A 72,089-nucleotide genomic window follows, 5' to 3' on the forward strand; every position below is an offset into this window, starting at 1 on the left:
GCTGGCGGCTTCCACAGCGGTTTCTCAGCTGGCGGCTTCCACAGCGGTTTCTCAGCTGGCGGCTTCCACAGCGGTTTCGCAGCTGACTGCTTCCTCAACGTTTATTTTTTGGTGCTTCGTACAGCTCAGCCAATGATTGGGCTCCTGGATGAGAAGAAAAAAAGGACCGTGTATATATTTGTATTGTACCGAGGCTTTGCCAGAATGCCTACCTTTATTTTTGTACTTCTTGACCAATCCCTGCGGTTGTGACTATGCACATGTACAAAGCCATAGTGTTTATTCTTCAGTCTGACTCTCCTCGAGGGATTACGAAAAATAAAAAAATAAATTGCATGCAAGAGCTGAGTACATTCAGTCTCGAAGCCTGTGTAACTGCGAATATCTTCTTCTGAAAAATATCTGGATGCCTTAATGGAAAAAAAATAAAAAAATCAATCTAGTTTGGCCAAGCCCCAGCCCTTTTTTTGCAAATTCGACTTTGTGGGGGGTGCTGATGGGTCACACTATTATTATTATATTTTTTTTTTTGGGAGATTCTGCCTCTTTTTGAATGCATTTTGAGAATTCTAGAAGTCTACTATGATTAACCTTCCCTCCATCAAGGACCCTTTCTTCTACCCTCAGTATTAGCAGACTCCAGAATCTAAATTTCTCTATATTAAAAAAAATATACCTTAGGAAGTGCCGAAGCCGCAGCCTTTTTGTGGGTGGGGTATGTATTTACATGGATGCAGCTAATTAAGGGGTAACCCCCCCCCCCCACTACGTTGACACCATTGGGATTATATTTATATAGTATCACATATATTCGTAGAAGCGGTGGGTGTCGACTGTTTTAGAATGATCAGCCATACAGTAGACTGCCTCGCCGGTCTCCACTGACTCCCATAGAAAGAGAAGAAAAGTGCAGAAACTGAACGGTTAACAGCTGCCCATTTTTATTTTTTTGTGCCTTCGAGATGTTGCCGTTTCTAAAACCTGCATTCTGAAGAATAACTACTCAAACCCACAACATGGCTGCCTCGACAGTGCTCCAAGAAAAGGGTGTCCAATAAGTGCATTTTTTTTGCTTGCCTTGGTTTGTGTTCTACTTATGTTTTTATTTCTGCAGAGAGAGAAAGACATTGATGATTGAATAAATGTAATTTTTTTTTTTTTTTTTAAGTGTTTCTAGCACTCACCAACACACACCCACACGCACATAAAAACATGGGCTGTCACAAGCTTCAGTCATACTGTAGATGTATTTTAATATTTCAGGAACTGTTCTCTAGCACCTAGCTCTAGGTTATTGAATACATTTCGTATCGGAGCATTTGAAGAATGTTTAGCTGGGATGTAAAAAAATTAAAGAAAAAAAAAATTGAAAGAAATAAGGACCTCGGAGGTGCTTATTGGAATTATTTTTACATGGTCTTATTAAGAAAAAAAAGTATATATATAAATATAATTTATGTGGGCTCGTTCATGCTGTACGCCTAAATATCCCTCAAAGTGCATGTTTTATACAGAAAGCAGTATGATAAAATGTTAACCATATTGACAATAAAATATAACATGTATTCTGCAGTGCCTTATGTCTCTTTTATGTCCTCTGAGCTGTTACTGAGTGCTTCAAGTCACAAATTATGTGGTCTGAACTGTCACTCAGTGCCTCGTGTCTCTGATAATATGATCTGAACTGTCACTCAGTGCCTCGTGTCTCTAATAATATGATCTGAACTGTCGCTCAGTGCCTTTGTCACACAAGGTGTGGGAAAGACTTAGTGCAACACAAAGGGAAGAGGGAAAGGTAGCCCGGACTCTATAGAAAGGGGGGAAGTGGAGACCTCCTAGGTTGATCTAGCATCACCCTGTCTCCTCTAACGTCCCTGTATTGGCTCTTCACCAGTCGCCGCATGTGTGCCTCGCTCTGTCTTTCACTGGTGTATGACTAAGGCTAGGAAAAGGAGGGATGAGCACTAGTCGATCTCCACTAAACACTATAGACAACAGGGGTGGACAAACTGGGAAATTGCTTAGCTTTAAACGAACTAAAGACAAATGCGCACACGTCCTCAAGCTCCAGAGAGGACGAAGTACTGCTCTTGCTAAAGATTTCACAGGTAGTAATGAATATCTCCGGCACCTCCCTCTGAAACACAGCAGGTATTAATGCACCCAGGCAGGGTGCCATTTAGCCAGAGGGTTGTAGCCGCTGGGTCCTAGAGACAGCCTCTGAGAAGATGTCTGCAATGCCAATCGTATAGATCTCCTGCAACCAACCAACTGCAGGGCGACTGTCTGTCACCTCTGACACACCTGTGACAGCCTCGTGTCTCTAATAATATGATCTAAACTGTCACTCAGTGCCTGGTGTCTCTAATAATATGATCTGAACTGTCACTCAGTGCCTGGTGTCTCTAATAATATGATCTGAACTGTCACTCAGTGCCTCGTATCTTTTATAACATGTTTTAAACAGTCACTCAATGCCTTGTGTCTATTATAACAGGGTCTGAACTATCACTCAGTGCCTCGTATCTCTTATAAGATGGTCTGAACTGTCACTCAGTTCAGACCAGGTTATACAGTCGCTTGCGAAAGTATTCACCCTCCTTGACATTTTTCGTGTTTTGCCACCTCACAACCTGTTTTTTTTTGTTTGTTTGTTTTTTTAGGGTTTGCATCAGTTCATGTAAAGAACATGCCTACAACTGTGAACATTTAGTTTTCTTTTTATTGTGAAGCAAACAATAAATAGGGCAGAATAACTGAAAACTTCAGTGTGCATAACTATTCACTCCCCTAAAGTCAGTACCGTCATGGCCAAAAGTATTGAGAATGAGACAAATAGTAATTTTTCCAAAGTTTACTGCTTCATTTTTTGTAATGGCAATTTGCATATACTCCTGAATGTCAAAGAGTGATCAGCTTAACAGCAATTACTGTACTTGCAAAGTCAATATTTGCCCAGAAAATGAACTTTAACCCCCAAAACACATTTCAACATCATTGCATTAAAAGGAGCAGCTAACATCGTTTTAGTGATTGATCGCCAGCCCTGTCCTCATCAACACCCACACCTGTGTTAATGGATCAATCAGTCATGATTAAGTAAGAATGACATCACTGGACACTTTAAAAGGAGGCTGGTTCTTGGTATCATTGTTTCTCTTCAGTTAATCATGGTTATCTCTAAAGAAACACGTGCAGCCATCATTGCATTGCACAAAAATGGCCTAACAGGGAAGAGTATCGCAGCTACAAAGATTGCACCTCAGTCAACAATCTATCGCATCATCAAGAACTTCAAGGAGAGAGCTTCCATTGTTGTCAAAAAGGCTCCAGGGCGCCCAAGAAAGACCAGCAAGCACCAGGACCGTATCTTAAAACTGTTTCAGCTGCGGGATCGGACTACCAGCAGTGCCGAGCTTGCTCAGGAATGGCAGCAGGCTGGTGTGAGTGCTTCTGCACGCACTGTGAGGCGGAGACTCTTTGAGCAAGAGCTGGTTTCAAGGAGGGCAGCAAAGAAGCCACTTCTCTCCAGAAAAAACATCAGGGACCGACTGATATTCTGCAAAAGGTACAGGGAGTGGACTGCTGAGGACTGGGGCAAAGTCATTTTCTCTGATGAATCCCCTTTTCGATTGTTTGGGACATCTGGAAAACAGCTTATTCGGAGAAGAAGAGGTGAGCGCTACCACCAGTCTTGTCTCATGCCAACTGTAAAGCATCCTGAAACCATTCATGTGTGGGGTTGCTTCTCAGCCAAGGGAATCGGCTCACTCACAGTCTTGCCTAAAAACACAGCCATGAATAAAGAATGGTACCAGAATGTCCTCCAAGAGCAACTTCTCCCAACCGTCCAAGAGCAGTTTGGCGCTCAAAAATGCCTTTTCCAGCATGATGGAGCACCTTGCCATAAAGCAAAGGTGATAACTAAATGGCTCATGGAACAAAACATAGAGATTTTGGGTCCATGGCCTGGAAACTCCCCAGATCTTAATCCCATTGAGAACTTGTGGTCAATCATCAAGAGACGGGTGGACAAACAAAAACCAACAAATTCTGGCAAAATGCAAGCATTGATTATGCAAGAATGGACTGCTATCAGTCAGGATTTGGTCCAAAAGTTGATTGAGAGCATGCCAGGGAGAATTACAGAGGTCTTGAAGAAGAAGGGGCAACACTGCAAATATTGACTTGCTGCATTAACTCATTCTGTCAATATAACCTATTGGTACTCATAATATGATTGCAATTATATTTCTGTATGTGATATAAACATCAGACAAACACTAATAAAAACCAAAGGCCAGCAGATCATGTGAAAATATAATTTTGGTGTCATTCTCAAAACTTTTGGCCATGACTGTACTTTGTAGAGCCTACTTTTGTGCCCACTGTGATTTTTGTCCATTCCTCAAGGCAAAACTGTTCCAGCTCCTTCAAGTTGGATGATTCCTCTGGTGAACAGCAATCTTCAAGCCTGACCACAAATTCTCAAATGGATTAAGGTCATAGTTTTGACTAGACCACTCCAAAACATTTACATGTTGAACCACTCGAGTGTTGCTTTAGCAGTATGCTTTGGGACATTGACTTGTTGGATGGTGAACCTCCATCCCAGTCTCAAATCCACTGACAGACTGAAACAGGTTTTGCTCAAGAATATCCCTGTATTTTGCACCATCCATCTCCCCCTCGACTCGGACTATTTTCCCTGTCCCTGCTGCCGAAAAACATCCCCACAGCATGATGCTGCCACCATGTTTCACTGTGGGGATGGTGTTCTTGGGGGTGATGAGCTGTGTTGGTTTGGCACCAGACATGGCATTTACCTTAGTGGCCAAAAAGTTAAATTTTGGTCTCATCTGACCACAGCACCTTTCTTAATACATTTGGGGCGTCTCCTCACATGTCTTTTGGCAAGCTTAAAATGAGCCTTACAATGTTTGTGTGTGTGTAAAGGATTTTTATTCGTTCACCCATGACAGCACCACGAGAGAGGGGATCTTCCCACTAAGGACAGGAAACCTACAGGCTTAAAAGGTCGGCACCTCTCTTCCGCCTCAGTTTGGTTTCCTGTCCTTGATGGGAACCTGTGCAGGCTTACCTGTCGCAAGAAAGAAGAAGCTTTGTCTCCCAGGCCTGGGCAGCCGGTTCTCTGCCTCGGTTGGTCCGGGGTTCCTGGAGATGCCACGGTGGGCTCAAGGGGACCTGCTCCATGAGCATTCGGGGCCTGATCGGCGTGGCAGGCGCGGCTGGATGACATGGCTGGTAACGCGGCTTATGGCGTGGCCGGGGGCTGTGCTTGCTGACGGACGGCTGGGTGACGCGAATGGAGGCACGGCCGGTGAGAGGTGTGCCCTAAAGCAAAGTCATCCCGGACGCCGGTGTTGCGGCCAATGACACGCCGGGATATGGGAGGGGTTAACCACGCCACACAAGGGGTCAGCTGACCCGGTACCGGTGCAGTGGCTAGCATAAAAGATACTGGCGCCACTGATGGGGTGCTTCCCAGCCCATCAAGTGTGTTTTTGTGCATGATGGAGGATATTGGTGAGCAGCAACAAGATCTGTTGCCTGGAGAGCCCCAAGAGCTTGTGGTTCAGCGTCGCCCTCGTACCAGTGGAGGGAGCAGCCATTCCACGGCAAAGCATGGATCTACGAGGTCCAGCCAGAAAGGCTCGAGCCGAAGGAAGGTTTCTACAGCCCCGAGGAAGGATCCTCCAGCTAAGAAAGATCCTTCAGCAAATCCGAGTAAGAAGTGTAACACCAAATCAAAGCACAAGGAGTGTGCTTTATGTAAAATCTCTCTGCCTGACTCCTATCTAAAAAAGCTCTGTCAATCCTGTATTGACCAAACCATGGCTGAAGAGACCCCTAGTTTTTCTCCTGGGTTGAGATCCCTGATTAAACATGTAATAGGCAAGGCCCTTTCTAAAAAGAGTAGGCGAGAAAGGGAGTCTTCTCCAGTGTCCGGAAACTCCTCCTTTTCCACTGATACTGAAAATTTGGATAATCCCTCTGTCAACTTCCTCTTCAGATAGTGACTCAGGTCGTCATTGCTTTCCCTTGAATGAAGTGGACGCACTAGTCCAGGCAGTCCATGCCACCATGGGCATTGTAGACACTAGGTCAGAAAAATCAGTGGAGGATGTGATGTTCAGGGGCTTAGACCATAAAAAGAAAAAGTGCTTTCCTTTGAATAGTAAATACGAGGATTAATAAATAGAGAGTGGAAGAAACCAGAAAGAAAAGGTTATATACCACCTTCATTCAAAATTAAGTATTCCTTCGAAGATACTTCATCATCCTCCTGGTCCAAAGCTCCTAAGCTAGATGTTGCCATAACTAAAGCTTCCAGAAAATCCTCCTTGCCCTTTGATGATATGGGGGATTGAAATACCCACTGGATCGGAGAGTGGATACCTTTCCAAAAGGTAGCTGGGAAACTACAGCAGGCGCCTTGAAACCAGCGGTGGCGGCTGCCTGCACTTCCAGGTCTTTAATCATTTGGTTAGAGCAGTTAGGAACTCAGTTAAGAGGGGGTATCAAGAAAACATATCCTGTCTACCATTCCTCTCGTTCAGGGTGTTGCAGCCTTCCTTGCCGATGCATCTGCTGACTTTGTAAAATTGGCAGCAAGGTCGGCCGCCCTGTCAAATGCTGCTCGTCGGGCCTTATGGCTAAAATGTTGGAGACATACAAGCCAGATCCAGATTGTGTTCTATCCCATGTGAAGGAGAGTACTTGTTTGGTCCTGCCATGGATGAAATACTGAAAAAGGCAGGGGATTCTAAGAAAGGTTTTCCTTTAGTGTCCTTACCTACTTACAAACTGTCTTTCAGGAAAAAGAAAGACCACAAAAGAACAGGTCAAGTATGAAAACCGCAGGCAAGAAAGGTAGAGGTCTGCTATTCGGGTCTTCTTCTCAGGGCACCAGGAAATCGGGACAATGATGCCAAGCCCAGGTGGGGGGGGGGAGACTGTCCTCCTTTTTCCCAGCCTGGTAACACATTACAGCCAGCAGCTGGATCCTCGGCTTGGTGAAATCAGGACTAAAATTGGAGTTTCAATCGCTACCCCAGGGAAGGTTTATGGTTACTCCCTCCCGCTCTTCCCCAGAACAACAGTTAGCCCTTCAGTTGTAGGTCCAGAACCTAATCGGAAAATTAGTTCTGATTGAAGTCCCGGAGGCTGAGAGAGGAAAGGGGTTTTACTACCCCCCCCCCCTTAGTTCCTAAACCAGACGGTTCCTTCAGAACGATAATTAATCTGAAGTCCCTGAATAAATACCTGAGAATGCATATATTTAAGATGGAGTCTTTGAACGCAGCAATAAAATTTATTTTTCTCGATTTGTTACTTGGAAGTCTTGGATCTTAAAGATGCGTACTGTCACCTACCCATTCATGAGTACCATCAAAAATACCTAAGAGTGGCAGTAAAGATGGATGGTGTAATTAAATATTTCCAATACACGTCCCATACCTTTTGGTCTAGCTGTAGCACCTAGAGTTTTCACTAAATTGGTGGCTGAAGCTGTGGCTCATGTTAGAGAAAAATATATTATCATCCCCTATCTCGATGATTTCCTCATAGTGGATAGTTCCTTCCATCAATGTGAAGTCCATTTAGTGGAGATAATGTCCATCTTAGAGACCCTGGGTTGGTTATTAAATTTACCAAAATCTAAGCTAGTACCCATGAAAGCCCAACAGTTTCTGGGAGTTATACTAGATTCAGAAAGACAGGTGTCATATCTACCAGCCTTGAAAGTTAAGATGATTCACCATCAGGTGAAGGAAGCCATAGATAAAGCCTCTATGACTCTTCGAAAGGCAATGTCTTTATTAGGCACCTGACTGTCCTGTTTCCCCGCAGTCTTATGGGCCCAGTTCCACTCTAGAGCTCTTCAGTGGGACGTGCTGTATAATGAGTCAACCCTCGGTGGGCATCTTGAAGGTAAATTAACCGTATAGCCTCGTTCGACACAATCCCTTCGGTGGTGGCTGGATAGTAAGAACCTGTCCAGGGGGTTCCCCTGGGAGGTAAATCCAACCCATATTTTAACCACAGATGCAAGTCCCACAGGTTAGGGAGCCCATCTAGACTGTAAAATAGTCCAGGGCGTTTGGGCGGAGGAAGAGGAAAAAATTCTTCTCTAATGTTAAAGAACTGTTGGCAGTAAGCGGGTTCCTTCTATCTCTACAGGGCCGGGACGTCGGGGTGCTATCGGACAGCTGGGTATTCTTGGCTTATATAAACCACCAAGTGGGTACCAAGTCAAAAAAATCTTATGAAGGTTGCAGACAAGCTGTTACAGAAGGCAGAAAGTCATTTACTCTCCCTTACTTCCTTACATTTAAAAGGGAAGGAAAACACCAAGGCAGGCTTCCTGAGCCGCAGTATTTTAAAGGAGGGAGAATGGGTGCTGAATTCACAGATCTTTTCTCAGATAATTCTAATGTGGGGTCTTCCGGTGGTGGATATGATCGCCACAAAACAGAATCGGAAGGTGAGAGAATTCTGTTCCCTAAATCCCAGGGAGGATCCTCTGATGGTGGACTCTCTACGAATTCCCTGGAAGTTCAGCCTCGCTTATGCGTTTCCTCCTGCATCCCTACTCCCAGTTGTCATAAGGAAAATCAGGGCAGACAGAGCATGGGTCGTGCTCATAGCTCCCTTCTGGCTCAAGAGGCCTTGGTTCTCCTGCCTAAGGGAGACGCCGGTAACAGACCCTTGGATCCTTCCAGAGATCCCGAACCTCCTCTCACAGGGGACGATTGTTCATCCTCCAGCGCCAGGACTACATCTGACGGCGTGGAATTTGAAAGGGCGTTATTGAAAAATAAAGGTTTCTCTCCAAACCTCATAAACACTCTTTTATGTAGTAGAAAGCCAGTTACTACACGCATTTATGCCAGAACTTCGAAGATTTTCGAATTCCTACAAAAAGGACTGGAATTGGGATTATCTACTAGTACCCTGAAGGTTCAGGTCTCAGCACTTTACTCAGCACCTTATTTGCCTATGATTTGGCAGCAAATTACTGGATCTCACAATTTAGTAAAGCATCGTTTAGATCCAGACCCATTGTTAAATCAAAATTAATGCCTTGGGATTTAAACTTGGTCCTGACTGCCCTGACTAACTCACCCTTTGAGCCCTTAGAATTGGCATCCTTTAAACTCATTTCCTTAAAAACTGCCCTTTTAGTGGCATTGACATTATCCAGGAGTGTGAGCGACAGTCCAGCTCTATCCATGGCCCCGCCGTTTACTCAAATTCTAGACGATAGAGTAATTCTTAAACCGGACCCGGCTTATCTTCCCAAGGTAGAAAGATAGAAACTCTGTTTCACAGAACTCAGGAGACCGTTCTGCCCACCTTTTGTTCTTGTCCAAAGAACCAAAAGAAAGAAAAATTACATACATTAGATGTAAGGAGATGTTATTAAATATCTTTCGGTCACTGAAAATTATAGGAAAGATAGGTCCCTTTTCATATGTCAACAGGGTGTTAGAAAGGGGTATAGGGCCTCAAAACCCACTATCGCCAAATAGATAAGGGATGCCATCGCTCTTGCCTACTCGTCAAGCGGTGAGGAGATATCAGAAGGTCTAAGAGCCCATTCCACTCAGGCTGTGGCAACCTCCTGGGCAAAGAAGTCGGATGTCTCCATTGAAGAGATATGTAAGGCTGCTACTTGGTCCTCACCCTCCACCTTTTATAGACACTACAGAATAGATATGGGTGGTTCTTCCGATCTCACTTTTGATAGAAGGGTGCTCCAGGCCGTGGTCCCTCCATAGAATTGTCTACTATGTAATTCTCTTGTGGTGCTGTCATGGGTGAACGAATAAAGTACTAGCTACTTACCGGTAACTGGATTTTTCGGAACCCATGACAGCACCCTTATATTCCCTCCCTTCACATGTATGGGAGCACTCCCTTAAGCGGATTATAACTCACTCTTATATGGTGTATAAAAAAAGGCACAGTAGGGTCTTTTGAATAAGCACGTTGTTGTATTTGGATTGTTGTTGTACTAACCTTACTGGTCCTCTCATGCTCTGTAAACTCAACTGAGGCGGAAGAGAGGTGCTGTCCCTTTTAAGCCTGTAGGTTTCCTGTCCTTCGTGGGTGGATCCCCTCTCTCGTGGTGTTGTCATTGGTTCCGAAAAATCCCGTTACCGGTAAGTAACTAAGACTTTTCTGCTCACTCTTCCATAAAGGCCACCTCTATGGAGTGTACGGCTTATTGTGGCCTTATGGACAAGATACTCCAGTCTCTGCTTGGGAACTTTGCGACTACTTCAGGGTTACCTTTGGTCTCTGTGCGGCCTCTCTGATTAATGCCCTCCTTGCTGAGAGTTTTAGTGGGCGGCCTTCTCTTAGGTTTGTTGTGGGACCATGTTCTTTCCCTTTGATGATAATGTATTTGATGGTGCTCCGGGGATCATCAGAGATTGGGATATTTTTATAACCCCACCCTGACTTCTAATTCTCAACAACTTAGTCCCTGACTTGTTTGGAGATCTCCTTGGTCCTCATGGCGTTGTTTGGTTAGTGGTGCCTCTTACTTAATGGTGTTGCAGCCCCTGTGGCCTTTTATAAAAGGTAAAGAGTATATACTGACAGACGTGTGACACTTAGATTGCACATAGGTGGACGTCCTGTCACTAAGCATGTGACTTATGAAGGTAATTGCTTGCACCAGAAATTTTTAGGGGCTTCATAGCAAAAGGGGTGAATACATATGCACATGCCAATTTTTAGTTATTTGATCCCATAAATGTAATTTATTCCTATATTTTTCTCACTTCACCAAGTTAGACTATTTAGTGCTGATCACACACAAATCAGATTACAAAACTATTCAAACACAGGTTATAATGTAACAGAATAGGTAAAAATCCAAGGGGGTGAATACTTTCGCAAGCCACTGTAAGATACTTATGGAACTGAGTGACCATTCAGAACACGTTATAAGAGACTTAAGGAACTATTATGCTGTGCCTTGTGTTTATTATAACGTGGTCTAAGGTGTCACTCAGGAACATGTATCTACATGCCTAACTCACTGGTTGTATGTGAATACCTTTATTTTTTAAATGAATGTATGAGATGAGCAAAAATATCCACTTTCTAGAAACTTCTGCGGGTACTGGTTTTTATTGAGGAGATCCAACTGATGTCTTACAGGAAAAACTCCAAGGGATAAATATGCAAATGACCTCACCTTTAAAAGGAAGGAAACTGTCTCTAGTGCCACCTACAGGTGCAGTACCAGATGCTGCCTATTGACAAGTATAGCACTGTTTTTGGAGTAATCAGCTTCTTCTTTTTTTTTTTTAATCCTCAGAAATCCGTTTAACCCAACACTAGATCCAAAAGTACCTAAAGAAATTATTTACATCAGTGACCCTCCAAATTTACAAAACAAAACCATTTCAAGCCGGCCCTTTTTCTGATTTATATGTAAATACAGTGATCACAATACTCAGAACAAACCACTGACACAGAAGAACTTGTGTTGTATAGTTCTACTAGTATTACAGCTCTGCTACTCACCAGAACTGTCAGTCAAGGAGGAGATCCCGCCCCACTGGGAACCAGGAAGTGAGGAGACTGCAGAGTTGTGAGCTGCTCAGGAGACAACTTGAGAATAAACCTTTGAGGTGGAAGGCCTTCTTCCCAAAGCATTTGGCAATACATTATCAGAAATGAGATACAGGGTGTATTTTAAGATATAAGGGAAATATAAATACTGCAAAAATCTTTAGAAAGCAGTTGGTGTGAGAGTTATTGCTCAATTCCAACAAAATTAGTTGTCTGTTAAATCTTTAAGGTAATCGGTCACCAGGTTTTTGCTATGTAATCTGAGAGCAACATGTTGCAAGGACACAGACCCTGATTCCAGCCATGTATCACTTACTGGGCTGCTTGCTGCAGTTTTTATAAAATCACTGTTTTATTTGCTGAAGAGCTAGTAGTTCTCGGAGTGTGGAGCCCTGTATAACCCCACCCACACTACTGATTGGCAGCTTTCTGCCTATGCACAGTGTACACAGAAAGCATCCAATTAGTAGTGGGGGCGGGGTTATACAGAGCAGAAGGACTACATGGTATAAGACAACTAGTCCTCTAGTGATAATCTCCTGCTTATAAAACACTGATTTTATTGAAAATACAACTAGCAGCTCAGTGACATCACTGGAATCAGGGTCTCTGCCCCTACATCATACTGCTGTGATTTGAAATTGCAAAAACCATTAGACAGATTCTCTTTAATTAGGATTTTCTAACTCAACTCCCATTTTTCCTCCATTTATCTGCATTAATAGTAGACATATTGCTTCACTTCTCTTACAGTAAAGAAAGCCTTCCTTCCAGTTATGTTATAGGGCACCCATGTTTTTCCCATAAACAAATATAAAAACAAAATGGTTCCATAAGTATTTTCATTTTATTGACAATCTGTGTAACACACCATTGACATGGAAGACATTAGATAGCAGTACTGAGTTGTGTAGCTGTGAGTCCAGCGTTGACGTGAGATAAAACACTCACTAGAAAGCAGCAGCAGCAGCATCTTTGTTTACTCCTCTCCAAAATGGAATCCTTGTGGGGATGTTTTGGCACCTCAAGACCTCTACAAACCTACAATGGTGCCTGGAAAGCACCTGCAGGTTTAACACTTCAAATAGTTTTAAGGGGGCAGTCTTTAAAATGGGATGATTTATGGGGTGTTTTTAACATACGTCCTGAAGTAGTCCCTTTAAAAAAAATACATTTTGATATTCTTCTAGGCTTATAAACTTTAGAACATTTTTAAAAATTGATGCCAATGTGAAAGTAAACTCAGTGTTTGATTTGGGTGCTTATTCTAAATCATGTGGCAAGACTCTTTAAAGGGTCACTATTGACTTTTAGGATTGCTTTATCCAGTAGGTGTCACTAGAGTTCTAGTCTTCCTCTCTGAAGAGGCAATTTGCTAATGTAAACGTAGACATGGAAAATGATGAGGAAAAAGGTAAAAAATAAAAAGTTAAGTTCAAAGCCTGTCCGCAGGATTTCTCCCCTCCCCCCATCCAAACTATTTATATCCACATGTAGCTCTCTCCAAGACAAGTCCAGCGATACCTTTGCATGGCCACTCCATTCCTCTGTTACTGAGAAATCTGTAATAGAATAGATATGCAAATGAGGCTTAAGTGCTATGCTAGATCTGAAGCCTCTGTCACCCCTGCTCTAGTCCCCATCCAGCGGACCTCCTCCTGCCTGACTGACAAACTCTATGCTTTGTGACTTTAGGCAAAGGAGTCATCAGTGCTGGGCGGAGAATAGAGCAGGAGTGACACAGGCTTCAGATCTACCATAGTCTTCCAGCTTCATTTGCATATCAATTTAATCTGATTTCTCAATGATTGAGGAAAGGATTCCCTTTAAAAGGAATCTGTCAGCAGGTTTTTGATATGTAATCTGAAGACAGCAGGAGTTGGAGGCTGAAACACAGAATTCAGGGATGTGTCACTTGTCAAAGTGCATGCTGTTGTTACATTGCCGGACTAGTCCAGCAGCTAAGCACCTCACTGTCTATGGATTTGGTACATGGAGAGCCTGGTGTGGGCGGAGTTAGCTTTCTCAGCTCTGCTTCATTCTAAATCTAAAAGCTCTGATTGTGTCAGAATGGCTGCACCCAGTAATCTAAGTGATACATCATTGGATTCAGCTTCTCTTTGCCTACATTATGCTGCTCTCAGATGAGGTAGCAAAAACTGGTTGACAGATTCCCTTTACACTTAACTTTTCATTTTTCCTCATTATGTTCCATGTGTCCACTTTTACATTTGCAAATAGCCTCTTCAGAGAGGATGAGGACTTGGTGTCACTTATTGGATGTAACAATCCTAAAAGTCAATATCGACCCTTTATTGATGTAACAATCCTAAAAGTCAATATCGACCCTTTATTGATGTAACAATCCTAAAAGTCAATATCGACCCTTTATTGATGTAACAATCCTAAAAGTCAATATCGACCCTTTATTGATGTAACAATCCTAAAAGTCAATATCGACCCTTTATTGAAGCTTTCACTTGTTGGCAGCTATCAAGAAAAAAACGATTGACAGAGATAAGTCTTGATCCACTAAAAAAAAATATCCTTCCTCTCCATCATTGTAGTAGAATTGCTGGTGCAGTGCATCAATCAATATCACCTCCCATGCATCTAGTATATGTTAGGGCGCAGTCAGTCGGAAGTATAACACTGATGACAATCGCATCGCAGTGCATGGACTGACTGGCAGCTCTCCTGACCCAAAGGTGACCTGTGACAGCTGCATAGAAATAAATGACGCTGTCCGGCTCCGGTTAGGAGCGGTGCCAGCCAGTCCGTGCACTACGATAAGATCATCAGCCTTGTTATACGTTTATTTGAGTTAGTAATGGAGAGGTGTCTATCAGACACCCCCATTTCTAACCCTGTAGTCAAAAGAAAGAAACACACACACACACAAAAGTCCTTTATTTGTAAAAAGCACTCCTCGACAATCACCCTCTTACTCCCATTTATTACCATAAAAAAAATAATCCACAGGGTCCCGCTTAATCCAAATGGAGGTCCCTTGCCGATCCCAGTCTTCTTCATCATCCAGTGTATGGAACTCCGTTCAGAGAACAAAGCTCCACAGACTGGAGCAGCAGCCACTGCCGGTTCTCATGCTGCACACAACGAGAACCCAGCTGCTGTGAACTGAGGTGACGTCATTATGGTTACCTCAGTTCACAGGCGCCGGGACTCATGAGGGCATCTCTCGGGCTGAAATGAGTGGTGACGTAAGGTTACCCTAATTCAGCGTCTGTGACCTGCAGTAACCTTACTGACGTCACCTCAGTTCACAGGGCCCGGGTCTCACGGAGTATAGCGGAGACCCGGCAATGGCTACTGTTAAAGTCTATGGCGCTTTGTTCTCTGAACGGAGCTCCATACACTGGATGAAGAAAACTGGGATCGTTATGGGACATCTATTTGGATTATGGCAAACCCTGTGGGTTATTTTTTATGGTAATAAGGGAAAGAGGGTAATTGTCGGTGAGTGATTTTTACAAATAAAGGATTTTTGTGTGTGTTTCTTTTGTCTTTGGGATTAGTAATGGGGGTGTCTGATAGATGCCTCTCCATTACTAATCCCTGGGCTTAATGTCAGCGGATATTACACAGCTGACATAAATCCCAAAAACATTACCCCTATTGCCAACGCACTAGGGCAATCAGGAAGAGCCAAGGCTAAGCGCCAGAATGTAATGGATGCGCCATTTCTGGGGCAGCTGAGGGCTGAGAAAGGGCCAATATCCAAGGACCTTCCCAGCCTATTAACATCAGTCCCCAGCTTTGCCTCAGCTGGTTATTAAAAATAGGGGGGACCACAAGTCAATCAATTTTTTTAGGGTCCCCATCTCCAATTTTTAATAACCGGCAAAGCAGACAGCTGGGGACGGATATTAATAGGCTGTGAAGCTCCATGAATATTGGCCCTTTCCCAGCATAAGATCAGCTCACATCTGTCTGCTTTGCTTGGCTGTTTATAAAAATAGGGGGGACCCCGTTTTTTTTTTTTTTTTTTTATATTTTCTAACAAGGACAGTAAAATACACATGCAAGGCACTGCTCCACTCCCTTATTTTCCTATCCACATTTGTTTGCAGGGCAATTGTACTGCTCTTACCCCCATTTTGCTTCTATTTGCAGCCCCTTAGCCCTTACTACGACCATTTTACAGCACCAAAATTTGGGTCCCCTTTGACTTTTATGGGGTTCGGGTCTGGGGAGAAGTTCAGGTACCCGAACCGAACTTTGGACTCAAGTTCGGCCGAATCCGAACTTCCACGGGTCTGTTCATCCCTAGCCACCACTTTTCCCTTGCACGAGTTTTGATGAATCTTCCTCCTTGTGGGGCAATGCTTACAACTTTAACATAATGGGTGGTATATACACTGCTCAAAAAAATAAAGGGAACACTCCAATAACACATCCTAGATCTGAATGAATGGAATATTCTCATTGAATACTTTGTTGTATACAAAGTTGAATGTGCTGACAACAAAATCACACAAAAATCATCAATGGAAATCAAATTTATTAACCAATGGAGGCCTGGATTTGGAGTCACCCCCAAAATTAAAGTGGAAAAACACACTACAGGCTGATCCAACTTTGATGTAATGTCCTTAAAACAAGTCAAAATGAGGCTCAGTATTGTGTGTGGCCTCCACGTGCCTGTATGACCTCCCTACAATGCCTGGGCATGCTCCTGATGAGGTTGCGGATGGTCTCCTGTGGGATCTCCTCCCAGACCTGGACTAAAGCATCCGCCCACTCCTGGACAGTCTATGGTGCAACGTGGCGTTGGTGGATGGAGCGAGACATGATGTCCCAGATGTGCTCAATCGGATTCAGGTCTGGGGAACGGGAGGGCCAATCCATAGCTTCAATGCCTTCATCGTGCAGGAACCGCTGCCACACTCCAGCCACATGAGGTCTGGCATTGTCCTGCATTAGGAGGAACCCAGGGCCAACCGCACCAGCATATGGTCTCACAAGGGGTCTGAGGATCTCATCTCGGTACCTAATGGCAGTCAGGCTACCTCTGGCGAGCACATGGAGGGCAGTGCGGCCCTCCAAAGAAACGCCACCCCACACCATTACTGACCCACTGCCTAACCGGTCATGCTGAAGGATGTTGCAGGCAGCAGATCACTCTCCACGGCGTCTCCAGACTCTGTCACGTGCTCAGTGTGAACCTGCTTTCATCTGTGAAGAGCACAGGGCACCAGTGGCGACTTTGCCAATCCTGGTATTCTGTGGCAAATGCCAAGTGTCCTGCACGGTGTTAGGCTGTGAGCACAACCCCCATCTATGGATGTCTGACCCTCATACCACCCTCATGAAGTCGGTTTCTAACAGTTTGTGCAGACACATGCACATTTGTGGCCTGTTGGAGGTCATTTTGCAGGGCTCTGGCAGTGCTCCTCCTGTTCCTCCTTGCACAAAGGCGGAGGTAGCGGTCCTGCTGCTGGGTTGTTGCCCTCCTATAGCCCCCTCCACATCTCCTGGTGTACTGGCCTGTCTCCTGGTAGCGCCTCCAGCCTCTGGACACTACGCTGACAGACACAGCAAACCTTCTTGCCACAGCTCGCATTGATGTGCCATCCTGGATGAGCTGCACTACCTGAGCAACTTCTGTGGGTTGTAGAGTCTGTCTCATGCTACCACGAGTGTGAAAGCACAACCAACATTCAAAAGTGACCAAAACATCAGCCAGAAAGGATTGGTACTGAGATGTGGTCTGTGGTCCCCACCTGCAGAACCACTCCTTTATTGAGGGTGTCTTGATAATTGCCAATAATTTCCATCTATTCTCTATTCCATTTGCACAACTGCATGTGAAATTGATTGTCAATCAGTGTTGCTTCCTAAGTGGACAGTTTGATTTCACAGAAGTTTGATTTTCTTGGAGTTATATTATGTTGTTTCAGTGTTCCCTTTATTCCTTTGAGCAGTGTATTAAAGGGAATGTCTCCTTTCAGAAAAGATTTTTTTTCCTCTAAGCTGTTAACAATGGTAAAAGAAAATAAATAAAAACTGCCTTACTCACCTGCCATGGGTCCAGCCCTGAGTTTCTGCTGCTACTCTCTGTGCACTGAGCTCAGCAGCCGCTGTAGGTGGCACAAGCTGCACAGAGCTCACTGACTGGCTGTCGAGGTGACGTCAGCGTTGCAAGCAGTAAGAGACACTGGGGCAGCAGCAGGGACTCAATACTTCCGGGGGAGTAAAGCACAGTTTTTTTTCCTTTTACCACTAACCGAGCTTGTAGATGAAACCAAGGGTTTATTAGGAAATAGCCCACAGTGACGCACGCTACTGCAAGGATACGCCAAATTCATTAAGTGCTGTGAGCCTCTCAAAGAATTCGGTGCATCTTATTCCTGCACAGCCCTCATTAAGACTGGCGTACGAGGGCCGGGCGTGGAGGAATTAAATGCACCGAATTTTTTGAGAGGTGCGCCCCACTTAATGAGTTTGTTGTCTTTTTGTCTGAAATGTTGGGTTGGCGTGACACTGCTGGCGTACAAAACGCTGGCACTTTTGCTGAATTTGAAGGACGGGTGTAACCACATTCTACTCCCCATTTTGGCAGAGCTGCTTCAAAGTGGAGTGACTTTTTCAAAGTGTTTTTACACCAGTGATTGATGAATTCCCCCCTTTATTATAAAACAGGATTTTTACAAACTAAGGGCGCAGTCAGACTGTCATATAAATCGGACCAAGATTGGATCACAGGTCAAGGACTGGCCGGCGGCTCTCCCTACCTGAGCGTGACAGCTTCATGTATTTCTAGGCAGCTGTCATGCTCGGGAGAGCCGCCGGCCAGTCCGATTTATACGGCCGTCTGACTGCGCCCTACAATTCCCCCAGCACCACACATACGTGTAACATATCCCTTGTGGGCTCTTATTAACTCAAATTTGAAATATTTATTTTCAGTAAAGATAAACCCATCTCAACAGTATATGTAACAAAGTGATAGAACAGCCGCACCAAAGTCAGTAGTAATAAAAAACCATAGCCACATGGGCAAATATAGGAACGACTTATGTCCACAGAGCTCGGCATGAGGTTTGTTTCCACTCATGAATTCTGTATAAATCCACTCATGATAATATCAGCACATCTCCGATATAAAATTGGAGGTAACAGGAAACCGGCAGGCACTAACCAGTTATTTTTTTGGCAGGATATGACCTGTATTATGTCGATAATCCCTGATCTCTTATTCCCCTCCAGGAATGATTGTGAGGATATTTAGGGAATAGTTATCTAAGCGATTGCTCTATACACAATATCAATGGAGACGCACTGATGGTAAACGCACGATCCTGCACGTAAATCATCGAATTGTGCAGTGTATGACCTGTAATCAGACTTATTGATCATCAGTCCCCGGCAGGAGTGCTGCGTACATTTGGAACGTATTAGTACATGAAAGTGCACGTGACGCCTCAGTCCTCCTTTTTCTTGTCCTCAGATTTCTTCCTGTATTTCAGGATAACAAAGACGACCCAGCAGTTGAGAATCAGCAACACAATGAACCGCACAAGAACTGAAAAAGAGAGAAAGAAAAATGTTGTTAGGAAGGAGTCGGTAAAGATGTCTTCTCATCTCTCCGGGCATGGTCATTTTAGTAATTATTTGGATCTAAGGAGTAACGGTTCTCCTTGTGGAGAGTGACAAGCCAAGCCTGGCATATCAGAGTGAGGAGACTTTTAGGCCATGCAATGCTCCTATGGGAAATTAATAATGTAAATTGCCTTCTCAAAGAGGAAGAGGACTAGAACTCTAGTGCCATCTACTGGAAGCAGTGATTCTAAAAGTCAATATCGACTCTTACAGTCTTTGGCTTTTATCCTAACCAGAATCTCAATTTACAGACACGGTGTTTCGGGGTGATGTCCCTCCTCAGTGCAAAATATGAGAACTGATTTGGCTGGGTGAGAGGCTTGAGGTCTAAGGGGTAACGTTTCTCCTTGTGGAGAGTGACAAGCCAAGCCTCTCTAAAGTGACAATTTGCATATTTAATTTCCCAGAGGAGCATTGCATGGCTTATAAGTCTCCTCACTCTGACATGCCAGGCCAGGCTTCTTACCCTCCACAAGGAGAAACGTTACCCCTTAAATATCAGTCCAGAGCCTCTCACCTAACCAAATCAAATTTCTTGCTTTGCACTGAGGAGGGGCAACACCCCAAAACACCATGTCTGCAACCTGAGATTCTGATTTGGCTTTTATCCCAAGTCTTGTGGCAAGGCTCGTTAAAGCGTCGATATTGCCTTTTAGGATCGCCGCTTTCAATAGGTGGCGCTAGAGTTCTAGTCCTCTTCCTATCAGAAGAGACAATTTGCATACATAATTATTTGGACAATTCTGGAATATCAGTAGAAATCTATCCCTCTGTTACTCCTCTTGGAAATGTATTGTTAGACAATTGGGTGGTATCATTCTCTTTATCAAAAGTATGTCTCCCTATACCAGTGTTCTCCAACTCCAGTCCTCAAGGCCCCTCAACTGATGATATTTACAGAATCTCCTTAATATTGCAGGTGATGGATGGTGGCCTCGAGGACTGGCGTTGGGGAACACCGCTCTGCACCATCAGCACTCATTAGACAGCGGAAGACTGTAGGAACGTCATCCATTGACAAGCAGAATGACAACACCCAGTTGGCAATTTATTTATATATTTCCAGGAGGAATAACAGAGGAATGACATCTCAGTTTATAAGATTATATTGGAGAGCTGTTACTGATTAATTCTGTTTTCTCAGTAATGTTGACATATTACAGGCCGGGCTGTGAAAAACAGAATTGCTGGAAGTGGTCTATGCTCACAGCGGAATACTGGAGCCACAAACTGTGCACCTATAGACACTATAAAGCCTACTGGAACGGGAAAATCCGGGTATTGACAAGCGGAACAGTCGTGAGTTTGTGCAGAAGTGGCAGAACTCAGGAGCCACGGCGAATGCAAATAAAAAAAAAAATAGATAACTGCGTTTGGCCACTTGTTTCTCCTGACGTTCAGGAAAGGATTATGAGAAGCCTGAGGAAATTGTCGCAAAAATAACCCTGTCTGTACAAAGCCTTAAAAAATCAGCTCCAAGGCTCACAATGGAAACGCCACCGCCTAGGCGTAGTATCAAATCTGATGCCTAGTAACGGTCATCAAATAGTCTCTAAACCTAGACACCCCTCTACCAAATGAGGACTTGCCCCCATTATTCGTTGATAGTTTATGGATCCACTTGCATGACACTTGTCCATGAAACCACTGACGGTCTCTACGTTTCCCAATCTCTGTTACATCATGTCCATGATGACTGCAACATCATAGATCGCTTTTACTGAGAGGGATCAGTAAGGATTTCCCTCTCCACCATTTTCAAAAATTAATACCTGGAAACTCCTAGAACACCACAATTTTAGCTTCACTTCTATATCTCCAGGCTGCTCAGCAACCAATAGAATATTATTTAACAGGGAGAAAATGTAAGATTCTACATCTGGGCAAGAAAAAATGAAAATGACAAATACAGAAAGGGAGGAATAGAACTAAGCAACAGCACGTGTGAAAAAGACTTGAGTATACTAATAGATCACAGAATGCGCAGGAGTCAACAGTGTGATGCAGCAGCAAAAAAGGCAAACAGTTCGTGGATGTATTAACAGAAGCATAGAGTCTAGATCACGTGAAGTAATTATCCCGCTCTACTTCTCTTTGGTCAGACCTCATCTGGAATACTGTGTCCAGTTTTGGGCACCACATTTTAAAAAAGACATTGAAAAACTGGAGCAAGTTCAGAGAATAGCTACCAGGATGGTGAGCGGTCTGCAAACTATGTCCTACGAGGAACGGTTAAAGGATCTGGGAATGTTTAGCTTGCAAAAAAGAAGAATGAGAGGAGACTTAATAGCGGTCTACAAGTATCTGAAGGGATGGCCCAGTGTAGAGGAATCATCCTTATTCTCATTTGTACATGGAAACTCAAGAAGCAATGGAATGAAAAGTATTTTGTTCTTTTGAACTTTAGTGCAATAATCTAAAGCAGTCAGTATACTGTTTTACAATCTTTACCATTGTACCATCCATCTGCTTTGTGACGTACCTGCAATGTCCCCGGTACTCATCAAGGTTGTAAATATCCTTGCTGTAAATAAAGAATAAAAACAATGAATAAAGAACATAGAAAAACATTTAGAATATTTATACTATACAGTGGATCTTAAAAGTCCACACACCCCTATTAAAATGCAATTTTTTTTTTATGGGAAAAAAAAATCACACCAGGAAGGGTCATTTTAGAACTTTTTCCACCTTTAATGTCACTTATCTGTTTGAATTCATTGAGAAACAAAATGAAAATCACTTTGGAAAGGGAAAATAAAAATGTTAAATATAGTTGCATAAGTGTAAACACCCTCTTATAATCGGGGATGTGGTTGAGTCCAGAAGTAGCCAGTCACATACAAACTCATGTTTAATAGTAGTCACTACAAATCTGCCGTCATTTACCGTTTTTCTGATTAATGCGATATAAAGTTTTTCTGTTTTAGGGAGAATTTTCCTGACATTCTCTTCGTTGCATTTACAACAAAAGCCATCATCCTTAAACAGCTTACAACACAGCAAAGGGATCTCATTATTGAAAGTTATCAGTCAGGGGAAAGGTACAAAAACCTTCATGGGATTAGATATAACGTTAGACACTGAAGACGTCATCAAGAAGTGGCTTAAATTTAGAACAACTGGGGCTGTGGAGTCGGAGTCGTGGCGTCAGGATCCATTTTGGTGGAGTTGGTATAAAACGGACCGACTCCGAAAATTCACAATAAATTGGTACAGTAGTACAATGCAGGATGCGCTATAAATTTTTTCATAAGAATTTGGGAAAGTTATGAAATATCCAATAAATGTCTGTTCTGTTCCTGATCTAAGAATGTCGGCTTTTAGTTGAGATAAATCTGTGCTGCTCTTTATGTACATGCTCATAAGTGAAACAGTGCTGTAGAGTCTGAGTCATGGAAATTGAGGAGTCGGATGTTTGGCTTACTGACTCCACAGCCCTGAGAACAACTGTGACATTATCTAGAACTAGACGTCCCTCAAAAATTGATGAAAAGACAAGAAGGAAATTGGTCCACGAGGCTGCCAAGAGGTCTGCAGCAACATTAAAGGAGCTGCAGAAATGTATGATCTCCCGTATTCTTCATATGTCTGGCTTGTGGGGTAGGGTGACAAGACATAAGCCTTTTCTTACAAAGAAAAACCTCCAAGCCCAGTTATATTTTGCTAATACCTACATCGTCTGCCATAAGCATGTGGGAAAATATGTTGTGATTTGGACTTCTTGTCCATAATTACAAAAAGAATGTTTTGTGCAAAGCCAACACTGCGCATCCCCAAAAGAACACCATACCCAGAGTGAAGCATGGTGGAAGCAGCATTATGCTTTGGGGCTGTTTTTCGGCAGCTGAAACTGGGTCTTTAGTCAAGGTGGCAGGAATTATGAACAATTCCAAACATCAGTCAATTTTTCAACAAAACCTTCAGGCCTCTGCTACAAAGCTGAAGGTGGAGAGGAATTTCACCTTTAAGCACGACAACGACTCTAAGCATATCTCCATATCAAAAATATCCACTGTATATATGTAATGGTGTCAGGGGTTTTCTGGTATCTGGTAAATGTTAATAGACATCCTATGCTGCAAGCTCCCAGCACAGGTCTGTGACACACCAGCACTGAGCAGCAGCATAGATGTCAGTCACAGTCCCACCTGCATTCATTTGCTTACCATCAGGGGCCGTATAGAATAGTAGTGGTGTCATGTTCTCAAAAAGTAATGAAAAGTGACCTATTAGCACAGGTATATGTCGCCATGGCCCACGTCAGTGCACTCGCTTGTCCAGAGTCCTGTGTGCGCCATAGATGCTGCAACTGCAGAAACTTGCTTGATGCACTGATCAAAGTACATAAATTCTGCAAGACAATGAGATATAAATAGTTGGTTTCTTCAGAAATATAGGATGATAACACACGTCACATTCAATTACTAAATTGGCATATATTATTTTACCCAAAAATCCACACAATGAACAAAACAGCAGTGAATTAAAAGGGTTATTCTCATCTTGTTAAATGGGTAAAATTGAAAAATTCTTGGAACAGTAACAAACATTGAAATCTCCTTTTTCAAGAACAGAGGGATTATTAATTTTATAGTTTACTGCTCGGTGCCTAGGTTACCGGCCACCTCTGCAGTCTATGAGCAGTGGCCTGTCTCCTATGCAAGGAGCATGAGCATGCAAGTGCTGCTCTGAAACTGGATGGATTGTCATATCTGTCCAGTTTCAGTCCCCCTCTGATCCTTCTGCATGCAGCATGGGAGAATGTATAGTTTTGGCCATGATGATGGAGTGAACTGTCACTCTTCAGAAGTACACTGCCCCAAGCAGGGAGGCAGAGGAGCAGTGCACTCTCGAAGAAAAAAAGATGAGAACATGTCTCCATTCACTTTTATAAGAGCTACGTTAACAGCCGAACATTGTGGGACCTGCAGATATTCATGGCATATCCTGTATTGGAAGTACCCACTTAAGGGACATGCATTGTACTCACCAGTGCGATGTCTATTATCCATTTCTTAAGAACCAATATGTTCCAGAGACCGAAAAACCTAATCTGTAGTTAAGACATGCAAACAATAGTGTGATGAAATGTGTGGTCACTAAGGCCACGGATACACATATTCAACTTTTTTTCACACATATACAACCCCTGGCAAAAATTATGGAATCACCAGGCTCAGAGGATGTTCATTCAGTTGTTTAATGTTGTTGAAAAAAAGCAGATCACAGACATGGCACAAAACTAAAGTCATTTCAAATGGCAACTTTAGGGCTTTAAGAAACACTAAACGAAATCAAGATTAAAAATGTGGTACTCAGTAAGGGTAATTTTTTTCAGACCAAGCAGAGGGAGAAAATTATGGAATCACTCAATTCTGAGGAAAAAATTATGGAATCACCCTGTAAATTATCATTTCCAAAACTAACACCTGCATCAAATTAGATCTGCTCGTTAGTCTGCATCTAAAAAGGAGTGATCACACCTTGGAGAGCTGTTGCACCAAGTGGACTGAAATGAATCATGGCTCCAACACGAGAGATGTCAATTGAAACAAAGGAGAGGATTATCAAACTCTTAAAAGAAGGTAAATCATCATGCAATGTTGCAAAAGATGCTGGTTGTTCACAGTCAGCTGTGTCTAAAATCTGGACCAAATACAAACAACATGGGAAGGTTGTTAAAGGCAAACATACTGGTAGACCAAGGAAGACATCAAAGCGTCAAGACCGGAAACTTAAAGCAATATGTCTCCAAAACAGGAAATGCACAACAAAACAAATTGTAGAAGGATCATCTTTATTCTCATTTGCACAAGGAAAGACTAGAAGCAATGGGATGAAACTGAATGGGAGGAGACACAGATTAGATATTAGAAAAAACTTTTTGACAGGGTGATCAATGAGTGGAACAGGCGGCCACGAGAGGTGGTGAGTTCCCCTTCAATGGACGTCTTCAAACAGAGGCTGGACAGATATCTGTCTGAGATGATTTAGTGAATCCTGCTTTGAGCAGGGGGCTGGATCAGATGACCCAGGAGGTCCCTTCCAACTCTAACATTCTATGATTGTATGAAATGATGAACGAATGGGAGGAAACTAGAGTCAATGTCTGTGACTGAACTGTAAGAAACCGCCTAAAGGAAATGGGATTTACATACAGAAAAGCTAAACATAAGCCATCATTAACACCTAAACAGATAAAAAAACAAGGTTACAATGGGCTAAGGAAAAGCAATCGTGGACTGTGGATGACTGGATGAAAGTCATATTCAGTGATGAATCGCGAATCTGCATTGGGCAAGGTGATGATGCTGGAACTTTTGTTTGGTGCCGTTCCAATGAGATTTATAAAGATGACTGCATGAAGAGACCATGCAAATTTCCACAGTCATTGATGATATGGGGCTGCATGTCAGGTAAAGGCACTGGGGAGATGGCTGTCATTACATCTTCAATAAATGCCCAAGTTTATATTGATATTTTGGACAGTTTTCTTATCCCATCAATTGAAAGGATGTTTGGGGATGATGACATCATTTTTCAAGATGATAATGCATCCTACCATAGAGCAAAAACTGTGAAAACATTCCTTGAAAGAAGACACATAAGGTCAATGTCATGACCTGCTAATAGTCCAGATTTCAATCCAATTGAAAATCTTTGGTGGAAGTTGAAGAAAATGGTCCATGACAAGGCTCCAACCTGCAAAGCTGATCTGGCAACAGCAATCAGAGAAAGTTGGAGCCAGATTGATGAAGAGTTCTGTTTGTCACTCATTAAGTCCATGCCTCAGAGACTGCAAGCTGTTATTAAAGCCAGAGGTGGTGCAACAAAATACTAGTGATGTATTGGAGTGTTCTTTTGTGTGTTTGTTTTTCATGATTCCATAATTTTTTCCTCAGAATTTAGTGATTCCATAATTTTTTCCCTCTGCTTGGTCTGAAAAAAAATTACCCTTACTGAGTACCACATTTTTAATTTTGATTTCTTTTAGTGTTTCTTAAAGCCCTAAAGTTGCCATTTGAAATGACTTTAGTTTTGTGCCATGTCTGTGATCTGCTTTTAATCAACAACATTAAACAACTGAATGAACATCCTCCGGTGAGTCCATAATTTTTGCCAGGGGTTGTATAGAGACTAGAGAGAGAATCAGTCCAGGCCTGAATTCCGTGGCCGCTGGACGGGAATCCTGACGGCATCCTCAGATCTTCTTTTGATTAGCTGGCCTGGATGACTGCTCACCAGGCCGGCTAATCAAACAGAGTCGCAGATAGAGGGCAATTTGCATGGCTGACATCCACTGACCATGGAATATTGACCTGGCGCCCAAACCGGGATCCTGCAAATTTAATTGCTCATCTCCAAAAGGCAATCTGCTAATGCAGAGGAATAGTTTTGAAAGACAATGGATTTAATCCATGTGTGCATCCGCCAACATGTCCATGGCAGAAATAGAAGTTTTAGTGTCCGATTTTCGCTGCTGATTCTATAATATATTAATGTGACAGTATTCATAGGTGAATCCTAAACGTGTGAACAAAATCTAAGGCTATGTTCTCACTTTTTTTTTTGCTGCAGCCAAAACCTGATCTCTTGTCAGTAAAAACCAGGTTTGCTGGCTGTTTTGTTTTCAGGATCCCAAAGTTAATTTTTGCTTCCACCATACAAGCATGAACAATACGAGGTGTTAGGCCGTCAATACAAGACGTATGTGACACCATAAAACATTTTTGGGAAAAAGGGCAATTTGATCAAATTATTTAGTGGAAAAAGATAGAGACTATTCTGAACAAAAAAAGTTCATAAAAAATACACAATTACAAATGTAACAAAGGGGGGGGGTTAAATTGGTAAGGCATAGTTTACCTAACACATTGGTAGGGCATTGTTTACGTTAACATATCAGTAATTTAATTAAACTGAATTAATCCTAACTACCATCTCAGGTGAGGAGAACAAGTCATTTTGGTTTAAACTTGGGAAAATTACAAAAATAAAATGTGTTTCACATCCTGTTGTACCTGCTTTTTCTTCACTAAAAGCAAAAACCGATGGCAACATCTTTAGCTGCTTTTTTTGCACTTACTCATTGCTTTCTTTGGGGGAAAAAATGCTGAAAGAATTGACATGTTGCAGTTTTCAAAAAAGCAGCAGATTTCCAATTCAGTCAGGAAAAAAAAAAAGCGTGTCGATGAGATTTCTGAAATTTCATAGCTTTTGCTGGTACTGTAAAAAGCAGCTTTTAATTTGCATTAAAAACCGCAGCAAAAAAAAAAAAGCAACAAAAATGCAACGTGTGAACAATAGCCTAAGAGGTGAGATAAGGGATTTCTGGGGCTCATTAACAGATGGTGATGATACAATCCTGTGATCTGCCCGTCTATGTGCTCACATTTATCTTCACAAGTAAATGCACACAGCCAATATCATAAGGAAGGATACATCCCGGAGTAAGACAAGGCGCTCCTCATACTGCCACTGTAGTACAGGATGAATAGTAGAAGAACGACATCTGCAACACACAAGATCGTACAGGCAATGACACCGATGATAAAAAGGGAAATAAGTCATGTCCATGGGTCTCTCCACTGTGATGCGTTCCCTTGTGATTGCAAGACATTGTGTGATATAACCGCATGAACCAAAGAAAAGCCCTCCCACTACTATTGCAGGTACTATATTGCATACTCAAAAATCACATTGCATGCTTTTAAAGGGAACCCGTCATCAGATCTATGCTACCTAGACCTTGGGCGGCATGAATCAGACGTTGACTGTGTTATTGCAGCTGTATATCTTTTACTCCGCCTCGATCCCTTTGACTGACTGACCTCTCCCTATGTCTACATAGAGGAGGGCGGCTGGGCACCTGCCTTGGACTAGTCAGTGAGACACACAGTCCGCAATGCTAACGTAACGATACCCATCTGCAATCATACAGCCAGAGACTGATTCATCCTGCCCATGGTGCGGGCTACACAAATCTGGTGTCAGGTTCTCTTTAAGCATGACTGCGCCTCAGCTCCTATTCACTTCCATGGGAGTTGCACTACCCAAAAAAAATCCAAGACAAGCGTATAAAGCTGCAGTGTCCCGGCTCTCTACACCTTTTCAACTGGAGTGCCAGGTGTCACACCCCCATCGTTCTAATATTAAAGACCCATTTTAAAAATAGGCCATCAATATCAAAGTTATAGACAATCTGTGGAATAAAAAAAATAGAAAAATAATTGGCAGGAATAGTGCTAAAAAAAAATATATACAGCATAGACCAAAAGTTTGGACACACCTTCTCATTTAACGATTTTTCTGTATTTTTATGACTATGAAAATTGTACATTCACACTGAAGGCATCAAAACTATGAATTAACACATGTGGAATTATATACTTAACAAAAAAGTGTGAAACAACTGAAAATATGTCTTATATTCTAGGTTCTTCAAAGTAGCCACCTTTTGCTTTGAGGACTGCTTTGCACACTCTTGGCATTCTCTTGATGAGCTTCAAGAGGTAATCACCGGAAATGGTCTTCCAACAATCTTGAAGGAGTTCCCAGAGAAGCTTAGCACTTGTTGGCCCTTTTGCCTTCACTCTGCGGTCCAGCTCACCCCAAACCATCTCGATTGGGTTCAGGTCTGGTGACTGTGGAGGCCAGGTCATCTGGCGTAGCACCCCATCACTCTCCCTCTGGGTCAAATAGCCCTTGCACAGCCTGGAGGTGTGTTTGGGGTCATTGTCCTGTTGAAAAATAAATGATGGTCCAACTAAACACAAACCGGATGGAATAGCATGCCGCTGCAAGATGCTGTGGTAGCAATGCTGGTTCAGTATGCCTTCAATTTTGAATAAATCCCCAACAGTGTCACCAGCAAAGCACCCCCACACCATCACACCTCCTCCTCCATGATTCACGGTGGGAACCAGGCATGTAGAGTCCATCCGTTCACCTTTTCTGCGTCGCACAAAGACACCGTGGTTGGAACCAAAGAACTCAAATTTGGACTCATCAGACCAAAGCACAGATTTCCACTGGTCTAATGTCCATTCCTTGTGTTCTTTAGCCCAAACAAGTCTCTTCTGCTTGTTGCCTGTCCTTAGCAGTGGTTTCCTAGCAGCTATTTTACCATGAAGGCCTGCTGCACAAAGTCTCCTCTTAACAGTAGTTGAAGAGATGTGTCTGCTGCTAGAACTCTGCGTGGCATTGACCTGGTCTCTAATCTGAGCTGCTGTTAACCTGCGATTTCTGAGGCTGGTGACTCGGATAAACTTATCCTCAGAAGCAGAGGTAACTCTTGGTCTTCCTTTCCTGGGGCAGTCCTCATGTGAGCCAGTTTCTTTGTAGCGCTTGATGGTTTTTGCAACCGCACTTGGGGATACTTTCAAAGTGTTCCCAATTTTTTGCACTGACTGACCTTCATTTCTTAAAGTAATGATGGCCACTCGTTTTTCTTTACTTACTGTAGCTGCTTTTTTTCTTGCCATAATACAAATTCTAACAGTCTATTCAGTAGGACTATCAGCTGTGTATCCACCAGACTTCTGCACAACACAACTGATGGTCCCAACCCCATTTATAAGGCAAGAAATCCCACTTATTAAACCTGACAGGGCACACCTGTGAAGTGAAAACCATTTCCAGTGACTACCTCTTGAAGCTCATCAAGAGAATGCTAAGAGTGTGCAAAGCAGTCATCAAAGCAAAAGGTGGCTACTTTGAAGAACCTAGAATATAAGACATATTTTCAGTTGTTTCACACTTTTTTGTTAAGTATATAATTCCACATGTGTTAATTCATAGTTTTGATGCCTTCAGTGTGAATGTACAATTTTCATAGTCATGAAAATACAGACAAATCTTTAAATGAGAAGGTGTGTCCAAACTTTTGGTCTGTACTGTATATATAGATTGCCATCTAATTTCCAGCACTGCTGCACTGCCTTTCACTTGTTTTGCAGCAGTGCTGAAAATTAGATGGCAATCTATATATACAGCGAGTTTTTGTTTTTTAATCTTTTTCTTGCCTTTTATTTATTTTTTTCAACCTGTTAATTGATTTGCATAGCAAATTATTTGAGTTGAGCAAGAAAGATTTTTTGCTTTGCCCTAGTCAGACATCCAGGTTCTCTGAGGCAGCCAGACCAGGGGAGTCTTCACAGCTGGTACATGAGTCAAGATGTACCTTGAAGCCCGGTCACGGGTAGATAGACCAGGGGTCAAGATGTAGCGTGAAGCCCGGTCACGGGTAGACAGACCAGGGTTCAAGATGTAGCGTGAAGCACGGTCATGTGTAGACAGACCAGGGGTCAAGATGTAGCGTGAAGCCCAGTCACGGGTAGACAGACCAGGAGTCAAGATGTAGCGTAAAGCCCAGTCACGGGTAGACAGACCAGGGGTCAAAATGTAGCATGAAGCCCGGTCACGGGTAGACAGACCAGGGGTCAAGATGTAGCGTGAAGCCCGGTCACGGGTAGACAGACCAGGGGTCAAGATGTAGTGTGAAGCACGGTCATGGGTAGACAGACCAGGGGTCAAGATGTAGCGTGAAGCCCGGTCACGGGTAGACAGACCAGGAGTCAAGATGTAGCGTGAAGCCCAGTCACGGGTAGACAGACCAGGGGTCAAAATGTAGCATGAAACCCGGTCACGGGTAGACAGACCAGGGGTCAAGATGTAGCGTGAAGCCCGGTCACGGGTAGACAGACCAGGGTAGTCTCCACAGCTGTGGCCGTGTCCACAGCCCGGCATACTGAGTGCCCCGGGAGTTTATTAGGTCCCTAGGGGTCAAAATGTAGCGTGAAGCCCGGTCACAGGGCCTCACACAACCTCTAGTAGGTTCTCCGGGGCAGACAGACCAGGGCAGTCTCCACAGTTGTGGCCAGGTCCTCGGTCCGGCATACTGAGCGCCTCTTACGTTCATTAGGTCCCATGAGGTCAAGATGTCGCATAAGGCCTAGTCATGGGACCTCACACAACATCGAGTAAACACCTGAGGTGTCCAGATGCCGGGCAGAAGATGCCAGTCGTAGAAATGAAGACCGCCTGTCACAGAACGGGGAGCATGAATGTTTTGGCTCAACTCTGGAAAACCAAGTCCGTGGACCCCTCAGATGAGTTTATTTTTTCATAAAACTGATATATATACTGTATGAATGACGTTGTCATTAATAGTGATCCAAGGGGGATACAAGAGAAAATAACTGGTCTCTCAAAACCACCCTCCATCTATAGAACATGTACATGTCCACATCTAGTGGCATCAGAATCATTTTATCATTGTACACCCCGGACATAATGTCTCACAGGTTATTTGTGATCATCCCATAAGAAACAAACCCTAGAGGTAAGAAGTTGCCCCATAGTCAGCTTGTAATGGGGTTGTCTTCTGTGGCCCATGACTATCAGCGCGTGGGCCGCACAGAAGATCCTTTGGTGAGTCTGTCCATCTTTTATGGCCCATTTCCTAAGAGGAGCTGACCATAGTAGAACGGGTCATTCCCCATTATCGGCCAGTGAATCCAAGACGGTGATAAAAAAGCTCATTTGTCTGGTGATTGCATCGTTTGTGCTGGTATAAAAATGATCATTATCGGCAGCACATGGCGCCTCATAAGCTGGTGATGTGCTGCGGATAACACGATGCTGTATGGGGACAGAACGATCATATTCCTGATCACTATTCTCATTAGCCTGTGTAAATGAGCGCTAATCACTCATTAATAAACCAAAACTACCCCATGTAAATGCACCATTAGATACTCCAGAAAACTGACCGGTGGCCGGTTCCCCTCTTCATGTCAACTGTTCTCAAAAATGGCCACTTTAAGCCCCTTTCTCCCTACGAGACTTGTCTTATACAAGCCAACTGAATGGTTCTCATTATCAGTGGGGGTCCCAATGGTCAGACCCCCACCAACTAATGCTTTGTGACTTATCAGCAGATGATAAATATGATATAAAAACATATTTCAAGAGCATTTCCACTGAACGTTATACAGCTAGATGCCACAATTCATTATAGGGTTGTAATTTTTTTGCCTCCTCAGTTATAAGCCCTCATAACCTCCGAGGCCGATGATCGCAACGCTGGCCTTCAGCTAATTAGAGGGGTCTGTGGTTCTGAACGAGAGGGGGACACAAGTGATCAGCATGTTCTAATAAGGCAAATGTGCAGCAATAATGCAATACCTTTAAAGAGGATTCGTCACTTGCCATAAATATGTCATTAATTTACCTGGTGTAACTACCGCTGTTCTCCTGAATCCGGCGCCGTTTTCCTTTTGTTTCTGCTCCTCTCCATTCCTGAGATATGACCTTCTCTTCTTTTAGATTTTTTTCTCCAAGTGGGCGTGGTCCTCAACTCTCTTCCCCCCAAAGATCACACCCTCTTGGCTAACAAGAGTGGATTTATATAAAGGGAAGTGGATGTCATATCTCAGGAACGGAGAGGAGCAGGAACAAAAGAAAAACAACACCGGATTCAGGAGAACAGCAGCTTTTACACCAGGTATGAAATTAGATATTTATGGTAAGTCAGAGGTCCTCTTTAAAAAAAGAAAACACAAACTATAACGCTGAATAGAGTGAAAAGTGACAAGCGATTTGCTCTCGAGTGGTGTTCCTCTAACTTACAAAGGTAAACTGAGAAGATCTGCATCTTCTTCACACTTCCCTTACCTTGTGCTATGAGGATCGGATACTCGAGATAAGTCTCCATTGGGTAATCATAGTACATTTGGTACCTCAAGAATACAAGGAACCTAAAGAGAGACTCATATTAAACACATAAGACCATCATGCAACATATATTCTGTAGCATTATCTTTGGAAGTGTAAAGAGTTACTCCTATCTCAAGAAATGATGACCTATCATCACTTTATAAGCCCTGGGACTTGAGACCCCACCGATCCTGAGAATGATCCTGAGCCTGCTCCATACACCAGCCCCTAACATATGACATACATAGACGTCACATATCGGGAAGGGGTTAATGGCGCAGTTACATTTTACCTGCAAAGGGGGTTGTATTCTCCAGATTAATGGGGTCCCGAAGGTCCACCCCCACTCATAAAGTGATGGCATATCCTACCAAGTCGAGTGCTCGAATACATTTTTTATATATTGAGGGGGTGTAGAGGTTGCAGTTGCACCCAGGCACTGGTGCATTAGGGGCCACAACTCTGCACAGATTTTTACATTGAGACCCAAGAACATTTCTATGAAAAAGACCCTAAAGACACTAAAATGCTCGAGTGCTCGTTACTCGAATTGCTCGGACAGGCTCGACTCGAGTGACGAGTATAATGGAAGTCGATGGGAAACTAGATTATTTTTCTGGAAAACCCTAACAGGAGGGCTGGGGAGGGAGCAGGAAAATTCCTGAAATGGATGGAAACCACGCTTAATTTTAATGGGGAAGACGCAAGGATGCTTCTCACTCTGACTCTCAAGATGCAGCTGGGAACTAAATAAATAAATACTTGTTTTTAACGTTTTTTTTAAACCTATTAGATAATTTTAAAAAAATGACCCTGGGACCCCCCTAGTTTTGATAACTAGCCAAGGTAAAGCAGGCAGCTGGGGGATGATCAGGCAGGGAAGGTCCATGGATATTGGCACCTTCCCAGCCTAAAAATACCAGCCTGCAGCTGCCCCAGAAGTGGTGCATCACATTAGATGCACCAATTCTGGACCTTTGCCCGGATCTTCCTGATTGCCCTGGTGTGGTGGGAATCAGGGTAATATTTTTTGGAGTTGATGTCAGCTATGTAATGTCAGCTGGTATCAAGTCCAGGGATTAGTAATAGAGAGGTGTGTATCAGACATTACTAACTTTAAAAAATAAAAACACACATAAAATACTTTATTTGAATAAAGACTCCCCCACACTATCCCTCATTTACCAATTTATCAAAAATGTTCCCATGAAGCTCCTCCGATGTAATCCACTGTCCCCGATGTCTCCGGCATCTGAATAGTAGAGCACTGCTATTCACAGGCGCTGGGTAGTGAGGAGAACTCTCATCAGAGCCACTGGCTCTTGCCGAGCGCAGCACTGAGCTGCTATTCACAGACGCCAGAGACATCGGGGAATGTGGATTACATCAGAGGAGCTGTGTGGGAACATTTTTGATAATAAATGATGAATGAGTGATAGTGTGGGGGAGTCTTTATTCAAATAGAAAGAAATAATTTGTGTGTTTTTATTTTTTATTACTGGGTTAGTAATGGGGGTATCTGATAGTCACCATTACTAACCCATGGGCTTGATCTCAGCTGACATTAACCCCAAAAAATATTATCCTGATTTCAACCACACCAGGGCAGTCGGGAAGAGCCGAGGCTAAGCGCCAGAATTGGAGCATCTAATGCATGTGCCCTTTCTGGGGTGGCTGAGGGCTGGTATTTTTAGGCCAGGAAGGGGCCAATATCCATGGCCCTTCTAAGCCTGATAATATCAGCTCCCAGCTCTCTGCTTTACCTTGGCTGGTTATCAAATAAAGCATGCAATTTTATAATATTTAGGGAGAGGTGGGGGCGGACATCAATTTAAGCTCTCCCTCCTATAACAACTCTCCCAGAACTGCTTCCGGAGGACAGTGTGTCGAGCATCGCGTCACCGCTCTACTATAAACATGGCTATGGCATTATCGTGTATGGCAGGCAATCTCCACAAGTTTATTGGCAGCGTAACAGCCGTCAGACATGCGGGTTGGGGACTCGAGCATGGGGCTCAGGAACCTGTGATACTCGATCGGTATCGAGCACGCTCGCTCATTACTAGTAGCTGCGGCTTCATAATAACTGCTCATTATATAATGTGAGTATATTATGCAACACTGTATATATAAAATAATGCCCTAATATAAACTAGCAATCTGTTCTGAAAGGAAACTCCGGCCATCACATGCTGTTATATAGAATGAGAGAATCGTGATTACTTTTTTTTACCTCTGTATTAAACAGAAGAATTCGGTGCGCACCGTGTGTGACGTGTATAGTGCGCAGTTACCTGTCCGGACAGGAAACCAAATATACACACCCAGAAGCTACACAAGGCAGTCACGAAAAGATAATAACCCTGATATAGTCGCCTGCTCTGCCTCGGAGGGTGAACGCTGACAAGTGCAGCCTGCGCAGAGTTAATCGCAGGTTATGTACTCAGTACTAGGAGCACAAATGGCAGCGGCGCTGCTCCTGCATGCTGATGGAGATAGAAGGGGCCGGTTCTGGCAATCAATGAGGGGTCTCGGAGTCCGTATCCCCACCAATGTAAAAGCCATTACCTCTCTTTTGAATAGAACCAGACAAACCCTGTAATGGGACTAGATGGAGAGCCGACTGCTGAAAGAGTTAATTGGTGCAGAGAGTTAAACATGGAGAGTTTAGTCTTTTGAGTTTGGCTTTTTTTGTAACTTTATTGTTTTTGTAATCTGAAGACTAAGGTGCAACATTTTAATGGTTTGTGCAACTTAGCTCCAAAAAGTCCATTAATGTAAAGGAAGAAAAGACAAGAATAATGACCGGCCTCAATATGTGTAATAAAAGCAACGTACAGAGTTAGTGAGCGCAGAGCGGGAAGCGTAAAGCGTTCATGGGTGCAAGGCTGCAGGGGAAAACAAATAGTTAATGGGTGCTAAAACCATTAATGGGTCAGAATAGAGAGCATAATAGAGAGCCAAGTGGGCAGATTTGGTGGCAGAAATAGTTAAAAGCATCAGAGCACAAAACAAAGAGTCAACGGGAGCAGCTGCAGACACATCTTACCCTGTCACCTCCAGCAGCTCACTGACTGCCCCTTACCCTGTCACCTCCAGCAGCTCACTGACTGCCCCTCACCCTGTCACCTCCAGCTGCTCACTGACTGCCCCTCACACTGTCACCTCCAGCAGCTCACTGACTGCCCCTTACCCTGTCACCTCCAGCAGCTCACTGACTGCCCCTCACACTGTCACCTCCAGCAGCTCACTGACTGCCCCTTACCCTGTCACCTCCAGCAGCTCACTGACTGCCCCTCACACTGTCACCTCCAGCAGCTCACTGACTGCCCCTTACCCTGTCACATCCAGCAGCTCACTGACTGCACCTCACACTGTCACCTCCAGCAGCTCACTGACTGCCCCTCACCCTGTCACCTCCAGCAGCTCACTGACTGCCCCTCACCCTGTCACCTCCAGCAGCTCACTGACTGCCCCTCACCCTGTCACCTCCAGCAGCTCACTGACTGCCCCTCACCCTGTCACCTCCAGCAGCTCACTGACTGCCCCTCACCCTGTCACCTCCAGCAGCTCACTGACTGCCCCTTACCCTGTCACCTCCAGCAGCTCACTGACTGCCCCTCACCCTGTCACCTCCAGCAGCTCACTGACTGCCCCTCACCCTGTCACCTCCAGCAGCTCACTGACTGCCCCTCACCCTGTCACCTCCAGCAGCTCACTGACTGCTCCTCACACTGTCACCTCCAGCAGCTCACTGACTGCTCCTTACCCTGTCACCTCCAGCAGCTCACTGACTCCCCCTCACCCTGTCACCTCCAGCAGCTCACTGACTGCCCCTCACCCGGTCACCTCCAGCAGCTCACTGACTGCCCCTCACCCTGTCACCTCCAGCAGCTCACTGACTGCCCCTCACCCTGTCACCTCCAGCACCTCACTGACTGCCCCTCACCTTGTCACCTCCAGCAGCTCACTGACTGCCCCTCACCCGGTCACCTCCAGCAGCTCACTGACTGCCCCTCACACTGTCACCTCCAGCAGCTCACTGACTATTCCTTACCCTGTCACCTCCAGCAGCTCACTGACTGCTCCTTACCCTGTCACCTCCAGCAGCTCACTGACTGCTCCTTACCCTGTCACCTCCAGCAGCTCACTGACTGCTCCTTACCCGGTCACCTCCAGCAGCTCACTGACTGCTCCTCACCCTGTCACCTCCAGCAGCTCACTGACTGCCCCTCACCCTGTCACCTCCAGCAGCTCACTGACTGCCCCTCACACTGTCACCTCCAGCAGCTCACTGACTGTTCCTTACCCTGTCACCTCCAGCAGCTCAATGACTGCTCCTTACCCTGTCACCTCCAGCAGCTCACTGACTGCCCCTCACACTGTCACCTCCAGCAGCTCATTGACTGCTCCTCACCCGGTCACCTCCAGCAACTCACTGACTGCCCCTCACCCTGTCACCTCCAGCAGCTCACTGACTGCTCCTTACTCTGTCACCTCCAGCAGCTCACTGACTGCCCCTCACTCTGTCACCTCCAGCAGCTCACCGACTGCCCCTCACAGTCACCTCCAGCAGCTCACTGACTGCCCCTCACCCTGTCACCTCCAGCAGCTCACTGACTGCCCCTCACACAGTCACCTCCAGCAGCTGATTGACTGCTCCTCACCCGGTCACCTCCAGCAACTCACTGACTGCCCCTCACCCTGTCACCTCCAGCAGCTCACTGACTGCTCCTTACCCTGTCACCTCCAGCAGCTCACTGACTGCCCCTCACTCTGTCACCTCCAGCAGCTCACCGACTGCTCCTCACCCTGTCACCTCCAGCAGCTCACTGACTGCCCCTCACCCTGTCACCTACAGCAGCTCACTGACTGCCCCTCACAGTCACCTCCAGCAGCTCACTGACTGCCCCTCACCCTGTCACCTACAGCAGCTCACTGACTGCCCCTCACCCTGTCACCTCCAGCAGCTCACTGACTATTCCTTACCCTGTCACCTCCAGCAGCTCACTGACTGCTCCTTACCCTGTCACCTCCAGCAGCTCACTGACTGCTCCTCACCCTGTCACCCCCAGCAGCTCACTGACTGCCCCTCACCCTGTCACCTCCAGCAGCTCACTGACTGCCCCTCACCCTGTCACCTCCAGCAGCTCACTGACTGTTCCTTACCCTGTGACCTCCAGCAGCTCACTGACTGCTCCTTACCCTGTCACCTCCAGAAGCTCACTGACTGCCCCTCACACTGTCACCTCCAGCAGCTCACTGACTGCTCCTCACTCGGTCACCTCCAGCAGCTCACTGACTGCCCCTCACCCTGTCACCTCCAGCAGCTCACTGACTGCTCCTCACCCGGTCACCTCCAGCAGCTCACTGACTGCCCCTCACACTGTCACCTCCAGCAGCTCACTGACAGCCCCTCACACTGTCACCTCCAGCAGCTCACTGACTGCCCCTTACTCTGTCACCTCCAGCAGCTCACTGACTGCCCCTCACACTGTCACCTCCAGCAGCTCACTGACTGCCCCTCACACTGTCACCTCCAGCAGCTCACTGGCTGCCCCTTATCCTGTCACCTCCAGCAGCTCACTGACTGCTCCTCACCCTGTCACCTCCAGCAGCTCACTGACTGCTCCTCACCCTGTCACCTCCAGCAGCTCACTGACAGCTCCTTACCCTGTCACCTCCAGCAGCTCCGTGACTGCTCCTCACCCTGTCACCTCCAGCAGCTCACTGACTGGCCCTAACCATGTCACCTCCAGCAGCTCACTGACTGCCCCTCACCCTGTCACCTCCAGCAGCTCACTGACTGCCCCTCACCCTGTCACCTCCAGCAGCTCACTGACTGCTCCTCACACTGTCACCTCCAGCAGCTCACTGACTGCTCCTCACCCTGTCACCTCCAGCAGCTCACTGACTGCCCCTCACAGTCACCTCCAGCAGCTCACTGACTGCCCCTCACCCTGTCACCTCCAGCAACTCACTGACTGCCCCTCACCCTGTCACCTCCAGCAGCTCACTGACTATTCCTTACCCTGTCACCTCCAGCAGCTCACTGACTGCTTCTTACCCTGTCACCTCCAGCAGCTCACTGACTGCTCCTCACCCTGTCACCTCCAGCAGCTCGCTGACTGCCCCTCACCCTGTCACCTCCAGCAGCTCACTGACAGCCCCTCACCCTGTCACCTCCAGCAGCTCACTGACTGTTCCTTACCCTGTGACCTCCAGCAGCTCACTGACTGCTCCTTATCCTGTCACCTCCAGCAGCTCACTGACTGCCCATCACACTGTCACTTCCAGCAGCTCACTGACTGCTCCTCACTCGGTCACCTCCAGCAGCTCACTGACTGCCCCTCACCCTGTCACCTCCAGTAGCTCACAGACTGCTCCTCACCCGGTCACCTCCAGCAGCTCACTGACTGCCCCTCACACTGTCACCTCCAGCAGCTCACTGACTGCCCCTCACACTGTCACCTCCAGCAGCTCACTGACAGCCCCTCACACTGTCACCTCCAGCAGCTCACTGACTGCCCCTCACACTGTCACCTCCAGCAGCTCACTGACTGCCCCTTACTCTGTCACCCCCAGCAGCTCACTGACTGCTCCTCACCCTGTCACCTCCAGCAGCTCACTGACTGCCCCTTACCCTGTCACCTCCAGCAGCTCACTGACTGCTCCTCACCCTGTCACCTCCAGCAGCTCACTGACTGCTCCTCACCCTGTCACCTCCAGCAGCTCACTGACTGCTCCTTACCCTGTCACCTCCAGCAGCTCACTGACTGCTCCTCACCCTGTCACCTCCAGAAGCTCACTGACTGCCCCTCACACTGTCACCTCCAGCAGCTCACTGACTGCTCCTCACTCGGTCACCTCCAGCAGCTCACTGACTGCCGCTCACCCTGTCACCTCCAGCAGCTCACTGACTGCTCCACACCCGGTCACCTCCAGCAGCTCACTGACTGCCCCTCACACTGTCACCTCCAGCAGCTCACTGACTGCCCCTCACACTGTCACCTCCAGCAGCTCACTGACTGTCCCTTACTCTGTCACCTCCAGCAGCTCACTGACTGCCCCTCACACTGTCACCTCCAGCAGCTCACTGGCTGCCCCTTATCCTGTCACCTCCAGCAGCTCACTGACTGCTCCTCACCCTGTCACCTCCAGCAGCTCACTGACTGCTCCTCACCCTGTCACCTCCAGCAGCTCACTGACAGCTCCTTACCCTGTCACCTCCAGCAGCTCACTGACTGCTCCTCACCCTGTCACCTCCAGCAGCTCACTGACTGCCCCTAACCATGTCACCTCCAGCAGCTCACTGACTGCCCCTCACCCTGTCACCTCCAGCAGCTCACTGACTGCCCCTCACCCTGTCACCTCCAGCAGCTCACTGACTGCTCCTCACACTGTCACCTCCAGCAGCTCACTGACTGCTCCTCACCCTGTCACCTCCAGCAGCTCACTGACTGCCCCTCACAGTCACCTCCAGCAGCTCACTGACTGCCCCTCACCCTGTCACCTCCAGCAACTCACTAACTGCCCCTCACCCTGTCACCTCCAGCAGCTCACTGACTATTCCTTACCCTGTCACCTCCAGCAGCTCACTGACTGCTTCTTACCCTGTCACCTCCAGCAGCTCACTGACTGCTCCTCACCCTGTCACCTCCAGCAGCTCGCTGACTGCCCCTCACCCTGTCACCTCCAGCAGCTCACTGACAGCCCCTCACCCTGTCCCCTCCAGCAGCTCACTGACTGTTCCTTACCCTGTGACCTCCAGCAGCTCACTGACTGCTCCTTACCCTGTCACCTCCAGCAGCTCACTGACTGCCCCTCACACTGTCACCTCCAGCAGCTCACTGACTGCTCCTCACTCGGTCACCTCCAGCAGCTCACTGACTGCCCCTCACCCTGTCACCTCCAGTAGCTCACAGACTGCTCCTCACCCGGTCACCTCCAGCAGCTCACTGACTGCCCCTCACACTGTCACCTCCAGCAGCTCACTGACTGCCCCTCACACTGTCACCTCCAGCAGCTCACTGACAGCCCCTCACACTGTCACCTCCAGCAGCTCACTGACTGCCCCTCACACTGTCACCTCCAGCAGCTCACTGACTGCCCCTTACTCTGTCACCCCCAGCAGCTCACTGACTGCTCCTCACCCTGTCACCTCCAGCAGCTCACTGACTGCCCCTTACCCTGTCACCTCCAGCAGCTCACTGACTGCTCCTCACCCTGTCACCTCCAGCAGCTCACTGACTGCTCCTCACCCTGTCACCTCCAGCAGCTCACTGACTGCTCCTTACCCTGTCACCTCCAGCAGCTCACTGACTGCTCCTCATCCTGTCACCTCCAGCTGCTCACTGACTGCTCCTTACCCTGTCACCTCCAGCAGCTCACTGACTGCTCCTCACACTGTCACCTCCAGCAGCTCACTGACTGCTCCTCACCCTGTCACCCCCAGCAGCTCACTGACTGCTCCTCACCCTGTCACCTCCAGCAGCTCACTGACTGCCCCTTACCCTGTCACCTCCAGCAGCTCACTGACTGCTCCTCACCCTGTCACCTCCAGCAGCTCACTGACTGCCCCTTACCCTGTCACCTCCAGCAGCTCACTGACTGCTCCATACCCTGCCACCTCCAGCAGCTCACTGACTGCCCCTCACCCTGTCACCTCCAGCAGCTCACTGACTGCTCCTTACCCTGCCACCTCCAGCAGCTCACTGACTGCCCCTTACCCTGTCACCTCCAGCAGCTCACTGACTGCTCCTTACCCTGCCACCTCCAGCAGCTCACTGACTGCTCCTTACCCTGTCACCTCCAGCAGCTCACTGACTGCTCCTTACCCTGTCACCTCCAGCAGCTCACTGACTGCTCCTTACCCTGTCACCTCCAGCAGCTCACTGACTGCTCCTTACCCTGTCACCTCCAGCAGCTCACTGACTGCTCCTCACCCTGTCACCTCCAGAAGCTCACTGACTGCCCCTCACACTGTCACCTCCAGCAGCTCACTGACTGCTCCTCACTCGGTCACCTCCAGCAGCTCACTGACTGCCCCTCACCCTGTCACCTCCAGCAGCTCACTGACTGCTCCTCACCCGGTCACCTCCAGCAGCTCACTGACTGCCCCTCACACTGTCACCTCCAGCAGCTCACTGACTGCCCCTCACACTGTCACCTCCAGCAGCTCACTGACTGCCCCTCACCCTGTCACCTCCAGCAGCTCACTGACTATTCCTTACCCTGTCACCTCCAGCAGCTCACTGACTGCTTCTTACCCTGTCACCTCCAGCAGCTCACTGACTGCTCCTCACCCTGTCACCTCCAGCAGCTCGCTGACTGCCCCTCACCCTGTCACCTCCAGCAGCTCACTGACAGCCCCTCACCCTGTCCCCTCCAGCAGCTCACTGACTGTTCCTTACCCTGTGACCTCCAGCAGCTCACTGACTGCTCCTTACCCTGTCACCTCCAGCAGCTCACTGACTGCCCCTCACACTGTCACCTCCAGCAGCTCACTGACTGCTCCTCACTCGGTCACCTCCAGCAGCTCACTGACTGCCCCTCACCCTGTCACCTCCAGTAGCTCACAGACTGCTCCTCACCCGGTCACCTCCAGCAGCTCACTGACTGCCCCTCACACTGTCACCTCCAGCAGCTCACTGACTGCCCCTCACACTGTCACCTCCAGCAGCTCACTGACAGCCCCTCACACTGTCACCTCCAGCAGCTCACTGACTGCCCCTCACACTGTCACCTCCAGCAGCTCACTGACTGCCCCTTACTCTGTCACCCCCAGCAGCTCACTGACTGCTCCTCACCCTGTCACCTCCAGCAGCTCACTGACTGCCCCTTACCCTGTCACCTCCAGCAGCTCACTGACTGCTCCTCACCCTGTCACCTCCAGCAGCTCACTGACTGCTCCTCACCCTGTCACCCCCAGCAGCTCACTGACTGCTCCTTACCCTGTCACCTCCAGCAGCTCACTGACTGCTCCTCACCCTGTCACCTCCAGCTGCTCACTGACTGCTCCTCACCCTGTCACCTCCAGCAGCTCACTGACTGCTCCTTACCCTGTCACCTCCAGCAGCTCACTGACTGCTCCTCACCCTGTCACCCCCAGCAGCTCACTGACTGCTCCTCACCCTGTCACCTCCAGCAGCTCACTGACTGCCCCTTACCCTGTCACCTCCAGCAGCTCACTGACTGCTCCTCACCCTGTCACCTCCAGCAGCTCACTGACTGCCCCTTACCCTGTCACCTCCAGCAGCTCACTGACTGCTCCTTACCCTGCCACCTCCAGCAGCTCACTGACTGCCCCTCACCCTGTCACCTCCAGCAGCTCACTGACTGCTCCTTACCCTGCCACCTCCAGCAGCTCACTGACTGCCCCTTACCCTGTCACCTCCAGCAGCTCACTGACTGCTCCTTACCCTGCCACCTCCAGCAGCTCACTGACTGCTCCTTACCCTGTCACCTCCAGCAGCTCACTGACTGCTCCTTACCCTGTCACCTCCAGCAGCTCACTGACTGCTCCTTACCCTGTCACCTCCAGCAGCTCACTGACTGCTCCTTACCCTGTCACCTCCAGCAGCTCACTGACTGCTCCTTACCCTGTCACCTCCAGCAGCTCACTGACTGCCCCTTACCCTGTCACCTCCAGCAGCTCACTGACTGCTCCTTACCCTGTCACCTCCAGCAGCTCACTGACTGCTCCTTACCCTGCCACCTCCAGCAGCTCACTGACTGCTCCTCACCCTGTCACCTCCAGCAGCTCACTGACTGCTCCTTACCCTGTCACCTCCAGCAGCTCACTGACAGCTCCTTACCCTGTCACCTCCAGCAGCTCACTGACTGCTCCTCACCCTGTCACCTCCAGCAGCTCACTGACTGCTCCTTACCCTGTCACCTCCAGCAGCTCACTGACTGCTCCTTACCCTGTCACCTCCAGCAGCTCACTGACTGCTCCTTACCCTGTCACCTCCAGCAGCTCACTGACTGCCCCTTACCCTGTCACCTCCAGCAGCTCACTGACTGCCCCTCACCCTGTCACCTCCAGCAGCTCACTGACTGCCCCTCACCCTGTCACCTCCAGCAGCTCACTGACTGCTCCTTACCCTGTCACCTCCAGCAGCTCACTGACTGCCCCTCACCCTGTCACCTCCAGCAGCTCACTGACTGCTCCTCACCCTGTCACCTCCAGCAGCTCACTGACTGCCCCTTACCCTGTCACCTCCAGCAGCTCACTGACTGCTCCTTACCCTGCCACCTCCAGCAGCTCACTGACTGCCCCTCACCCTGTCACCTCCAGCAGCTCACTGACTGCTCCTTACCCTGCCACCTCCAGCAGCTCACTGACTGCCCCTTACCCTGTCACCTCCAGCAGCTCACTGACTGCTCCTTACCCTGCCACCTCCAGCAGCTCACTGACTGCTCCTTACCCTGTCACCTCCAGCAGCTCACTGACTGCTCCTTACCCTGTCACCTCCAGCAGCTCGCTGACTGCCCCTCACCCTGTCACCTCCAGCAGCTCACTGACTGCCCCTCACCCTGTCACCTCCAGCAGCTCACTGACTGCTCCTTACCCTGTCACCTCCAGCAGCTCACTGACTGCCCCTCACCCTGTCACCTCCAGCAGCTCACTGACTGCTCCTCACCCTGTCACCTCCAGCAGCTCACTGACTGCCCCTTACCCTGTCACCTCCAGCAGCTCACTGACTGCTCCTTACCCTGCCACCTCCAGCAGCTCACTGACTGCCCCTCACCCTGTCACCTCCAGCAGCTCACTGACTGCTCCTTACCCTGCCACCTCCAGCAGCTCACTGACTGCCCCTTACCCTGTCACCTCCAGCAGCTCACTGACTGCTCCTTACCCTGCCACCTCCAGCAGCTCACTGACTGCTCCTTACCCTGTCACCTCCAGCAGCTCACTGACTGCTCCTTACCCTGTCACCTCCAGCAGCTCACTGACTGCTCCTTACCCTGTCACCTCCAGCAGCTCACTGACTGCTCCTTACCCTGTCACCTCCAGCAGCTCACTGACTGCTCCTTACCCTGTCACCTCCAGCAGCTCACTGACTGCCCCTTACCCTGTCACCTCCAGTAGCTCACTGACTGCTCCTTACCCTGTCACCTCCAGCAGCTCACTGACTGCTCCTTACCCTGCCACCTCCAGCAGCTCACTGACTGCTCCTCACCCTGTCACCTCCAGCAGCTCACTGACTGCTCCTTACCCTGTCACCTCCAGCAGCTCACTGACAGCTCCTTACCCTGTCACCTCCAGCAGCTCACTGACTGCTCCTCACCCTGTCACCTCCAGCAGCTCACTGACTGCTCCTTACCCTGTCACCTCCAGCAGCTCACTGACTGCTCCTTACCCTGTCACCTCCAGCAGCTCACTGACTGCTCCTTACCCTGTCACCTCCAGCAGCTCACTGACTGCCCCTTACCCTGTCACCTCCAGCAGCTCACTGACTGCTCCTTACCCTGCCACCTCCAGCAGCTCACTGACTGCTCCTCACCCTGTCACCTCCAGCAGCTCACTGACTGCTCCTTACCCTGCCACCTCCAGCAGCTCACTGACTGCTCCTTACCCTGTCACCTCCAGCAGCTCACTGACTGCTCCTTACCCTGTCACCTCCAGCAGCTCGCTGACTGCCCCTCACCCTGTCACCTCCAGCAGCTCACTGACTGCTCCTTACCCTGTCACCTCCAGCAGCTCACTGACTGCTCCTTACCCTGTCACCTCCAGCAGCTCACTGACTGCTCCTTACCCTGCCACCTCCAGCAGCTCACTGACTGCTCCTTACCCTGTCACCTCCAGCAGCAGACTGCTCAGGCTCAGCCCCTCTGCAGACTTGGCTGCCATGACTGCCAGGATCTGGGGGAACTTCAGCACCATGCAGACCACCAGGGTGCTCCAGTTGGCGAAGATCAGCAGCTCGGGGCTCTGCTCCATCTTGTCCTCAGCTCACTGGAGAAGAAGATCTCATTTCCTCTTCCTCAATGTCACAGATGGGAGGGAGATGCGGCTCCTCCCTGCAGCCATAACACTGAGGAGGAGGAGGAGAACCTGTACCTGTGCAGCTGGGCTGGGGAGGAGGAGAGGGGTATCAGTCTCTGCTGCTGCTATTACTCCCTCAGGGTAATATATCACTGGGGACCCCCAATGCCTCAGTGTAGGGGGCATCACACTATGAACCATCCTAAAATGTAGCATTTTTCTGGGATGTGCCATCATTATATGGGGTAATAGGGCTGTGACCTTAGTCCTTAAAGGGATTTTCCATATTCAGAGTAGTTTTGTCCTACAGCTGTAATTTTATGTATATATGTAAGAAAAAAAAAAAAATCTGTTCTTTACCCCCCCTCCCCGGGTCTATGCAGAGTTTCCCAGTGTTTGTTGTTTGTCTGCAGCACTAACATCATGTTGACAGCACTGCAGTTAATCACTCAGCTCAGCAGCTCCTACTGTCTACAATAACATAAACTGGTGCAGCACTGGACCCGGGGAGGGTGAGTAAAGGAAAGTTTGTTTTTTACAGTAAAGTGCACCTGTAGTCCAAAGCTTTCTAAAACCAGAAAACCCCTTTAATAATGTGTATATATTTGACATGAGTGTTGGTAAACTAACCCCAGCAGCGGCGGAGACTGACTGCTGGGCCTGGGGAGGGTGAGAAAAGCACATTTTTTTTTTGTTCATTAAACAAACTACAGCCAGAGAACAGACTTTTTCCAAAACCTGAATACGTCGTTAAGTCACTAACCCCTTCAGGGCCACCTATGTTTTTCTGACTGTATTTCTAGAATTCTGTTTCATTATCTGCCCCAATGTCATCTGTTGGGGGCTGGGGGGGATTTGCAGGCTCCAATACACATAAGACTGTCGTAGAGCCAGCTGATATTGGTGGGTTCAACCAATGTTAGTCTAATGTGTATGGGGGCCTTAATATACTGCCCCCTGCCTGTTATCAGCTGTAATCCACCTCTAGCGGGAGACAGATTACAGCAAGTGGGGCTGGCTCCTTGTCTCTCTGCTCTTCTATTGAACTATGTACAAGTACAACAAAGAGGCCGGGTTTCAGTTCGAGGCATGCAAGCCTTTGCAGCAGCAAAGCATGCTGGGAAATTATTTGAATGAAAGTTCCAGCACCTATAATGCTGTCAGAATGCTGATGACAAGGAGCACATTGCAAGTTACAGAGAATTGGGATAGTTACTAGATATATTAGACTGACATGTGCTGTAAAGCATTTTGACTGGGTGATGACGACAGCATGACCATGTAGATATGATGTAAAGGAAATCCATCAGCAGGTTTTTGCTAATTAATATGAGAGCAACATCATATAGTGGCAGAGAGCCTGATTCCAGGGATGTAACACTTGCTCAGCAGTTTGCTGTAGTTTCAATACAATCAGTGTTTTGTCAGCAGGAGATTATCAGTAGAGGCTATGTGTCAAGTTCCAGGCAGTCCAGCTAATCAGTCTGACAACTTTCTGCCTATGCACAGTGTACACAGGGGGTTATACAGAGCTTAGCATTCTGAGCTCTGTTACATCTACAGCTGAGAAAACATGGATTCTATCAAAACTGCACTAAGCAGCCCAGTAAGTAACACATCGCTGGAATCAGGGTCTCTGCCCCTACATCATGCTGCTCTCAGATCACATAGCAAAAACCTACTGACAGATTCCCTTTAATTGCTGTTTTATGAGAGATGGATTTGGGAAGGGGTGTGTGACTTTTTTTCAGATTTCTCTCCTTGCCTCTAAATGTAGATTCTAATGCACTAGAATATTTGATAATTGCTATTAAATTCATTAAACTCCGCTGTAATTACTAGATGACATTTATTAAATGATATCATTGTATCAGGACAAGTATTTCACTAAGACATGTCGCTCTACACATTTTCCACTTGTGAAGGTGTCGGCATCGGATTTTCTTCTTTGAAATAAATACATTTGTGGCATTGTTCTGTTCTACCACTGAATATTCTGAAAAAAAATGTCTTTTCTGTCACTGCTGCTCCGGTGGTGTAATGCAGGGTTCCCCAACTCCAGTCCTCAAGGCCCACCAACAGGTCATGTTTTCAGGATTTCCTTAGTATTGCACAGGTGATGGAGTTATTGCCTGTGCAGGTGATGCAATTATCACCTGTGTAATACTAAGGAAATCCTAAAAACATGACCTGTTGGTGGGCCTTGAGGACTGGAGTTGGGGAACCCTGGTGTAATGGAGACTAGCAGGGCTGAAGATCGGCTCCTAGTTTCTTCTTCTGATTACCACTGGTGAGAAGGAAATCCATATATACCAATGTTTTCCCCAGATCTGTGTCTATCCTGCTCCCAATATTTTGGTTGGTTGTATTCGGTACTTGATCGGAGAATATAGGTACATTGTCAGGTAACGTCTCTACTTCTTTCTTATTGCCCTGAAACAGATGAGACATTAGTGAATCCATTGATAATTATGTACTGGTTAACACAAGTAGTGAATTTCATTAGTTTCATAATACAAGTTTTATACTATTCATTTTCTTACAGGTTTTAGGCCAGATTTGCTGTTGAGGATGCTCCCCACCATTCGGAACAGGCCCTACCCTGCAGATAACGAGTTGTCTGATCTTTTGATGAAAGTCTGCAGTCATTATAGGTGACTGCAGACTTCTGAATGCTGACCATGAGCACAGCATGCTGTCAGGATTTTTCAGTGTTGCCAGAGAGCGATTTGCATAGATGCGGTCACATGCCGACTAGACAAGTGAATTGAGCAAGGCCGAGCACGTCTAGTCTGAATGTGGCCGAAAGTATGCAATGTGTATTCTTGTGGTCACGTAGCCGCCTGCTCTCTGCCTCCACACCGGAGAATCCTGACAACGTCTGGTGCGCACGCTGTCAGGATTCAGAAGTCTGCAGTCACATAGAGACTTCAGACTTTTATCAACAACTCGCATCAAAGTAGGACGTGTTTTTGTTCTTCTTTGGCAGACAATTGGTCCGCAAAATAAAAAAAAGGCAAATTCATTGTAATGGGGATGTGATCTATCTGTAAAAATAACGGATAGCACACGGACCAAAAATACTGATGTATGAAACTGGCCTAAGGGCTGGTGCAGACCACCGTAGACTATCTCATCCTAGAGAATGGTGGTACCTCTGCTCCACTTATACGGAATCATGTTGTCCCAGCGATCATTTTTATTTTATTATTATTATTAAAAATATTTTGTAAAAAAATAAAAAAAATTACTTTGTGTTGCCGTTTTCTGAGAGCCGTAACTTTTTTACTTTTTTACTTTTCAGCTGATAGAGCTGTGTGAGCGCTATTTTTTTTTTACGTGGCTAGGTGTATATTTTCTTGTGATACAACTTTGTGATACATACATACAGTCATGGCCAAAAGTGTTGGCACCCTTGAAACTGTTCTAGAAAATGAAGAATTTCTCCCAGAAAATGATTGCAATTACACGTTTTGTTATACACATGATTATTTCCTTTTGTGTGTATTGGAAGAACACAAAAAAAAAAAAAACAGAAAAAGAGCAAATTGGACATAATTTCACATAAAATCCCAGGGGATTGATTTAAACTGTAATATAATAATAAAAAGAAAAAAAAAACAATTATTAATGAATTTTATTTTTTCAGCCCCCCTAGGGAAGTTGAACTTGCGATTGTTTAATCGTATACACTGCAGTGTTACAGTTTTGCAGTGTATAGTGAGATTGGCGATCTCCTATGTAACCTAACAATTTAAATGCCAATGTCAGAAATTAACAGCTGTATCTAAATGGTCAAACTCGAGGATTTCTTACCAATGAATCATATTCCTTAAGGAAACTCCAGTTTTCATGCCTGTGAGAAACAAAAAGAACATTCCGATTTGTAATTACAGCTTTTTAATTTGCACTGTCCAGAAAAAGATTCCCTAATTTCCTCCAAAAAAATCTTACTCTATGAGCATCGAGGTGGTTTTCCCATTTAAATTATTAGGAAGCTTCAAATGTTATTAAAAGTGTTTTGAGGCTAATATTTTATGATATATATATATATATTTTTGCACACATTGTTTTTTTTAATTAATGAAAGATTAATAAACAGTCTCAATAGTGTGATATAAAAGTTTTTTAAAATCAAATTGTGAATTCTAAAGTTCCGCCGTCTCGTTATCATAAATTCTTCACTTTTGTCTCTTTTGGGTATAAGAGTAATCCAGCTCACAACCATTATCCTATAAACAAGTGAGGAAACCCATAATTTTGTATTTTTATAAAATTTGTTATAAATCTCACAAATGAATACAATTTGAAAAAAGGTGCATGACTAAAACCTGCTAAAAACACAACAACAATAACAACAACAAAGGACTCACCACAATTTTTCACCCCGTCTTTCTGCTTCTACGAACTCTCTCCAGACATGGTCCTTCCGGACGGCGTCCCCCCAGGTTTGCTGCTTTTCCTTTTCCCTATCAGACGGTATTTGTCGCGTCCCAGGATGCGTCTTACTTAAAGAGACAGAGGACACGGATGTAATTTTGGTTGCAGTTCTGTCTGGCATCCTGTACCCAGCGGAGGTGGCTCTCCTGATGGATATCTGCCTGCTGCCCATCTTGAATGCAAAATTCAGATCTTGAGGAAAGGTCTTGAACAATTTCTTAATGACCGTCGGACTGTGAGGCAGCAAGTTGTGAGGTGGAGATGAGAAGTTTTTGTTGTGTTGCTGAGGATGAAGTATAAACCACTGAGAGGTGCACACATTTGCCGGTCTGTTGACTGTAGCCATGGGTAACCGGATCTACTGCAGGGATCATGAATAGTAGAACAAAGGAAGTAAGCAGCCAAGACGAGCGGCTGTGACTTCACAGGAATCCCCTATGAACAAACACGACATCAAACCAAGTTGACATGTATTGTGCTTCTATACAAACACAGGATGTTTACAATTTAGATTTATTCTTTTTTTTTGTTTTTGAGTAAACTCGGACACGAGCAGTAAACTATAGAATTAAAAATCCCTCCTTATCTTGAAAAAATAAATGATTTTTAATAAAAAGTAAATTTAGAAATTAGCATAGCATGTGCCTCTCTGTGTCAACAGATCTTTTCTAAAAGGAAGTTTCCTAAATCTTCCATTCAAAAGTTCTAATATAAGCGGAAACCCCCCCCCCTGCCTCCAAAGAAGGGATGACAGCTATCGGCGAAACTTCCTCCTCCTTGAACTTCTGGAGAGTAACAGCAGAGGAAGGAGAGGACGGATGAACTAGATTTTTCCAACTGATTGAAAGACCGTAAAGGGCAACAGGATGCCATTGATTGGCCGGAGAATAGAAGATATTGACTTTCTTGTTCTGACAGGTTCCATCACGTCTGGATGTGATCTGATGGAATATATCTAAACTCAAGCTGGCTATACACATTTGATGATTGTCGCCCGAGTGATGCTTTCGGTGATCATTTGGTTGACAGCCATCTCGACCAGCTCTCCCATACACAGGAGCACTCACTCAGTGTCACGCAAGGTGTAGGGATGACTAAGTGCAACATGAAGGGAAGGGGGAAAAGGTGGCCCAGACTCTGGGGTAAGGGGGTAGTGTAGATCTCCTAGGCTGACCTTATATCACCCTGTCTCCCCTAATGTCCCTATATTGGTTCCACACAAATCTCCGCACAGGAACCTCGCCCTGTCTTTCCCTGGCGTTTTGCCCTGGCTAGGGAAGGAACGGGATGAACACTAGTCGATCCCCACTGACAACTAAAGCCAACAAGGGCTAACAAACAAGCGAAGATAGCTTAGCTTTTAGTCAACTTCAGAGAGATGAACATACGTCTTCTTAGCTCCAGAAAGGAAGAAGTACTGCTCTTGCTCAAGCCTTCACAATGGGTCATGTGAATATAACCGGCACAACCCTCTATCAACAGCCAGTATTTAAGCACCCAGCTTGGGTGTTAATTAGCCGGAGGGAGGTAGCCGCTGGGTCCTAGCATGAGACAGCTAAGAAGGTGTCTGTAATGCCAAACAAAGAGATCTTATGCAATCAACTGCAGGGCAACTGTCTGTCACATCTGACTTACCCATGACACTCGGCTTGTGTTCGCTATGAGAAAGCCATTGGTGACTTATCTGCAGGAGAACAAAGCGATAGGCAGTCCAAAATTGAGCATGCCCTATCGACATCTTCCTTGATCATCACTCAGCTGGCGCCCCCATACACATTAGAGCAGGGGTCCTCAAACTTTTTAAACAGGGCCAGTTCACGGTCCCTCAGACCATTGGAGGGCCGGAATATAGTTTTTTTTTAAAAAAACTATGAACAAATTCCTATGCACGCTGCACATATCTTATTTTGACGCAAAAAAAACAATACAGGAACAAATACAATATTTAAAATGAAGAACAAGTAAAGTTAGATAAACCGGTATTTCAATAGGCAGGTAAATGTCCCCAATAGGCAGCATAGGTCCCCAATAGGCAGGTAAATATCCCCAATAGGCAGCATAGGTCCTCAATAGGCAGGTAAATATCCCCAATAGGCAGGTAAATATCCCCAATAGGCAGCATAGGTCCCCAATAGGCAGGTAAATGTCCCCAATAGGCAGGTAAATATCCCCAATAGGCAGCATAGGTCCCCAATAGGCAGGTAAATGTCCCCAATAGGCAGGTAAATATCCCCAATAGGCAGCATAGGTCCCCAATAGGCAGGTAAATGTCCCCAATAGGCAGGTACATATCCCCAATAGGCAGCATAGGTCCCCAATAGGCAGGTAAATGTCCCCAATAGGCAGCATAGGTCCCCAATAGGCAGGTAAATGTCCCCAATAAGCAGGTAAATGTCCCCAACAGGCAGCATAGGTCCTCAATGGGGAGGTAAATGTCCCCAATAGGCAGGTAAATATCCCCAATAGGCAGCATAGGTCCCCAATAGGCAGGTAAATGTCCCCAATAGGCAGGTAAATGTCCCCAATAGGCAGCATAGGTCCCCAATAGGTAGGTAAATGTCCCCAATAGGCAGCATAGGTCCCCAATAGGCAGGTAAATGTCCCCAATAGGCAGGTAAATGTCCCCAATAGGCAGCATAGGTCCTCAATAGGCAGGCTATTTCCCCCTTATAATGCCCCATGCAGGCTGTTCCCCCCTTATAATGCCCCATGCAGGATGTCACCCCCCATATAATGCCCCATGCAGGATGTCCCTTTCTCCCACCATATAATGCCCCATGCAAGATATCACTCGCCTGTCTTTATAATGCCCCATGCAGGATGTCACCCCCCCATATAATGCCCCATGCAGGATGTCACTCCCCTGTCGTTATAATGCCCCATTCAGGATGTCACCCCCCCATATAATGCGCCACGCAGGATATCACTCCCCTGTCGTTATAATGCCCCTTTCAGGATGTCACCCCCCTATATAATACCCCATGCAGCATGTCACTCCCCCATATAATGCCCCATGCAGGATGTCACTGTGTCACCCTGGCCTGGATGCCACAAATATAATAAAGCTGTGTCTGAGAGCAAGGGGGAGGTTCTCTGGTCAGGGGAACATTAGCATGCAATACCTCCTGTCTCAGGCCAGTAGGGGGAGCGGGCTGCCCCAATAAAAGCTGGAACTGGGGGGCAGGGTTATGGAGAACTGGACGACCTGTCTCTGGATTGAGAGGTGTCCCAGAGCAGTGAGGGACAGTTGTATTGCACCCTAAGAGGACGTGTGGCAGTAGGAGAGCCACAAGCCAGGGACAAGAGATGAAGTACGCCTGTCCTGGCAGATAAAGAACCAAATTTACCAGACTTTGGCATCTGAGGCTGTCAGGATTCCTCATCTTACAGCAGATAACCAGTCCGCAGGGGACTGTACGTTCCTTGGCCTAAGAAGCCCGGAGGCTCCGCCACAGCAGAAGGGACCAGCAGAGCCGTACCAGGCCGGGAGTAGAAAGGAACCCACGTTGCAAACCATACGGGCGAGAGGACACAGTGAGCTTGGGACCGTGGGCTGTTACCCTACCAGGAGGAGATAGCCAGAAGGAGCGCAGAGAGCACGGTAGGCCTACACCCTCACCCTGACCAGGGCCAATTTTCCGTTTGCTCTCAGACGTCCAGGCCCCTTCCTAGCCGGGCCTGTTTGTGGGTCAGTTCACCTGTTCTAGTAAAGACCCTGGACTGCAACCTGTTGTCTGTGTGCTCCTTGCTCCTCCAGCACTAACGGTACTGGGACGTCCTGCACCATCACCCCCATCTTCCATTATATTGCCCTGGGGCCGCACTCTTCCCGTGGGGAGTCACACTATCCCAGCTGCATACATCATCAGCCCCAGCGGTCTACCTGGCAGCGGCGGTCCGCACTGACCGCAATCCACGGGTGGCGTAGTCGGACACATCAACAGCGCGTCGCAGACTACCAATGGTCTGACCACCCTGAGACACGGAACCGGGTATCCACTACTACCCCCATCGTTTCCCGATTGCTCGGCTCCGAGTGCCCCATGGCCCAGGGGGCGAGTCAGCTTTGGCGTAGTCGGCAGGATAGTAACCAACCCGCCACAAACGGGTATTGCGTGCCTGAAAAAGACTGTACACGTACCTGAAGAAGAGGTTTCCCGCCATCCGGAGCCGTTTCCCGCCATTTTCAGCCATCTTCTGTCGGTTCCCGCCATCTTCAGCCGTTTTCCCGCCATCGGACGCCATCTTCAGGACGCCGCGTGGGAAGAAGAGGGGCGTGGACGTCGAAACCGCGCGAGACCCGAAGCTCCGCCCCACGCATCGACGCTGCGCAAGGTCTTGGAAGGGAGAGAGAGCGACGCTGACGTCACCAGGACGCGACGCAAGGTCCTCGTCCAGAGCAGCACCAGCGGAGCCGCGGCCTACAGAAGAGGATCGTCGGAAGGTAGGCCACGCTTAACTAGGGGGGAGGAAGATGTCGGACACGGAGGCGCCCACTACCACCAGCGCAGCTGCAGCAGCGGTGATGCCATTTTCCCTGCTTTGCATCCCTGGAGCGGCCTGGCTGCCTAAGTATTCAGGGGAGCCCCATGCCCTAACTGACTTTAAGGAAAGGCTGTTCAGTTTATTCCAAGTTTACCCCCTGACAGAGGAACAGAAGGTTAGCATACTGACAGGGCAGTTAACTGGCGCAGCCCAGCGGGAGGTAAAGTCATGGCCCGCTGAGGAGAAAAGAACTGTGAAGGGTATTCTGGCCTGGCTGCGGGGTACCTTTGACACACGTACCTCCGCTGAAATTAAAATGAGGTTCTATGGATGTAAGCAGCGGACACAGGACAGCATCAGAGACTATGCCCTAAATTTGCAGGAAACCTTGAGAGCCATCCAACAAGCTGACCCTGGCAGCGGGCAGGATACGGATAAGCTACTAACAGAGCAGTTCATAGAAGGTCTGCTGTCTAGCGCCCACAGGACCCAGCTGCGCCTCATGTTCTTTCAGAACCCTGACCTGACCTTTGCCCAATTTAAGGACAGGGCCATAAGGGTGCTCCGTGAACCCGCAACAAGTGGCGCTATAAACCCCCGGCGCCCTGCTCTCACCTACCACCAGGAGGCGGCGCCCTCCTCTATGGACTCTGTGGGGGCCGATGCACAGGCCCTGAACCAAGCCCCGTCAAAAGATCTGCATCACCAAGTCCAGGAGCTGACCAGGAGCGTCGCAGCGTTGACCAGGACCGTCCAGGCGTTACAAAAGGACCCGTCAAGACCCATCGAGTTGGCTTCAAGTCCGGAGGATGTCCCGTGGCGTCGACAGAGGAGGACCCCGTCATTTCGAGGGAGGCCCACAGACCGCTACGCAGAGGATGGACAGCCCATTTGCCGTCGATGCAACCAGCCCGGACACATTTCCAGGTACTGTAATTTAAACGAGTTCAACCTGGGGCAGAGGGCCAACCCCCAGGCATAAGATCACCAGGCCCTTACAATTGGCGTAATAAGTACGTTGGGGGGCGCCCGGTTTTACCCGTGGTGCTGGACGGTATCCCCATGAGCGCCTTGCTGGATACCAGGTCGCAAGTAACCACTATCCCTTATGTACTTTTTAAGCAGTATTGGACTGATGCTGATATCATACGGTATCCAGACAGTAACTTGAGCATCATCGCCAGTAATGGCTTACCCGTGCCACAGATGGGGTTCAAAGAGATGACCATTAAAATTGGTAAAGTTGAACTGCCGGCACAGGGAGTGATTATTGTGGACATTGACCGTCGTGAAAGTCACCCTAAAATAACTGTGGGTACTAACGTGATTGAAAATTGTCTTTCAGAGGTAATTGTAATTCTACAACAGGTGGCGGTGAATGCTAGTTCCAGCCAACAGAGAGTCCTCAACAAAGAGATAAAAGCCCTGATGAGACGGCAGCAGGTAGAACTGTCTGGTGGTGAGATCGGTAGCGTAAGAATGAGTGACCCATTCCCCATTTCTATGTCTCCCAAAAGTGAAATGATGATCTGGTGTCGGACTGCAATCGGGTTGAGAGGTAGAGATTACCAAGTCATGGTAGAACCCGTGTACTCGGACAGCAGGCCCACCATTTTGACAGCCAGGGGGGTGGTTGATGTCCGTCATGGGAGGGTGCCCGTCCGCATCCTCAACATTGGGGAGAGGGAGGTACATTTGCCCAGGTACGCTACACTTGCCAAACTGTTTGCGGTTGAGCACAAAGCTATCAGGGCCGTGGAATCCTTGCCTCCATCTCCACAGGCGGAGGGTAATGGCTCCCAGAAACAAAAGGAGGACTGGTGCCAGAAACTCCATGTGGGTGCTGACTCCACTCCCCTGCACCAAAAACAAGGAGTCTACCGGGTGGTACAGGAGTACGAGAGAGTATTTAGTAAGCACCCGCTAGACTTCGGCAGAGTAAAAGGGATAGAACACCACATCCCCACAGGGAGCCACCCACCAATAAAAGAGAGATACAGACCTGTACCCCCTGCACATTATCAGAATGCAAAGGGCATGCTAAGAGAAATGAAAGACGCTGGGGTCATTAGAGATAGCTGTAGCCCCTGGGCAGCCCCCTTGGTTCTGGTGAAAAAGAAAGACGGCACCATGAGAATGTGCATAGACTATAGACAAATCAACCGTATCACCCACAAAGACGCATATCCGCTGCCTAGAATAGAGGAGTCTTTAGCCGCACTAAAATCAGCTAACTTCTTTTCTACTTTGGACCTTACTAGCGGGTACTGGCAGGTTCCTGTGGCAGAGGCTGACAAGGAGAAGACCGCCTTCACCACCCCGATGGGACTGAGCGAGTTCAACTGTATGCCCTTCGGGCTCTGCAACGCACCAGGGACCTTTCAGAGGCTGATGGAATGCTGTCTAGGGCAACGAAACTTCGAGACGGTCCTCCTTTACCTGGACGACGTGATCGTCTATTCGAAGACTTACGAGGACCATCTAAAGCACCTGACCGAGGTGTTCGAAGCCCTGGCAGGCTATGGCCTGAAGGTGAAACCATCGAAGTGTCACCTGTTGAAACCAAAGGTCCAGTACCTAGGGCACGTGGTAAGTGCGGAAGGAGTAACCCCCGACCCTGACAAGGTCACAGCAATAAAGAGCTGGCCAAGCCCCTCGAACATCAAGGAAGTGAGGCAATTCCTCGGGTTGGTAGGCTACTACCGAAGGTTCATCCCCGGGTTCACTAAGATGGCAGCTCCTATGCAGGACCTCCTGATAGGACAGTCTAAGTCCAGAAGCCAAAAGCCACCCTTCAAGTGGGATAAACCGGAAGAGGAGTCCTTCCGCCAGTTGAAGATGGCCCTCACAGGGGATGAGATCCTGGCCTACCCTGATTATGGCCAGCCTTTTATTCTCCACACAGACGCCAGTAATGTGGGACTGGGAGCCGTACTGTCACAAAACCAACAAGGCAGAGAAAGGGTGATCGCGTACGCCAGCCGGAAGCTGAGGCCCACCGAGAGGAACCCGGAGAATTACAGCTCCTTCAAGCTAGAATTCTTGGCGGTGGTGTGGGCCATAACAGAACGCTTCAAGCATTACCTGGCCTTCGCAAAGTTCACTGTGTATACGGATAACAACCCGTTAACACACCTAGACAGTGCAAGACTTGGTGCCTTGGAACAGCGGTGGATGGCCCGTCTCTCCAATTATGACTTTGTGATCAAGTACCGGGCAGGCAAAACCAATGCCAACGCTGACGCTCTATCGAGAATGCCTCACTTACCTGAAGGTGATGAAGACCCAGAAGAGCTGGAGGAGGTAGAACTCCCCGCGTTTCACCGGTACGGAGCCGCTCAATACTCCCACCGCGTGAAGGAGGAAGATTTAACAACCGTTATGATCAATCCCCTACCTCACCACAGCTGGGCCGAGACCCAAGATAATGACCCTGCCATCCGCCTAGTGACAGATCTGTTGACCCGGGAAGATGCCCGCTTAGATCCGGGTGCCCCAGAGGAAGCCAAGCAGCTATGGAAAGAGAAGAGCAAGCTGTTCCTCTACGAAGGCAAGCTGTGCAGAAGGCTTGTCAACCACCGGACACACGATCTGACCTGGCAAGTCGTGGTCCCAAGGCGGGATGCTGCTATGGTCCTGGGGGCTTACCATGACAGAGCGGGGCACTTTGGTTGGAAGAAACTGGAGTTCCTGCTAAGAGGACGGTTCTTTTGGGTCGGCATGAGAGGGGCTGTAGAGAAGTGGTGCAGGGACTGTGGCCCTTGTAACTTAAGGAGAAAAGACCGCACCAGCCAGAAGACACCCTTGAAGCCCATCGTCACCCAGCAGCCTCTTGAGCTGGTAGCTCTGGACCACGTCAAATTGGCTTCAAGCCGGTCAGGATACATCTACGCCCTGACAATCGTGGACCACTATTCCCGTTTTCTAGTGGTGGTCCCGGTAAAAGACTTGACAGCCCAAATGGCGGCCAGAGCCTTCCAGGAATACTTCTGCCATCCACACGGGTATCCGGAACAGGTCCTGACGGACCAGGGTCCAGCGTTCGAAGCTGAAATCTTCCAAGAATTCTGCAACCTCTATGGCTGTAAGAAGATTCGAACAACGCCTTACCACCCACAAACCAACGGGATGTGTGAGAAAATGAACAATATAGTCATTGATCTCCTGAAGACGTTGCCCCTGGAGGAACGCAACCTGTGGCCAGAAAAACTGCCGGACCTAATAGACTTGTACAACCATATCCCGGTGAATGCTACAAACTGCACCCCGGCTTACCTGATGCGAGCCAGACCAGGTAAGCTGCCCGTAGACCTGGAGATGGGAGTCCTAACACCTGAGGACACCTCCCCGGATGCGGACTGGGATACGGAGAGGCGACTGCAGTACAAGAAGGTACAGGAGAGTGTGGAGAAGAGCCTGGCCCAGGTGAGAGAAAGGCAAGAAAGACTCTTCAACCAACACGCCCCTGCTGGTCCCCTAGAACCTGGTGAGCAGGTCCTGAAGCGGAAGAGAAGGCTACATAAGTTGGACGACCAGTGGGAAAGAGAACCCTACACTGTACTGCAGTGTGATCACGACAACTCGAAGGTGTGCGTGATCACCAAGGATGGAGGAGAAACCACTAGTACCGTCTCCAGAGACCACCTAAAAAGGTGCCCCGAGCAACTCCGTAGTGCAGAAGAGGATCAAAGTGACCTTGAACCCGCAGAGGACAAGGAAGAAATGATCAGCACCGTTCTCGGAGAGTTCCCTCAGTCCTGGACTCGAATAAACGATGCCATAGTGGTACCCGTCCTGCATTTCCTGCAACCGACTGAGCAACAACCTGCCCCAGAGCCAGAAGGCGAAGAAGAGCAAGCAGTTCCAGAGGCGGAAGAGCTGGTACCAGCAGCCCAGGAGAGTCAACTCTCTGCTGACAGTGAGCCTGTCATGCCTGCGGTAAGCCAAAGGACCCGCAGACAGCTGCCTGCCCTGCCTGTAAGTCCAGCTGGTAGCTGTACCCCTAACGCTAGTGGGGAAAGCCAGGTCGGTCCACCACCAGACAGTGGGTTAAGGAGGTCAACCAGGAGCACAAAGGGGCAGATACCTGCTCGCTGGAGAATATAGGGTGCACTAAAATTGTAAATAACCCTGTTGACAAGTGTTGAAATGTTTGCAAAGTTACATGCATGATTGGTAATTCTGTGTTTCAGTTTCTTACAGTTACCGTACGGACCCAAAGGTTATGGACTTTTAATAACCGGGACTTTGTATGGACTGCGTTCGGAGCCTGACCAAGGAATGAACTAAGACTGTAAAGGACTTGGGGTAGGACAGACCCCCACCTGGTTAAGGCTCCCCGTTGTGTTGGTGAGATGGACACCCGGTCACAGACCACACTGTGACCTTAAGAACTCAATCTGTGCGTCGTTTGTCTACTAATGTTTTATAGTCATGTATATTATCTTTGTTTACTGTTTAGTCCCGGAGTACTAAATTCTACTAGGGGGGAATGTGTCACCCTGGCCTGGATGCCACAAATATAATAAAGCTGTGTCTGAGAGCAAGGGGGAGGTTCTCTGGTCAGGGGAACATTAGCATGCAATACCTCCTGTTTCAGGCCAGTAGGGGGGACAGGCTGCCCCTATAAAAGCTGGAACTGGGGGCAGGGTTAGGGAGAACTGGACGACCTGTCTCTGGATTGAGAGGTGTCCCAGAGCAGTGAGGGACAGTTGTATTGCACCCTAAGAGGACGTGTGGCAGTAGGAGAGCCACAAGCCAGGGACAAGAGGTGAAGTACGCCTGTCCTGGCAGATAAAGAACTAAATTTACCAGACTTTGGCATCTGAGGCTGTGAGGATTCCACATCCTACAGCAGATAACCAGTCCGCAGGGGACTGTACGTTCCTTGGCCTAAGAAGCCTGGAGGCTCCGCCACAGCAGAAGAGACCAGCAGAGCCGTACCAGGCCGGGAGTAGAAAGGAACCCACGTTGCAAACCATAGGGGCGAGAGGACACAGTGAGCTCGGGACCGTGGGCTGTTACCCTACCAGGAGGAGATAGCCAGACGGAGCGCAGAGAGCACGGTAGGCCTACACCCTCACCCTGACCAGGGCCAATTTCCCGTTTGCTCTCAGACGTCCAGGCCCCCTCCTAGCCGGGCCTGTTTGTGGGTCAGTTCACCTGTTCTAGTAAAGACCCTGGACTGCAACCTGTTGTCTGTGTGCTCCTTGCTCCTCCAGCACTAACGGTACTGGGACGTCCTGCACCATCACCCCCATCTTCCATTATATTGCCCTGGGGCCGCACTCTTCCCGTGGGGAGTCACACTATCCCAGCTGCATACATCATCAGCCCCAGCGGTCTACCTAGCAGCGGTGGTCCGCACTGACCGCAATCCACGGGTGGCGTAGTCGGACACATCAACAGCGCGTCGCAGACTACCAATGGTCTGACCACCCTGAGCTATGGAACCGGGTTGCCACTACTACCCCCATCGTTTCCCGATTGCCCGGCTCCAAGTGCCCCACGGCCCAGGGGGCGAGTCATCACCCCCCCATATAATGCCCCATGCAGGATGTCACTCCCCCATATAATGCCCCATGCAGGATATCACTCCCCTGTCGTTATAATGCTCCTTTCAGGATGTCACCCCCCCATATAATGCGCCACGCAGGATATCACTCCCCTGTCGTTATAATGCCCCTTTCAGGATGTCACCCCCCCATATAATACCCCATGCAGCATGTCACTCCCCCATATAATGCCCCATGCAGGATGTCACCCCCCCATATAATGCCCCATGCAGGATGTCACTCCCCCATATAATGCCCCATGCAGGATATCACTCCCCTGTCGTTATAATGCTCCTTTCAGGATGTCACCCCCCCATATAATGCGCCACGCAGGATATCACTCCCCTGTCGTTATAATGCCCCTTTCAGGATGTCACCCCCCCATATAATACCCCATGCAGCATGTCACTCCCCCATATAATGCCCCATGCAGGATGTCACCCCCCCATATAATGCCCCATGCAGGATGTCACTCCCCCATATAATGCCCCATGCAGGATATCACTCCCCTGTCGTTATAATGCCCCTTTCAGGATGTCACCCCCCCATATAATGCGCCACGCAGGATATCACTCCCCTGTCGTTATAATGCCCCTTTCAGGATATCACCCCCCCATATAATGCCCCATGCAGCATGTCACTCCCCCATATAATGCCCCATGCAGGCTGTCACCCCTCCCCATATAATGCCCCATGCAGCATGTCACCCCCCCATATAATGCCCCATGCAGGATATCACTCCCCTGTTGTTATAATGCCCCATTCAGGATGTCACCCCCCCCATATAATGCCCCATGCAGCTTGTCAACCCCCCCATATAATGCCCCATGCAGGATGTCACCCCTAATATTAAGTCCCATGCCTCCATACATTAAAAAAAAAAATGCAATACTCACCTCCCTCCTCCTCACCTGCTGCCGCTGCTCAGGTCTGTACTCCAGCGTCGACCCGCTCTGCGCTCCCTGTGACGGCTCAGGGGAGGGCGCGGTGTAAAGACGTCACCGCACCCTCTGATCTGACACGTCACAGGAAGCGCGCACCAGGAAGACAGCGGATCTGCGGAGGCACGAGGAGAGGTAAGTATCCGGCTGCCGGGGCCCTGAACAAGCAGGAGGGAGCGGGCGCTGACACTGCTCTCCTCTTCCCACAGCCCGGCGGGCCGGATAAAAGTCCTCCGCGGGCCGCATGTGGCCCGCGGGCCGTAGTTTGAGGGCCCCTGCATTAGAGTGTCAGACAAAGCTGTCCATATTGGCGGCCTAAGACATTAATCTATATTGGCGGCCTTCAGACATCATTACACTAGACACAAAGAGTTTTGTCTGAGCCAGTCTGCATCTTGATTTAGTAAGATAAAGAAGTTGAATATTGTTTTCAGCCCAAGTGATGATTGCTCTGCAGACCTTATAAGACTGCAATTCTGCAATTGTTTGTCTCGCCTTGACTTGCTTGTTCAAGTAGAATTAGGGGCAGACATACCATTGGTGCAACCTGTGCAGCCGCACAGGAACCCCAGAGGTAACGGGGTCAACTTCCACCTCCAAAGCAGATGGAATTGTGCATTAGGATGAGCTATTGGACTTCAAAGGGCCCTGGAAGATGGCCGCCGGACAGGTCCTTAACGGGAGATATGTATCACCAAGGTTGGTAGCTTCAGTGATGTGAAACCGGAAAAGTATGCTCCAGCACGTATAGTGCTGAGAGGGTTAATAGGGCGTATCAGGGCCGGTTTTTACCAGCAGTCATAAGAGATGGGTGGGAGTCGTTGCTCACATATCCCCACCCCAGGGCGCGGTTTGTTGTAAATAAAATGGAGGCCAAGTGTCTCATTTGGTGTCTGTGGCTGGAAACATGTGGATCTCCAGTGTGTAGGTCTGTGCTAAGGCCTTGAGAACTGGACACTGACCTGTAGCGGACGAACCCGCACCATTGCATGGACATTTTGCTTTGTGTTTTCCCTTTGTGCCGGAAAAGGCTGTCTTTTTGTTTGTCTATGCTAAGCGGTTTATGAAGTCCGAATAAACCTGCCTGATCATTTTTATGAAAACGTTTCCTGTTCCTACCTGAACCGCGGCTGAGTGAGTACCAAACCCCGACAGCTCATATATTGTTTTCACACAGGGGCCTCTTCTGTTTGTGTCCCCTCTGAGTAGATTGTCTGACTGGATCAGCACTCTGTTACATTTTGCTCCTATTTTGAAATATTACAAATCTAGATGAACCTTCTTGGGTTCCTTCCAATTGAATGACATTTGTTTGGAGTCCATTTCTGACCCACATGTGCTCTCAGGCTTGTTTGGAAACATCAGTCAAAACCAAATGTGAAGGAAAGACACAGATTTGCATTGAGACAAATGACCTGATTGAAGCCACTACTTCAAGTCCTCCTTCATGCAAGTTAAATTCTTTTTCCACCAGTCTAGGTCCTTCCAGGATCTATTCCACTGAGACAAGATATCCTTCTCAAGGCTTCTGAAATGGTCCCTTGTCTAAGGAACTTTATCCAGGGGAGACGTTAAGAGGCCCAGAACACTCATTGCTTCCTTTTGACTTCCAAGAGATAAACAATCACTGCAACCTACGTCTTCATTTGCACAGTCTTTGATGAGATAGGGGTAAGATCATGTTTGTGGAATTGATTACAAAACTTAGAAACTCACAAGTTTATGAAGTGGACAGATGAGATTTTCTATGATTCACAATAAAACCTTGTGTCATGGTTTCATCTTTGCTGTGTCCTAGGGACACTGTGAGTGACGGCTCAGCCGCCCTATGGGATCAGCAGTGTGCTGGACTGTCAGTGTTGTGAGTGACAGTACAGTCATCCAATCTGTTGCTGGGGCGTGCTGGGCTGTCAGAATTTTGATTGACAGCCCTGCTGCTCAATCTGGCATATCATGCGGGCATTCTTGGTGATTTACTTGCTATTTAACTGGCTAGCTGTGAGCAGACCAATGTCAGCTGTAGCTTAGGTTTGTTTGGTGTGTGCTTAGCTCTGTGTCTGATTGTGTCTTATTCTCTGATCTTGTAGCTGGACCTAGGATTTGTCATGATCATTCGTGTGGATTATCCCTTCTGCTCTTGACGCTCTCTGACTGCAGGTACCTGACCCCAGACTTGTCCTCTGACTATCCATTTATTTTACTCCCTTGTCTTGATGTAAACTCCTGGTATTTGACCCAGGACTGTTACCTGACCACGCTTTTTTCTTGCCCATGAGCCCTCCTGGTATCTGACCCCAAACCTCCTGACTACCCTGTCTCACGGCTTGTCTGTGAGTAGTGACTCAGTTTCACACCTAGGTTGGATAAAGGATTGAATGGAAAAGTCTATAAACAGTAGAAGATCCCTGGACAGAGCTCTGAGAAACCAATTGTCAAGATAAGGAATCAGGAAGGTTACTAGCACTAGCACAATCATGGTGTTACACGCACGTCGTTAGGTTCAGATAGGGCGAGACAGGTTTCATGAATTCGTTGGAATCCTGGGGGAACCATTACTCAGGACGGCCATAGGCTGCAGCTTCTCTCAGGCACACGATAGATTCAGTTGCTGACCAGACACATCTGACAAGAGTCTTTTTCAACAGTTTAACAGTGGAATTTAATCTGAAGCACAGCCAGTGCGATTCAGGGATATTACAGCAACAATCTTGATTACAGTACAGTCTCATAAACCAGGCACAGTAAGGTCAGTCTCTTCAGTAGCATAATTCAGCGCATTAGATCTCTTAGCAGCACACTTCTATGCATACACAACCACAGGCTTTTTCCTTCACAAGGACTCAATAGTACACAGCATTCTTTATTCTGCATGGAGATGGAGGGGGGAGGGTTTGATGAGGGAGATGATCCCTGTGACACAATTCCTTCCAATCCTTATCTTCCTGGCCGATAATACTCCACACTGTTAGCTCAGGGAGTCTATCTGACCCGTGTTTAGCTTCCCTCCTGACCTGAATTCTGCTCCCTTGCCTTCTGTGAGATACAGATCATACACCACCTTTCTCTTCGGCTCCAGACAGACAGTAAACAAGTTCCCCACAATCCCCCTGGGGCTCTGGTAAAACACTCCCTGTCTCCTGTGACAACCCCTCTAGCTGCTGGATGCTTCTGGAGCACAACACTTCCTGTCTCCTGTGCTTGTGTTACTTCTAATAGTTGCTGGATGCTTTTGAAGTAACAGCAGTACTTCTGCATGTCACAATGGTAAATACCCTCTATGATGATGAGAGAACGGGAGACATCTGTACTGTAGGTGCCTGATAAATGAACCCCAACAAAATGCAAATTCTAAGGAACCATTTGTGGGACCATTGGCCTAGAACATTAAAGTAAACATTAAATCTGATATTGACATCCAACTGTCTTTCGTAAGAATGAAGATCATCGACCTAATGGACTTCATTTTGACTTGAGTCTTCTTGAAATACGTATTAAGAAATGTGAGATCTATGACCAGGCTTGAACCTTGATCTTGTTTTGGCCCAGAGAAAATCCTTGAAAATAAACCTAAGCCCATTTGATGGAAAGTGACATCCTCCAATGCACCTTTAAGAATTAATTATTGAATGAGATCTACAATCTCCGGATTGATGCCTGGATTTATTAAAAAAAACTAGTTCAGGCTGAGTAGGTGAATTCCAGAGAATAACCTCTTACAATTGGCTTCTGAGCTTCTGCTTTTCCAACATGATACAGTCAGCCAGACCGGCTCTTACATGGCAAACTTTTTTTGCATCATAATTCATCCTGCTTGATGCTAAAAGACCGTTTGTTTCTTTTTGAAGGACGAGACAGAAGATTTTTTTCTGTTGATTAATCCTTGATCTTTTTCTAGAGGAGGAAGATCTTAGAGTGACTCGCCCAGGGGGGATGTATGAGGGAAACTCGGTACCCGGGCCTATACCTCCTTGGGATGTCACGGCAGTCGGCTCCCAGGCCCGTCCTCTGGGTCACTCTTTAAAAGGGGTTTTAGTGTTTTTGTTAACAGTTTGTTTCGTGACGCCACCTGTGGTTTCTGGTAATAGTTACCAGAGCTGCTGCAGACCTCCGGGGGGTGATGGGATGGCAGCTGGGATGTTTCTGCTCTCCACAGGCGGAGCGGACCCCAGGGGCAGAGTTGATATAGAAGGGATGCAGGGCGTTGTAACATAGGAGGGATGATGGCGCAGCGGCAATAACCGACAGAGACAGTGGAGTGCAGTCATCCGATTTTACTTACAGTTCTTTTTAGATTCCTCAGGTACACTGTACAGGTTACTGCTTCCCACGTCGCACTGCGTTCACCAAGCAGGGGTTCAGAAGTCCCTCCGGCAATTCGAGAGTACTTATCGGGACCCCCTTTCTATATGTTCCTTTCCTCAGCCGACTTTCCGCGCTGGGTCTCTCCCTCCTGCCCTGCACCTCACAAACTGAGTCCCAAGATGGCGTCCTCAGATCCCTCAGGGTCACCTGGAGTTCCCTGATCCTACGCGGCTACCTTTCTTGGCTACTCGGATGCGAGTATGGCAACTGCACCATAAAAGTCAGAAGCCTCCAGTTTCCTAGCCGAGGCTTGAAGCGGCTCGACTAGCCCAGGGACCGGTTCCCTTCTTGCGGCCTGGTCCCTCTGACACTTGACAGATTAGAGCGTACGGGTGGCTTCCTGCTCCTTCCGTACCCCTGGGACCCCTTCAGTTACCGAAACCCTTCTCCTCTGCTCCCCTCCTCTGCTGGGCCTCATTCATCAGGCACACTCTGGAGCAGAGCTCGTGCAGAGCACCTACTCCTCTCACTAGACACAGACACCTCTCTCTCAGACTCACTACTTTACACACTCCCACTAACTAAGATGGATCCCCTATTTATACTCCTAACAAATGCTCCCCTAAACTCCTTCCTCCACCCACACCCACTACTTGGTTCCCCCTCACTCTGGTTCCCCCCACTCCAGCCAGGGACAGGGCTCAGCATAACACAGTGCATCTTGCCCTTCCAGCCGGCCTGAAGCAGTGTAGTGTTGGATGCAGGTGTTGGGGTCCCGGGCTGTACCCTTTCCATACCAGAGAGTGAGGCACCACGGATGCAGTACCTCTGTGGCGACTGAACCCACAGGGGCGCCACACCTCTATTACATGGAGATCTTCTTGCTCTGATCCAAAATGGTCTGAAAATCCTTTTAGAAGGTTGAGGGAAAGGATTATAACTCAAGGACTGGAATATCTTTTCTAATTGAGGTGAGAATAAACTACTTGGATATACTTGGATAAATAGGTAGTGCACAAAAGTGATTTTTTCAAGGATTTATCTCCTGCCCACATCTTCAGCCACAGAGCTCATCTTTCCAATATACAAAACGCCAAGATTCTAGAGCTCAGCTGAAAGAACATACAAAGAAAAGTCCACTAGAAACTATGAAGCAAGTGTAAGATTGGGAATATCCTTGAGGATTTTCTGTCTTGAGACTCCATCTTGCAAATCCTTAGCCAACTGGCTAAGACAAATCCAAAAGGACCTTGCAAGAGAAAGCAACATAAGAGCTGCTTTTGCTAGAAGAAGCTGTGGCCAAATAACTTCTGTGTAAATAAATTCTGTTTTCCTATTCATTGGGTCCATTAGCGAGCAACAATCTATAATATACTTACCTTGTAATATCTTCACACCCTGTTCCGTCCAGATGTGTCCAGATCCCAGAATTCCAAGCGGTGGAAGTTCGTTGATCGCCATATTGGGACACCCAAGTGATGGGTGTCTCAATATGGAAACCACTGGTGGTACCAGCCTCTTGCGCGGTACCACCAGCGGAACACCGTTGTGACGCGCCCATGGGATGGGGACGACACGGCGCCCGGGCCTTGATGTTGCCTGATCTTGGGGGATATCGCAGTGGTCGGCCCCTGGGGTCACTCTTAAAAGAAGGGGGGAAGTTGTATGGGATAGGGATGTTCGTGACGCCACCTGTGGTGTCTGGTGAGGATCACCAGCGCTGCGACAGTCCTCTGAGGCCGGTGTTTAGGCAGCTTAGTTACTGCGGCTCCCCACAGGTGGAGCGGGGCCTCAGGGCAGCGTAGAGAGAGTGTAGAGTAGAGCGTTGGCGGGTGCAGAGCCGCGGAGGAAAGAACAGACAGAGGCAGTAGTTGAAGTCATCCAAGTCTTTACTCACTTTGTTGTTTAGTCAGCTCAGAGCTTCTCTCTGCTGTCACACGGTGAGCTGCGGCCGCCAGGGTGGGGATCAGCACTCTCCAGCTAGTTCAGGAGCACTTGTCAGGACCCCCACTCTAGTGTGTTCCTCTCTTGCTCAACTTCTCCTGCCTTGTGTCCCCCACTGAGTCCCGTACAGGTACTGCGATGTCCCTTGTGGGTAACGTGTAGTTCCCGGACCGAGTGGGTGCCCTTTTTGGTGACTTGTGAGAATGTGGCGTAAGGCCGGGTCCCTCTGGATAAACTCAGATTAGGGCATACAGGTGGCGACTCCGCTCCGTCCGTATCCCCCCTGGGATCCACATAAGCCTCCGGACTTTTCCGACAGAGACGTGAAGTGTAAAGTCAGATAATCGGGGACCGGTACCCCCTCTTGCGGCAGGGTCCCTCTGGCTAAGCCAGAATAAGGTATGCAGGTGGCGACTTCGCTCCGTCCGCAACCCCTGAGATCCTTTCGCCTGTGGAGCCTATCTCCTCTGCTCCCCTCCTGGGCCTTCTTGCTTGGACCCTGACCGGGGACAGAGCCGGTTATAACTCTGCCCCGCTCCCCGTCTCGAGACCTGAGACCGGGGACCGTGGACCCTCAGCCGGCTGCAGCCTTGTGCTGACTTGCCGTCCCAAGACCCACGACCAAAGACCTTGTTATTAAAATGGCCTCCAGTTATATAAAATTCTAGTAAAGTGCTTAGGTAAATGCTTCCTCCACCCTCACTCACTACGTGGTTCCCCCTCACTTTGGTTCCCCCCAACTCCTCCATTCAGGCCCGGGGCAGCACTATGGTGCTTTAGGCCCCCTTCAGAACTGGAGTGGTGTAGTGTTGAGTGTGTGGTTGGGGTCCTGTGTAGTACTCCATCTTTACCTGGGAGAGGAGATACCACACCTCGTTCTGAGGTGCAGTACCTCTGTGGCGACTGAACCCTCAGGGGCGCCACAGTTGCACCCCCCCCACACACACACACTGTATACACCGTACGCACCACACACACACAAACACACACTGTATACGCCGTACGCACCACACACACACTGTATACGCCGTACGCACCACACACACACACTGCATATGCGGTATGCACCACACAGACAAACACACACTGTATACACCGTACGCACCACACACACACTGTATACGCCGTACACACCACACACACACACACACACACTGTATACGCACCACACACACTGTATACGCCGTACGCACCATACACACACACACACTGTATACGCACCACACACACACTGTATGTGTGTGGTGCGTACGGCGTATACAGTGTGTGTGTGTGTGTGTGGTGCTTATGGTGTATACAGAGTGTGTGTGTGTGGTGCGTACGGTGTATACAAAGTGTGTGTGTCTGTATACGCCATACGCACCACACACACATACTGTATACGCTGTACGCACCACACACACACACTGTATACGCCGTACGCACCACATACACACACACTGTATACGCCATATGCACCACACACACCACACACACACACTGTATACGCTGTACGCACCACACACAAACACACTGTATACGCGGTACGCACCACACACACACACACTCTGTATATACCGTACGCACCACACACACACACACTGTATAAGCCATACGCACCACACACACACTGTATCTGCCATACGCACCACACACACACTGTATATGCCGTATCCAACACACATACACTGTATACGCTGTACGCACCACACACACTGTATACGCCGAACGCACCACACACACTGTATACGCCGTACGCATCACACACACACATACTGTATACGCCGTACGCACCACACACACACACTGTATACACCGTACACACCACACATACACTGTATACGCCGTATGCACCACACACACACACACACACACACACTGTATACGCCATATGCACCACACATACACACACACACACTATATGCTGTACGCACCACACACACACACTGTATACACCGTACGCACCACTCACACAGTGTAGACGCCATATGCACCACACACACACACACACACTGTATACGCCGTACGCACCACACACACACTGTATACGCCACATTGAATGTGGAAATACAGTCTTTAGGAAAGGCGCACAGTACCCGGTGGCAATGGGTATAGACTTCTGCCGTTGCCGCGGGCACGAAATCCTGTTCATGATGCCAGGAAGAGATGACGCGCCCACGGGATGGGGACGACTCGGCACCCGGGCCTTGTTGCCTGATCTTGGGGGATGTCGCGGTGGTCGGCTCCCGGGCCCGTACCCTGGGGTCACTCTTAAAAGAAGGGGGGAAGTTGTATGGGATAGGGATGTTCGTGACGCCATCTGTGGTGTCTGGTGAGGATCTCCAGCGCTGCGACAGTCCTCTGAGGCCGGTGTTTAGGCAGCTTAGTTGGTGCGGCTCCCCACAGGTGGACCGGGGCATCAGGGCAGCGTAGAGAGGGTGTAGAGTAGAGCGTTGGCGAGTGCAGAGCTGCGGAGGAAAGAACAGACAGAGGCAGTAGTTGAAGTCATCCAAGTCTCCGCTCTGTCTGCCGCTGACCTGGCCGATTCGCTCCCCTCCTGTGACAGCGCCGCATGACTATGTACCCAAGCCCCCGCTGGTGACGACCCCACTTGATTAGCCCCACCGCCTTCTAATCTGGCCAGAATGCGCGACATGTTAACCAACATATCCCTAATCCCGCATACATCCGACCCACTACCTCCTCTAACATTTCCCCCGCTGGGGCCCGCCAACTGCCTATCCCCCACCCCGTCTGCTAAAGACCTCGCGGGCGACAAACTATACATAGATGCATACTCACCGAGCTGCACGGGTGCTGTGTCCCCGCCAGCCGTACGCCCCGAGTCCTGACGATTCCTTGCTTCGCCTTGATCTCCACCGAAGTCCAATCCGCCCGCCTCCATGCGCTCAGGGCCCGCGCCCCTGGCCTCCACGTCACCAGGGGGGACCCGAGCCCGTGTTGATGTCCCAGCCGCTCGTCCTCCGCTCATCTCTGCTCCGGTCGTCACCGCCATCCATGTACGGCCTTGATTAACAGATCCGGACTCCCTGGCCCGATCCGTGTCAGACAGAGAAAAACTGCCAGTCAACCCCATGCTGCTGCCTGCCGCCTCATCCCTCTGCCTGGTGTGACTTGGGCCAGGCAGGAGGTCCTGGAATTGCTGCCTGCCCGTGCGCCTCTGCTGCATCCTTCCCCTGCTGGTCTGTCTGGCAGGCACCCCGACAGGTACCTCGCCAGGTGTGCCTGCCGCGCTAGTGTTCCCTCCGTTATCCGCCTCTGCAGTAGCGCTGGTGCTCCGTCTTTTGAATTTCCCGCTCCGCACGTTGCCGCGGGATCTTGGAGCGGGGAGCGTGTCCGCGCGCCCGCCGCTGATAGGCCTGTTGTTCCTGCCGTCTGTTTCCGGGGGCGGAAGTGACGTGGGCCGCCCTTCCGGTGAGGCCCCGCCCCCTGGATGACGCGTCTGCAGCATGGGCCTTGCTTCCGGCGCAG

At 48.1% G+C, this 72,089-nt stretch overlaps 2 protein-coding genes across 3 annotated transcripts; both read right to left on the reverse strand.

Moving 5' to 3' along the window:
* Window positions 1-14,651: 14,651 nt before the first annotated feature.
* On the reverse strand, window positions 14,652-45,968 carry SLC66A3 (solute carrier family 66 member 3). Of its 2 annotated transcripts, none has more exons than XM_073674155.1 (8): window positions 45,759-45,968; window positions 32,920-33,002; window positions 27,685-27,754; window positions 24,233-24,290; window positions 23,473-23,593; window positions 21,722-21,763; window positions 18,457-19,162; window positions 14,652-18,363 (listed from the first exon to the last, which is right to left on the reverse strand). In XM_073674155.1, exons 1-7 carry the CDS (start codon window positions 45,905-45,907, stop codon window positions 19,062-19,064), a joined length of 624 nt encoding a protein of 207 aa, XP_073530256.1. In that variant the 5' UTR covers window positions 45,908-45,968; the 3' UTR covers window positions 14,652-18,363; window positions 18,457-19,061. The 2 variants fall into 2 exon arrangements, with proteins under 2 accessions (XP_073530256.1, XP_073530255.1); XM_073674154.1 differs by having other exon boundaries at window positions 21,722-21,759; window positions 23,469-23,593.
* Window positions 45,969-47,835: 1,867 nt separating this feature from the next.
* On the reverse strand, window positions 47,836-50,776 carry CIMIP5 (ciliary microtubule inner protein 5). Its single transcript, XM_073672968.1, has 3 exons — window positions 50,326-50,776; window positions 49,769-49,808; window positions 47,836-48,385 (listed from the first exon to the last, which is right to left on the reverse strand). Exons 1-3 carry the CDS (start codon window positions 50,736-50,738, stop codon window positions 48,194-48,196), a joined length of 645 nt encoding a protein of 214 aa, XP_073529069.1. The 5' UTR covers window positions 50,739-50,776; the 3' UTR covers window positions 47,836-48,193.
* Between the last annotated feature and the right edge of the window lie 21,313 nt (window positions 50,777-72,089).

This window comes from Phyllobates terribilis, unplaced genomic scaffold (assembly GCF_046119375.1).
Source record: "Phyllobates terribilis strain yellow unplaced genomic scaffold, ASM4611937v1 Scaffold_3__8_contigs__length_932513732, whole genome shotgun sequence".
NCBI lineage: Eukaryota > Metazoa > Chordata > Amphibia > Anura > Dendrobatidae > Phyllobates > Phyllobates terribilis.

Coding starts and splice junctions, on each gene's coding strand:
- SLC66A3 (XM_073674155.1), bottom strand. CDS start 45,907: ATGGAGCAGAGCCCCGAGCTGCTGATCTTCGCCAACTGGAGCACCCTG. Junction 24,291..27,684: donor GCCTTGTCTTACTCCGGGAT/GTATCCTTCCTT, acceptor ACTACAGATTAG/GTTTTTCGGTCTCTGGAACA. Junction 19,163..21,721: donor GAGTACCGGGGACATTGCAG/GTACGTCACAAA, acceptor TCTCTTTTTCAG/TTCTTGTGCGGTTCATTGTG.
- CIMIP5 (XM_073672968.1), bottom strand. CDS start 50,738: ATGGCTACAGTCAACAGACCGGCAAATGTGTGCACCTCTCAGTGGTTT. Junction 49,809..50,325: donor AGACGGGGTGAAAAATTGTG/GTGAGTCCTTTG, acceptor TGTTTCTCACAG/GCATGAAAACTGGAGTTTCC. Junction 48,386..49,768: donor TTAAGGAATATGATTCATTG/GTAAGAAATCCT, acceptor CATCTGTTTCAG/GGCAATAAGAAAGAAGTAGA.